Here is a 72,089-nt window from a genome sequence, read left to right as displayed (position 1 = left end):
ATAGGAAATTACAGACCAATAAGCATCCTTCCAGCCTTTTCAAAGATTTTTGAATTGGTTTTATACACACAGCTAACAGATTTTTTTATAATGTGCGACCTCTTCAGTGGTTATCAACACGGCTACATTGCCGGAGGATCAGTACAAACAGCGATTTTTCAGTTTACAAGTCATATCCTTGAACACATAGAAAACCATAAACTAGGAATAGGTATATTTTTAGACTTATCTAAGGCTTATGATTGTGTAGATAAAGAACTATTGTTAAAAAAATTAGAACTCTATGGAGTTAGAAGTAAGGCCCTAAGATTGTTTGATTCTTACTTATCTCATAGGAAACAACAGGTTAAACTATTTAGGGACAGCAAACCATACACATCAAATATAAAAGAAAATCAACATGGAATAGCCCAGGACAGTATTCTAGGGCCACTACTCTTTGTAATTTACATGAACGATCTGAATTCTATAGCAAAAGAAAATGAAAAAATCGTCAACTTTGCAGATGACACAACTTTACAAAAAACAATTACTTGTAGGTGAAGAGGAAATCAGCACTTTAACTCAGTCTGGAAAAGATCTGTTTATTAGGACCTCTGAGTTAAAAAAAATAAATTAGCTTTAAATATGGAAAAAACAAGTGTGATCATTTTTTCAACAAAACAAAGTACATTTGAGAAACCTAATGAAATACACCTTCTCACTGACAGGAGCCAATTACTAGCCAAGAACACAAAATTTTTGGGAGTGCAGATTGATGAATTTCTAGATTGGTCTGATCACATAAATGCTCTGCTAGGCAGGTTAAACTCAATTTGCTATATAATTCGAATTGCCTCCGGGTATCTGAACCTGGCGGCCCTTAAAATATTGTACTTTGCCAACTTTGAATCGATTATGAAGTATGCAATTATGTTTTGGGGTAGAAATACTTCAATACAGAATGTATTTGTAATTTAAAAAAGAGCAATTAGATTAATGTTCAAAATGAAATACAAAGATTCATGAAGATCCATCCTTAAAAAAAAAAATAATGACAGTTTATGCAATTTATATATATGAGTGTCTCATCTTTCTTAAAAAGAACCAAAACCTATTTAACATCAAAGTCAATCACACATACAACACAAGACAAAAAGATGTAAACTGTCCAAAACATAGATTAACACTCACTGAGAAGAAGAAATATTTTGCACTCACTGCAAAATATATGTGTATTCGCCTATTTAACAACCTACCAGACAGGCTGAAAACATTGACGGACAAAAGTTTCAAAAAGGAAGTAAAAAATTTACTAATTGAATTAGAACCCTACACTATAGAGGATTATTTTGTTAAATAAAGATTGCTTATTCTCTGAAATCTGTATTTAGGGAAAAATCGCTGAAAATGTATATAAGTATCTTTAAGTACTACATAGTTCATAGTTTACCATGACGCTATTTCCTTTGTATTAGTTGATAATGTACATTGTACTCTATCCTAATCACAATTCGAAATAAAGACTGGTGTTATTATTATTATTATTATTACATTTAGGTATAGGACATATTATAAAAAAAATGTTCAGAATTGTTTGATAATTCTAGAAAATTGAAAATATAATTCTTCTGAAACGTCCAGTATAAATAACAATATATTCTGCAAATAGCTGGCATCATCTCGTACAACTTTTCTATTCTTTTTTTTCTAATGTGAAAAATAAAAAAGTTGAGAGGGGGGGACATTATAAATGATCACCGTGTACACGGCGTTAATTATTTTAACAGATTATTAGGCTAGTTGCTATATTACAAAACCAAAGCTTTAATTTTGCAAAAGAAAAACGAAGCAGTGTGTTCCGTGATATCGTACTTCGGTAGGTTAATAACCCAGCACCCCCTCTTTCACCATCCCCTCCCTCAACAGCGTGTTGGCCGGTGTTCGCACTTTTTCTAGGGTTTACCACCTTATTTGAGCCCTTAGCTACCCTCATCTTGCTCATTGCGTTGTCCACTTGCCACCTGTTTGCTAGTTTGGTGCATTGTTTGTCTAATTTTAACTTTAAATCTTGTTGTATGAATGGTTGCGGCTTTAACCTTTTTATTGTTAATCTTTGATTGATTTGTGGGTTGCAGAACTATCTACCTGTCGTCACTTAGATTATTGATTTTATTGTAATCCCCTCTTAAACGCTCCCCCTGCCGTCGAATTAACGGTTTTTCCATTTCGCTTCCTGTTTGATCGCCTCTGCCGTTGATGGTGAATTAAATCTAAAGTTATCTTTTCTCTCCCCATAGGGTCTAACCCAGCCCTTAAAAATGGGTCTAACTTAAGGTTTTAGTTTTGTGATTAAATATGTAGTGTCAGGTTTTTTTCTCCATAATCAGGTAATTATTCAATTTTAAACCTATTTTATTCATATTACATGTGTTAAATTTTATAGCTTTATTCCCCCCTTTAAGGAACTTTTTAAATTCACAAAATCTTTATATGGGTCTCACTGTCTCTCCCTTTCTAAAAAGACAGCCGGCGCATTGATTGTCGAGTTGAGGTAGGTTTTCTCGTTTCTTAAACATCTGTTACACATAAGTAGAGTAAGTTATTCTTGTAGCACCTGAAGATGGCCATTTATATGTCCGAAACTAGTAGAGTAGGCCTTACCCTTTGAAGGTCGAAATAAAGTATTGTGGAGACGACTGCGTGTCATTCCTTTCCTTTTGAACTTAATAAATATTTTGTTGAGATCGACTTTGAGTTTTGTTTTCACTTAAATCAAAATCGGTTGGAACAGATGACTTGAATATCACCCTTATAAACTTCTGTTGTCCCACAATATTACCCTTCTTAACACACAGTATAAATTCTTGTTTAAAGAAATCGTACTTTCCAAAAAATTGGAAACACCCTAGGGTTATACGAAGGTTATTCCTCTATCAAAGAAAAATAATCCAACAGAAATGAGTGATTTGAGGTCGATATCAATACTACCAGTATTTTCAAAAATTCTTGAACAAGCGATGTATTACCAAATAGCTGAGTTTGTGACAACTTGTGGTGTAATACCCCTAAGTAATACCACCTAAGCAATCTGATTTTCGTAAAAGTTACTCGTGTACTACCGCGTTATCTGATATACTGGACGACATTGTTGATGCTCAGGATAAAAATTTAGCTATTGTTCTCATACTGCTCGATTATACTAGAGCATTCGACATGATAGATCATAAAACTATGATTGCCATTTTAAAGTTTATAGGGTTTGGAGAAAGACCATTGTCTCTTCTCGCATCTTTCCTTGTTGATAGACATCAAACAGTTCAAATAGGTGATAAGGTCTCTGAAAACTTACACAGTTTTGAGTAGAGTGCAGCAGGGGAGCATCTTGGGACCTCTTTTGTACAGCATTTATACTTTTAATTTTACAAATACCCTTTCTTTCTGTAAATATCATTTGTATGCTGATGATGATCAAATATAAAGGGTAATTCAAATTCGACCCTCACCATTGGGATCCCAGAAACCATAGGAAACACGAGAAAGTTTGAATTGGGGCAAAGTTGCGCAATTTAAATCTCAACCAATTGCCGTTTTAAAAATTTCTATTTTCCGAGTGCTTCCGAAGATATCCGAAAAAAACTGAAAACTTGACTTTTTGTTTTTATTTATTTCTAACCTTATTTGAAGAGATATCCCAAAACTAAAAGCATCTTTTCATTGCCACTTTTTCCTAGCTATTCGATGATGGATTCAAATTTGCCACACGACGTTTCGTTTTTTGTCAGTCATCATCAGCTTTCTTTTTTCTTATGGGCGCCATATTGGATTTTTAGCCCACCAAATAGAACGTTTTATTCTGTTTTAGTGATGTATAATAACTTATGATTTGCTTGATAAATAACAAAATAATTCAATAAAAACTATTTTTACTTTAGTTATTGGCTTTGAGTGTTAATGGCCCGTTTTATAAAATGTCATTATTTGACAGTACTTGTCAAACACGATAATTCGGACGATCATTAGAGCAAGTCAATCATAGTTAAAAATGTATCTAGAAAAGATACCCCCGCACAAAATGTTATTATTATACAACATTGCTAAACTATTTAGGTTAATCAGAAAATAAGATTTGTTAGCATTATCTCTAACTTAAACAGCTCATTTATGTTTCCAAGAGAAAGATCATCATTTTAGGAACTTAATTTTTTGCCAAATTTCAATTTTTTATCATTTATACACCCGCGTTATTTTAAGGTTAGTTTTGTTGGTTGAGTTTGTAAATTCCATGATGGAAAGTGATCGCATATTTTGGGAGGAGTTTATAAACATTTATCATCTGCATACCTGTCTTTGGAATACAAAGGCTAAAGAGTATTCAAACAGAAACATAAAAAACCAAGCATACGAAGAACTGATAAAAAAATGCAAGGAAAAATTTCCAAACGCAAATAAGGACTTTGTAGTTAAAAAAAATCATACTATGCGATGCAGTTTTCGCCGAGAATTAAAAAAAAATCATAAACTCTGTGAGGTCTGGCAGTGGCACTGATGAAGTTTACGTTCCATCCTTATGGTATTATGATATGCTAAGTTTCATAGCCGATTCTGAAATGCCTCGGAAAGGCACTTCAAATATTGAAGATGACGAGAGTGGCCCCGAAAAAACACAAAACGAGGTATGTAAAGCATGTAGCTATTTATTAATATAATGTATTGTTAAATAATCATGTACAAGTTTGGTTTAATATTTTTTTTTATAAAAGGGGCCCCCACCCTATTGTTCACTAAGTTTGGATCAAGCCACATCTTTTTTCTTGGAAAGGCACAGCTCCGTTAGTATTGAAGTATGTTTTGTATTCATCTCTTATCTTTTTTTCTAAAGCAGTACCTGCTCTTGGAGAACGTTTCAGTGATGTCAAAGGATTTCGATCTTGTCGCCATTCTCCAGGTATTACTTCTCCAGTTTCAGTATCTTCTTGGTCATATGAAGATTTTGGCGAGTAAGTTGTAGATGCTTTACGTCTAAGGAAGTTATGAAGGGCACAACATGCTAATACTATAGCATCAACATTTTCAATGTCAATAGCAATATCAGTATGAAATATACGAAACCGGCTAGCCATTATGCGAAAAGCATTTTCTACGATTCTACGTGCTCGACTTAACCTATAATTAAATATCCTTTCTTCCTTTTTTAAGTTTTTTTGAGCATATGGCTTCATTAGGTTTTCATCGCACCACAACATGTATCAAAGTTCCATTTTTCTTTAAAATCGTGTGCTATTGATTTCCATTCCTTTTCGCTCTTTGGAAACTAAAACAAAAACAATAACTTATAATTTATTTCAGGACATTGAAGAAAACATGGAGCTAACAGAACCCAATAATTTTTCCTACATAGACTTATCAAACATTCAGTCTCCAACTCCAACTACTTCACATATGAGTTCAACTACGACTCGTAAAAGAAAGAAGTCACGATGGAACAGTACTCGGGGACGCATCGCGCATTTTGCGTACGAGCGTATTATCGTAATGGTGATTCAATAGTGACTGCTCAACGTCTCTATCTTGTGGAATATCGTACACGCCACGCGCCAAGTGACGATAGCATTAGGAAATGGATCAGGATGTTCGAGAATACAGGGGCGACAGTTAAAATTCAAAACTCTGGTCGTCCTCGTTCAGTGCGCGATGAAGAAACAATTAAAGAAGTTGAGGCGTCGGTTCGTCAAAATCCGTCTTTATCCATCCGAAAGCGAAGCCAAGCGTTGAACATCAAAAAATCGTCTTTACATTCGATTTTAAAGAAAGACTTACATCTAAAAGCCTATAAAATACAATTGGTTCAAGAATTAAAGGATACGGACTATGCTAATCGACTGAATTTTGCGAACGAAATGCTGCAGCGATTTAACAACTTTAACAACATACTGTTCAGTGACGAAGCAAATTTTCACCTGAATGGTCATGTTAATAGGCAGAATTGTCGGTACTGGGCAGTGGAGAATCCGATACGAAAGCATGAACGACCCCTGCATAGCCCAAAGGTCGTTGTTTGGGCCGCTATGTGTGCTAAAGGCATAATTGGTCCTTATTTTCATGAAGATCAACGAGGCCGAGCAATTAATGTGAATAGTGACCGTTATTGCGATGTGTTGCGAAATTTTTTTGTCCCAGAGTTGCATGAGTTCACAGGTTTCAACTCAAGAACGTGGCTCGAGGACTTCTTAATGTATGCGAAAATTTGTTGAATGAAACTTTTAGTGAAGTATCCAAAAATGTTATAACCGGCTTTCAAAACGGTCTTCGGACAAGGTTAGGCAATGTAGAATATAGTAATACTCTAGCCATTTCAACATTCTTAGATCCCAGGTTTAAATCTTTTCCATTTAAAAACAACGATGCTGCTGAAACTACAAAGAAAATCGTAATATCTGCCCTGAAATAATCAGCATTAAAAGCGAAACCCGTGATGTACAGGAAATGGATTTAGAAAGCCCAATAAATCAAAAACCCGAAGAAAAGAAAGAAGTTAAACCAAAATATTCCATATGGGACTCCTTAGATAAAAATGTCTCGAAATTTCAACCAAAATCTACTGCCAGCTCTAAAGCCATAATTGAGGTTCAAAGATACTTGGAAGATGAAGTACTTAGCCGAAATGAAAATCCTTTGGACTGGTGGAGAAAAAATAGATGTAACTACCCATTTCTGAGTACTTTGGTACGTTCTAGATGCTGCACTTTAGCTACCTCGGTGCCGTGCGAACGGTTGTTTTCGAAGGCTGGTATAATTTTAAATGAACGCCGAACAAGACTGAGCACAAACAAATTAAAACAGTTATTATTCATAAACGTAAACAACAACCTTTAATTTTTTAATTTTTAATTACAGGTTTAGGCCTAAATAATAATTTAGTAATAATACTTTTTATTAATAAAAGTTTTAAAGCTTATGTTTCTATCTGTTCTTTTTTATATAGATTTAGTTTGTTGCAATACATATTTTTATTTGAAGTTTTTTTCACTTATGACCTATTAAACGTTTAATTTATTGTAACACAGCATAATTTGAGTTATATTATTTTTCCAAATACATTTATTTCCTCAATATACAAATATACCATAAGCCACCACATCGCCCGCGAAAATCTAATTAAATCCAAAGAAACAAACAAAACACATTATGACAAAAAGAGTCGACCAAGGACATTCAATGTTGGCGACAATGTTTATCTGGAGAACAATGTTAGTCGTCCCGGAACGTCCAGAAAACTAACTCCAAATTACACTGGTCCATACAAAATCGTTGAAATTAACTCTCCAGTAAATTCAACGATTCAAATTAAAAATAAACGTGTTACTGTCCATAACGACCGTTTAAAACAATAATCTGTAACAGAATAACTCTCTTAATCCTCGGTGGACTTCATCTATCGAGCGATAACAACCAACACATACAAATTCATCCACTAAATTCTTCACCTGGAATCTACTACGATCACGTGGGTATTACCCAATTTCTTGATTCTCCATGGCGCCTGGTCACCTATGTAAAACTGATGTCAACTCCTCACTGATCTCTTAAAAGATCAAGTACAGATTATAGGAAGTACTATAAGTAACTTTAATTCTTCAATTACCAACTCGAAACCAACTTTAATAAAATTTACAACCTAACAACTTCAAGTTCGAAAACACTTTTTAATTTAGATTTAAAACAAACGCTTGACGAACATCTTTCTTTGTTAACTCTATAAGTGAAGTAAACAATGAATTAATATCCCTTTTAGACGATATTTTAATAACGAAAACTAATCAAATTCACCCATTAATTATTACTCCACGAGAATATTTCGTTCGATATTTCGAAGGAATTATCTAACGGACTTGGTCATCTACCTCCATCATGCTCTTATGTTCTTCCTCTCGAAATGAAAAATGTTCAAGAACTCTTTGACACACGTGAATCACTACTCTTCTGAAAATCGAGTAATCTTCACACTGGAAATTCCGCTGATAAACGACCAAAAATTTAGTTTATTTAAATTAATTCCACTACCAACATTAAATGAAGAAAACATTCATTATACCGTTGACCTGTTTTGCATCGCATCCGACCCGTACCGTAACTAAGTTGCACACTCTCACTCTCGTTCTTGTTTAATTAAGGGGAGGGGGGATTTAAGATACGCTTATTTGCCTAATTATTTGGTTTAGTTAAGTTTGCTGGCATTTTAAGTTAAGCAATTAGAATATACTTTAGTTGATTGGTACTTTTGGCTTTTATTAGCGTTGTCACCAACTGAACCACTGTTACCACAGATTGTCGGGAACCTTGTCTCCAGCTGTATAAAAGCTACCAAGGCATACGAATTGTGTTTCCTGGTTCACATTTCGAAAACTCTAAATACTTTCTTAAAACCAGGTAGCGCCCGAGGCAATTCTCATTAACTTTTGTTCTAGAACATGCTTTAATTCGAACTCCCGAATAAATAGCGTCACAAAATTGGCGCCCGAGCCGGTGCAACCGCACCCCTTGACTCCAAAATCGCGATAATATGCCAACTAAAGAAAGACGCTTTGATAGTTGAATTATCCAAGATTGGATTAGACACCAGTGGCACCACAGAGGTGTTAAGAAAACGCCTAATTGCCTACTTAATGGGTGGAGAATCAACCCCGATAGTCAAAACTGCACCATTTATTTTCCCTGCAGTTTATACCGAACCGACCGCTACCACAGTAACTTTACCCCCGACTACCGTAGTAGTTAAAGTTACCGAGTCACTTACGACGACCGCCCCCATTTTTACAACGCCATCGACGTGGGGTACTACGCGCCCCATCCCCAGTTGCAACACTGCCGTAACGTTCACCTCGGCTTACACCACGCTACCGATCCCCGGGGTTCGAGCCCCCCCTCTATCTTTGACTTTACCGGTGACTTATCTCTGGATACCGCCCATGACCACGGCCAATGAGGCGTTAACAAAGCCACTTTCCTGTCTGCCGGAACCCACGCCGACCCCGAACCGGCAAACATCCATGTATTTTCGAGCTCAAGACTGGAAAGTCTACTTTAATGAACAGGATGATCCTGTTGCTTTCCTGGAGCAATTAATGGAGATTTGCGCCGCTAATCAAATCCATCCAGATTTATTAGTGCCGCAATTACCTATGGTGTTGCGTGGTAATGCGCTATTGTGGTTCCGAAACAACCGGCACCGTTGGGCGACGTGGCAGCAATTTGAGACTGATTTCCGCACTTTTTATTACCCTCTGGATTACTATGATGATCTTGAAGCGCAGATAAGCCGCAGATTGCAAAAACAAGGGAAATCTGTCAGTCTGTACTTCACTGACTTATAAACTATGATCCGCCGACATGGCAGTATAACCCCTGAACAGGAGCTACGTTGGTTGTACCGCAATATGACACCTCAATTAAGACAGATGGTCCGGCCGACCGAATTTTACGATGTGTTAACTCTGTCACAGAAAGCCCGTGAGACCGAACGCCTCTTAGAGGAGGTAAGGCAGGCAGAGGCATGTAGTTACCGCCCTCAACCTGAGTTTACTAGAGTGAATAGTAATCAGGAAACGACCGTAAAATCACAACCAGTACCCGAGACACGGGTTACCGTACCAGGCCGCCCACGACCAAATGAAGTGAGTCGACAGCCTCGCCCCAACCAGTTTCTCAATACAACGCACAACAGGCCACCCATCCCGTACCGAAAACCGTCAGGATGCTCCCGTGGGCAATCCTGGAGGAATATGCTGGCGATGTGGAGAGACTGGGCATTTCCGTACAGAATGTACCCGTCCACCCCGTCTGTTCTGTTCCAGATGTGGGAAACAATGTGTACAGTCTCGGCATTGTAATTGTGCACGGCCGGAAAACTAGAAGGGCGTTGTGATAATGCGAGGAAAGCACAACCGCCCGACGTAACAGCCTCGACCCACCTTGTTCCGACCGTTACCGCCTGTCAGCCGTCCTTTGTAAATACCGTTCAGGCGTCAAACCCCATTTTACCGACCGTTACCTTAGCTAACGTTACCGTACCGCCTGTTCCTGTATCCTGTTATACCGTACCTAAGAATACCGCCGATAAGACGAACATCTCACCGACCGTTACTCCAGCTAACTTTACCGTACCGCCTGTTCCTGTCACCTGTTATACCGGACCGCCTGTTCCTGTCAACTGTTGTACCGTACCGCCTGTTCCTGTCACCTGTTATACCGTACCGCCTGTTCCTGTCACCTGTTATACCGTACCGCCTGTTCCTGTCACCTGTTGTACCGTTCCGCCTGTTCCTGTGGGCTGTTATACCGTACCCAAGTATACCACCGACAAAGTTGACATTACCGTACCGACCGTGTCTGCACTACACCGTACCGACGTTACTCCAGTTACTAAAGTACCTAACGTTATTACCAGTTACCCTGTACCGACCGAGACGTTGGATAACGATTCTGGCACAAAAGACTACGTTTATCCGACCGCAACACCAGACCTTACCGTACCGACCGTCCCAGTACCGTCTGTTGCTGATATACCAGCAGTTACCGCCCTTAATGCTTTCGTGTCAACTGACAACCGACCCCACATCTCTGTCAGAATATTTGACACAGACTTTATGGCATTAGTAGACACTGGTGCTGCCCGTTCATACGTAGGGGCCGTGGTACGACAGTTGTGTCTTAAGCACGATTGCACACCTCTCCCTCCGTCCAGCCGTTGAAAACGCTAAAGTTGCAAACGGCAGTAAGGTAGATATTACCGAGGCTTTCAGGGTCAAATTGACTTTTGAGGGTTACCCGACTGTAACGGAGGTGTTGCACTATTTACCAGGGTTAACCGTATTTATCGTACTTGGTATGGACTTACTGGGAAAACATCCATTTCAAGTAAATTTGCAGACAAGGGCTGTACAAATAGTAAGCCCCAGACCAGTCAGTATACCGAAAAAGATTAGTCCAGTCAACACCATTGATCCGCCTGAGCCCTTAGCGTTGACTGAAACCGAAAACACCAGGCTGCTACAGTTTTTGAACACCGAACTTCCAAAGTTCGATCGAATTAGCGGTGTAACTCCACTAACCACACATACCATTCATTTGGAACAAACCGAACCGATTAAACAACGCTATCACCCTCGCAATCCTCGTATGCAGGAGATTATTAATACCGAGGTAAAGCAGATGTTGCAAGACGGTATTATTGATTGAAAATGGTGAGGTTTTGTTTTTTGTTTATCAATCCCAATCCTCTGACCGGTTTCGCCGTATTACGGCTCATCAGAGAGGCTATAGGGCTTGATAACCAAAGAACAAAACCTTCGTTCCAGTATAGTCAACTGGATGCCAGAAATGATAGTTGTGTGCAACATCTGGTGACATCTGTACTCAACTCTATGAGTTAGAAAGTACAGATGGCGTTCCAAAATCTAGGAACAGCACCATTAATGCCGCATCATTCGGTAAACACCGATCTGATTGGTTGAAAATGGTGAGGTTTTGTTTTTTGTTTATCAATCCCAATCCTCTGACCGGTTTCGCCGTATTACGGCTCATCAGAGAGGCTATAGGGCTTGATAACCAAAGAACAAAACCTTCGTTCCAGTATAGTCAACTGGATGCCAGAAATGATAGTTGTGTGCAACATCTGGTGACATCTGTACTCAACTCTATGAGTTAGAAAGTACAGATGGCGTTCCAAAATTTAGGAACAGCACCATTAATGCCGCATCATTCGGTAAACACCGATCTGATTGGTTGAAAATGGTGAGGTTTTGTTTTTTGTTTATCAATCCCAATCCTCTGACCGGTTTCGCCGTATTTCAGATCGGTGTTTACCGAATGATGCGGCATTAATGGTGCTGTTCCTAGATTTTGGAACGCCATCTGTACTTTCTAACTCATAGAGTTGAGTACAGATGTCACCAGATGTTGCACACAACTATCATTTCTGGCATCCAGTTGACTATACTGGAACGAAGGTTTTGTTCTTTGGTTATCAAGCCCTATAGCCTCTCTGATGAGCCGTAATACGGCGAAACCGGTCAGAGGATTGGGATTGATAAACAAAAAACAAAACCTCACCATTTTCAACCAATCAGATCGGTGTTTACCGAATGATGCGGCATTAATGGTGCTGTTCCTAGATTTTGGAACGCCATCTGTACTTTCTAACTCATAGAGTTGAGTACAGATGTCACCAGATGTTGCACACAACTATAACGGTATTATTGAGCCGTCAACTAGTCCGTGGAGTGCCCCTGTAGTAATTGTCCGTAAAAAGGATGGTAAGCACCGTTTCTGTATTGACTTTCAAAAAGTCAATGACGTTACCCGAAAAGATGCATACCCGTTACCGTTCATTAATGCAATCTTGGACAAACTCCGCCGTGCCCGTTATATATCCAGTATTGACTTGAAACAGGGTTACTGGCAAGTAGCTCTCGATGAAGCTAGCAAACCAATTACCGCATTCACGGTGCCGGGCATGGGCTTGTTTCAATTCAAAGTCATGCCATTTGGTTTACACTCAGCTCCCGCTACATTTCAACGATTAATGGATAGAGTCATCGGCCCCGATCTGGATCCGTACTGTTTTGCGTATCTGGACGACATTATTGTTCTTGGTGAAACTTTTGAACAACATCTCGACAACCTGTCCGAGGTATTCCGTCGTCTCAGAGCTGCAAATCTTAGACTTAATCCGGGAAAGGGCCAGTTTTGCCGAAAATCCCTACGTTACTTGGGTCACCTGGTTACATCCAATGGTATCTGTACCGACCCAGAAAAAGTGTCAGCTATTCAAAATTTGCCGGCACCAACTACCGTAAGAGGTGTCCGCCGTTTCTTAGGCATTGCCTCCTGGTACCGTCGTTTTGTGAAAGGCTTTTCCCAGATTGCCTCTCCCCTAAACCGACTATTAAAAAAAGGAGTCAAGTGGTCCTGGTCAGAAGACCAACAGCAAGCATTTGAACAGCTAAAGAAATGCTTAACCGAAACCCCTATTTTGGCATGTCCAGATTTTTCCCGACCGTTTGTACTACAAACAGATGCGTCGGATCATGGGCTAGGTGCTGCATTAATTCAGCATGATTCCAATGGAGACCACATCATAGCTTATGCAAGCAGAACGCTGACAGCTACCGAGCGGAAGTTTTCGGTGACCGAGAAAGAATGCTTAGCAATAGTCTAGGGAGTTGAAAAGATGCGACCGTACCTGGAAGGTTATCACCAGTCGTTACGTTGGCTACACTCCTTAAAAAGCCCGTCCGGACGTCTAGCACGTTGGAGTATTTATCTCCAACAATTTGATTTTGAAATCAAGTACCGTAAGGGAGTTTTGAATAAAGTCGCGGATGCTCTGTCACGAGATCCGGTTCCGACAACGTCTACCGACCCGCCAGACTCCGTAGCAGTAATCCAGGATTTTGTGCCGTGTTCTTGGTACCTGGCCAAGAAGAAAGCCGTTGAGAACAATCCTAGTGAGTTTCCCGATTACTGCATAAAGGGCGACCGCCTGTTCCGACATTTCTGGGATATAAATGAAGGCACCACCGCCGAACCGAACGCGCCTTGGAAACTTTGCGTCCCAAAAACTGCTCGTGAAACCGTTTTACGGCAGAACCATAATGAACCGACCGCCGGACATTTGGGAATAGCAAAAACTACCGTCCGTATTGCCCAACGTTATTACTGGCCGGGAATGATGCGTGATATTGCTAAATATGTCCGTAATTGTTCCTCCTGTCAAAGATATAAGCTTTCACAGCAGGCACCTCCAGGCCAGATGCAACCGTCTCGTAACAACAATCCCTGGGAAACCGTCAGTACCGATTTAGTTGGCCCTTTACCTCGTTCGGCCAAAGGAAACAACTACCTAGTAGTTTTCCAAGACCGTTTCACTAAATGGGTACAGTGTCGAGCGATAAGGAAGACAACAGCCCGTGCCGTAAGCCAGGCATTCTACGAGGAGATTGTAACTCGTTTTGGTTGTCCAAAGACCGTGTTGTCCGACAATGGCACCCAATTTACCGGCCAACCGTTTAAACAGTTGCTTGAGGAGTTAGGAATAGCTCACCGTTTCACTCCGCCGTATACGCCTCAAGCTAATCCTGTGGAGCGTACTAACAAGACGCTCAAGACCATGATTGCGCAATTCTGCGAGAATGATCACCGCAAGTGGGATGTCTTTCTGCCGGAATTGGTGTTTGCCATAAACACACATCACAACATGACTCTACCGGGTTCAGGCCCGCGTACCTGAATTTTGGCCGTGAGTTAGAGCCCCCAAAGGCTCTGTATCGCTTTGCTAGGCCGGAAACCGACCGTACCGAACCGTCCGTGGAGCCCCAGCTCTCCGATATTGAGGAGCATAGCAACCGCCTCAAACAGCTTTGTGATATTTATGAGCTGGTCCGTCTGAATCTGAGTCGGGCGTTCACCACTCAAAGCCGACATTACAATCTCCGGAGACGCGAATGGAGATGTCACTTGGGAAATCAAGTTTTCCGCCGGGAGAATCCTCTGTCCTCCGCTGTCCGAGGTTTTGCCTCGAAACTAGCGCCTAAATACTCAGGGCCGTATACCGTTGTCAAAGTTGTTTCTCCCGTGGTCTATGATCTTAAAGATCGTACCGGCAAAGTTCTTCGACATATCCACATAAAGGACCTTAAGTCAGCTTATGTCGAGTCTAGTGCGGAAGTCGATGGTAGGACAGGTCAATCGTAACCGCCTGAAGTTTCTTTTTCTCCTCCCCGAACGTTTGCTCAGCGTTTTTTTTTGCCTGTCCGACCGAACCCGTTTTTCTTTAGATGTCCGTTAACCGTACCGTTCCGAAGTCTCGCCGGCGCTTGCCCGGTGAACCTCCCCACGGCGCTCCTCCGGAGAGTAGTACCTCGATGAGAGTAGCCAGCTCCTTGGCTGTCACCGCCAGGAAGACCCGAGTGGCGCAACTGAAAAGGGAGGCCCAGGCACTAAGAGTTCAGGAGTCGGCCAGCACCCACCACACCTAACTCTGCTTCCGGTCTGCCCCGGATGGCCGGTCGCATTCGGGTACTATCGGACATCCGAGTGCGTCTGGTAGACCCGATTTCGTTACGGACGACGGCTTTTGACGCCAATCTGGAGCGGCTGGAATGGGCTGTCCAGCATACAGAGGAATTATTTCCTGACCCTGCCCGTCCTGTCACCGTCGAAAGTACACCTGAATGCAAACCAGCCCGGGTGACAGCAGAACCGTCCGCCGAACCGACCCCAGTGGATTGGGAAGCAGTGGCCGATTCCATCATGGCCACTCCTGACCCGAAGCGTTGGTCTCCCGCTTTGGTGAGTCAGCTTCGGACTCTGCGTCCGCCTGACTACCCGCAACACCGCCGGTTGCGGAGACATCTTCGGACCAGCGATGGTCGCCGGGTACACGTCAACGTGCCCTAAAGCCCGTCAGTGCCGGTGGTCCTTTCCTGACCCTCCGTCCGTGAATTTGTTCTGATTTTTTTTGGATAAGTAGTGCCGTCAACCGTGGGAAACATTTTTTATTTTGTTTTGTTTGCTCCGCCCGCTACCTCCCCAAATCTCCAGTTAACAGTTTTTTCTTTTGTGGTTAAAGATGTCGGATACACCTGTACTGGAATTAACCTCGGAGGACTTGTGCCTCGAGATGATGTGTGCAGTGGAGGAGGAACCAGGGGCATCTACCGCCGAGCTATGCTCGTCACGGGCTACGCAAGCATTGGAAGAGTTGCCACCGCCCGCACCAACCGAATCATCTTTCATGATGCAGGTCACCACGGTTGTTCCCACCGAACCATCACATCTGCCTGAAACGAGTGCTTCGGCACAAACACCGACTTCTCCCGGGTTCGAGTTGGTCCCGGGGTTGAGAATATGGTCGGGTCTGGTGGACGGCGGCCGAACCTCGCCGGATCCAATACCCTTTACACCGCCGGAGGATCCGACGGATTTGCCTTTATTTTTGCCCGTAAGAAGGGGGCTATGCTGGCCAAGAAGGCCATCACCGGGCCATCTGTGACCGTCCACCCATTCGGTTTTGCTCCAGGTGTGGGCACCGGGATCGCCTGTCTAGGCATTGTCCCTGCAGGCCGTGGTTTCCGGAAGAAGAGACGACCGTATTGCCGCCTCCAAGAGTGACTCCAACTACCCGCCAGTTTGTGTCCCGATGAGTTCAATGCCGCCTGGATCGCGAGGGGGCAAACCGACGATGTGACCGTTGTAGCGGTACAGTGACGCGCCGAGTGTATTACCGTTAGGGGCCGGGTGGTAGGCTAGAATTTGTATAGAATTTTTTTTTTATATTTAAGTTTTATTTCACCAGGGATAGTTGTAAGTTCTTTGTTTTAGATTAAGGGGGGGAAACCGTTGGATTCATTTAAAAAAAAAGGGTAAACTAGTTTTCTTTTTTTTTACCGAAGAGAGAGGGGTGTGTAACGAAGTTACGAATATTTTTCTGTTTGGTTTATTAAGCCGTCCGTTAGTACCGTTGGATTTGCGGCGATATGCAGATAAGGGATCTATTAATAGAAGCCGTTTAGTAAAGTAACCAGTGTTAGTACGTTGCCAAAATACGATAAGCCGTATTATTAAGTTATTATATTTTCTCAGGATTGGCCAGTCCGATTTTTACCATTCTTGTTGGAAACCATTGGTAGTATTACAGGGTTTACAACAACGCGGCAGTATGATAGCGCGTAATAGGAAATTAGTGGTTTACGACTTTCCTTGTAATTGTAATTCGCGAGTTGACGTAGCTGGCTAGGTTGGCCGAAGCGTACCGTTTTCCTGCAGTACTGCGTTTCAGTACGCGTCACTCGAGTAGGGCCGTGTTTCCCACTACCCGAAAGTGGGGAATCAGACTGTCTATCAAACTGGCGTGCGCCGCCAGTTCGTGGTCTGTTGAGATCACTAGCTCACCCCGAGCAACATCTCAACCTCCCAGCAGAACCGCCCCATCATAGTAAGTATACCTGTTTAGTGGTTAGCTCTCCTAGTGCACTGTGTACCTGTTATTTCAACACCGAAGCTCGCTAGACCGGGTGTTCGTTCCTTGTTTACTCCAACCCTGTAACGCCGTTTGTTGTAGCGTCGTGGTTCGCTAGACCGGGCGTTTGCACCGTTATTCCCAGCCCGGCCATTTTTCCGGCCCTTTTACTTCAGTAGCATCGTGGCTCGCTAGACCGGGTGCTACGCCATAGATCCGGCATTGTAGGTTTCTATACAAACACTACATGGTTCGCTAGACCGGGTGTTTGTATACTTTTCCCCGATAGGCCAATTTCCGGCCCTAGTTCACTCTGTAGCGTCGAGGTTCGCTAGACGATAGTTCCGTATTCAACACAAACGCTACATGGTTCGCTGGACCGGGCGTTTGTGTCATTTAGTAGTCCGGCCGCACTTCCTGGCCCTGTCTTTTGTTGACTACGCTACATGGTTTGCTAGACCGGGCGTAGGAGGCAAGTTGCTAGATCCTGTTGCCAACAAGAACCACTACAAGGCTCGTATAGACCGTGTGGTTCAGTAATACCCTTTTCCTCAGTAAACCTATAACAAAAAAAATATATATTAGGATAAAGGCAGTAAAATGATTTAATATAAATTTACAATACATTTTTTTGACATATTCAAACTTGCATATTTTTCCATTTTAAGAGCTAAAATTAGTACAAACACTAATATTACACGGATCCCAGACTATCAAGTATATTTTTTTCCAGCTTCCGAATGCAAACAAGGGTGGTACAGAATCCGGGACAATTTTAGAAAAGCTCTAAAATTTCGACAATGCAAAAGTGGAGACGCTGCTTCCAAAATTAAAGCATACAAATACGAACAGGAGTTGTCATTTTTAAAGCCATTTTTGTCTGATCGTATTCAAAAATCCAACTTGAGCTCACATTCCCAAGAAGAAGAGAGTAATGATGACACACAAGAGGGCAATAATTTTGTTGAATCAGAGCCATCAACACCTACATCGGTAACTAGTATTGAAACTACACCATCGGTAGCTACATCAAAGGGTAAAAAGCGAACTCAGCAACGGATTGCTCCACAAAATTCAGTAGCCAACGTGCTGGAAAAGTACTTGGAATCTCAGGCGACAAAACCTGCTGTAAATACAGAACCAAAAGGTCTAAGACAGTTTTTTATTGCAATGGCTGATACTGCCGAGACCTTTCCCCCTGAAATACAGATAGAAGTTAAATCCAAAGTATTTAAAATAATAGAGGAAGCTGAAATCAAGTGCCTTCAGCCGAAAGTAAATGCACCGCCACAGCCTTCTTCTTCTTCTTACGGGTTTTCGCATTCTGGATTTCAAGATGAAAACTCCTCCCACTTCACTAATTATCCGCAGGGATCTCAGACACCTTATCCGCAAGGATCCCAGAGACCTTATCCGCAGGGATCTCAGACACCTTATCCGCAAGGATCTCAGAGACCTTATCCGCAAGGATCTCAGACTCCTTATCCGCAAGGGCCTCAGCCACCTACGCAGCCCAACTTCCAAAATTATTCCAATGATACAACCGATTTAAATTTTGATATGACTTAAAAATATTATGTTTATTGTTTATAAATCTTACTTGCATTTGTATTTTTGTTCTACTTTCTTTTATTTGCATTTAATAAAAATTAATTCATATTAACTTTTATTTTGAATCATTAGAATAGCACTACTGTTTAGCCTGACTACTGTAGATTAAGACTGTCTGTGACACGGTGTAAGTACGGCAGTACGGTACGGTTATGTAAAACTGACTACTCGGCGCCGAAATTTGTTCCAGATACCCAAAGAGGCCCAATTACGTAACCAGCGGTGTTCCCGTCACTCGACCTAACCTCTAGGTGCCGCCCCGATTTCCCGGGGTTCGACAAATAGAGCCTCCGTTGCACACTGTTTCCCCAGAATCATGCAACAGAGGTTTCAAGTCTCGTGACGCTGCCAGTCACACAGCTGCTAATCCCTCCGGTATCCCAAAACCCGAAACGGAGTACGTTTCCAAGCAAACGAGCTACAGGATTCACCGTTCCCGCTTGCTGCACCGTTTCCCCGGTGTCAAACAAACAGGAACACGACCAGAAGGGTTACCTAACTGTTTTCAAGATAAAGTAACCACTGCCGGCGCCGTCTTACCAGCAATACCCTCAAACGGAATACCACGGAAAGATATTGAAAATGCTCCAAACGGAAACCACCGGAAAAATACTGAAAGTGCCCCAATTTACAGCTTGTTAAAATAACTACAGTCAACGGTACGGGTTTAAAACAGCAAACAGAACAAATACCGGACGGTCGGTTGTAACGGTAAAGTCACGTTAACTTTCGTCGGTTGATAAGAGTTATCAACGGTACGGAACGGCTAGACTGGCTGGTTTCGATCTTTTGTTGATCGAAGAATCCCCGTTTTCCGTTGCGGGACCTTCTTTTATACACAAAACCAACGGTGGGGGCTGTTAGTGGCGGTACCCACTCCCAGCGCCCACCGAACCATTTCGAACGGCTCCGGACGGCCCCGACAAAATCGACGCCACGACGGCCGCGGTCTAGCACCCAGCAGTGAAGGTCACGCGCATTTAATCAAATAAAGTCAGCGAAAAATTAGTAACTTCGTTACAAATGTTTACATTTTAATAACATAAAAATGTTCACTGGGAGTCTACGCAGAATCTGGTGGAGCCATCTTTCTTCTTCACCAAGATAACTCGGCTTGCCCAGAGTGAATGGCACGGTCTTATTACGCCACACTCTAGCATCTCTTGTATTTGTGTGTCAAAGATTTCTCGCTCAGTTTTAGATACTCTGTAAGGGCGGCATTTGACTGGTTTATCTTCCGTGAATTCTATTTTGTGCTCTATGAGTTGTGTTTTTCCCATGTACTTAGGCGATTTACAAAAAATGTCCTCATATTCTGTTCGCAAATTTTCCAGCTTCTTTTTGAATTCTTTTTCTGTGATGTGATCTAATTTATGGTCGTCTAGTGTCACTACGTCCTCTTCAGTTTTGTACGTTGAATAGAGGTGGCTTATGTCTTCATTTGCAGCTTCTAACCGTGCTATTGTTGTGCCTTTAAAAATTACTCTGTTTTGTGGGTCCTATATTTGTCAGATTTACCGTGATTTTTTCTCCGGACTGATCTATGCTACACAAGAGGTTGTTGCGGACCAACCACCCTTTGTTTGGCACCATGAGTTTTGTCGTTTCCTGGGGACTGTGGTTCAACTTTTACTGTTTTCTTTTCCCCTGGATTAAGGACGCAATCTTCAGATATTCTTATTTTTTGAGCCATGTTTACTTCGTTTTTTGCAAAGTACGGCAGGGCGTCCCATGAGCTGACTTTGCTCAGTTTATGGGGTTTTGGCCGCGGGTTTCTATCTTTAGAGACCCATAACGTTAAGTTTTTGTCCAGGGTTGCCATTCGTAACGACTTGTCGCTAAAATAGCGACTTTTTAATCGTCTGAAATCGTAGCGGCGATTTACGAAAAAGTGGTGATATGTAGCGACTTTTTGATTTAAGTAAAATAATTATAAAATATCAATTATATTCACGTCCTGCTCTTATGATCAAGGTGTAGTATACTTCCTGCCACTAGATGGCGCCACGAATATCAAAGCTAAAATAAAAATCTCCCCATCCGCATCCGACCATCCGTGCTCTCTATTAACACGAATCAGTTTTTTTACTTCGTGCGTCGCTATTACATGTGCCGCGTTTCGCCCGTCGTAATCCGTTTTTTCCAGGATAATAATGGGTAAATTATCAAAGTCAAAGAGGAGACACTACTACTCATCGTCAGAGGAATCATCTTCTGACTCCTCAGACAGTTCTGTTGAGGAATACTTAAGACTGAAACGTCGTATTCGGGAATTGAAAAGAAAACGTCGCCGCCATGATGGCCGTCGAGTTAGCCCGTCGGGAACGGGCCCGTCCACTAGCCTCCAGACAGGTGATTTGTCGTCTCGAGGCAGGGGTCACGTTTCTTCCCACACCGACTCTGAAGGTTTGTCTACATTACATGGTATCACAATAAAATTTCATTTTAGCAGAGGGATTAACTGCCAGCAGATAAATTTTGCAGGCTAATTTATTTTCTTTTCCTGTATAACTTGAATAAGTTTTACAGAAGTTCATGCATATGACGCCTTATTGGCTTTGTTTCCTGACTAACTTGTATAAGTTTTTCAGAAGGTCATGTATATGACGCCCTTCTTGGGTTTTTTCTTGGCTAACTTGTATAAGTTTCCAGAAAATCATGAATATATATCCCATATATTTTATTGGATATCCTGTCATGTGTATGACTGATAACGTCTCTGTAGAGACACATGTGTAAGTAAGTTTCATTCCTTTTTCAGAGCCCTCTGAAAATGCAACTTCCCAGATTGAAAGTACAGAAAGTAGGGATCCATTGGAGGTGGAGTTTGTTGCAGTGGATAATATTATGAATAGACAGTTAAACAGGGCTGCCTCGGACATTTTGGGAGCTAATTCAGCCCCCATCAATCCCTCCGGGGAAGCAATCCAGAAAGACTTGGCCTTGCAATGGGGTTCAATATTAAGTTCTGGTCTTTCTCAAGAAGTTATCCAGGCTTTGGAAAGAAAATATTCTATTCCTATCAATCTTCAATCTGCTAAACCTCCTAGACTAAATCCAGAATTACGGGCTCCGTCTGTTTCAGAAACAGCTTTAGCTAGAGACTCCCGTTTGGAGAGTGAGCAAAGGCTTTTGGCTGTGGCTCTATCTGCGCTAGGAAGGTCCCAATCACTTTTATTGACCTTGCAAACAGAGGAGGGGGGGGAAAAGCTTCTCCCCGCTATTGAGGCTCTCAATGATGGAGCTCCTAAGCTCCTTGCAGAAGTGCACCATATGGAGTATCTTTCTCGTCAAAACCTCATTAGTCTGGGACTTGATAAGGGTGTTCGAGACTTGGTTCAAGGGACCAGTTTGGATGGATGGTTGTTTGTAGAAAATTTGTCAGACAGATTCAAGGCAGCCAAGGCACTCGAAAAATCCAGTATAGAGTTAAAGGGATCGAAGAAGCCTTCAACATCCCGTGGTAGACCTCAGATTAATCCAAAAAACCGGTCAGCTCCCCTCAGGTCTCGATCCAACCTGGGAGGTCGCAAGCAATATCAACAATCAGGATCCAAGAGATTCAATCAACAACATCAACCCAGGAAGCGTCAGTCCTTCAACAACCAAGACAAGAATCAACGCCAGTACTACCGTTAGATCAGGAGGTAAGTTTGCGAGCTGGCCAACTTTCATTATTTTACAATGTCTGGACTCATATTACTTCTGATCCCTTAATATTGTCTTGGATTAGGGGTTATCGCTTGCCCTTAAAAAAGCGGGTACATCAAATTAGACCCCCTGTACAGGATATGTGGTCGCCTGATGAGCAAGCTTGTATTAGCAGAGAGATCCAACATTTGTTGGATATTGGCGCAATTAAACCTTGTAAGGCCTCCTCAGATCAATTTGTATCAAAGATTTTTTTGATAACTAAGTCTTCGGGTAAAACTTGTTTGATTTTAAATTTGAAGAATTTCAATAAATTCTTGGTATGTCATCATTTTAAAATGGAAAATGTAAAGACAGCCAGAAGACTTATCTTGCCAAATTCCTTTCTAGCCTCTGTGGATTTGAAAGAAGCGTATTTCTTAGTTCGAGTCAATAAATATCACCGCAAATATTTAAGGTTTCAGTTTCAAAATAGACTTTATGAATATGCATGTCTTCCCTTTGGTTTATGTACAGCTCCCTATGTCTTTACTAAACTACTAAAACCTGTTTTGCAGACCTTACGAAATCAAGGTTTTTGTTCGGTAGGCATATTTAGATGATTTTTTATTAATGGGAAGGTCTCACACAGACTGTGTAAACAATATTGTAGCTACAGTTCATCTGTTAAACAGGCTAGGTTTCATTATAAACCAGAAGAAAAGTAACCTTATTCCTTCCAAACAATGCTTATTTTTAGGGTTTCTGTTTAACACAGAAGTCATGAGTCTTGAGCTGCCTGCAGAGAAAAGACAAGAGTTGTTTTCATGGATTTCCAGGATTGGCAGCTTAAATTCTTGTAGCATTCAATACTTTGCTAGGTTTGTAGGTAAACTTACGGCAGCATGTCCCGCATCCAAATATGGATGGGATCATATTAAAGTCTTTGAGAGGGCCAAATACTTGGCTTTGTTAAGGTCTAGAGGGTCATATAAGAGATATATGACCATGCCTAACTTCATTAAAAGTGACTTGACTTGGTGGAAAAATAATATTTTCTGTATGTCTAACTCTCTTTCAACATCCCTTTGTTTTTCTTCTGAAATATTCTCAGATGCTTCCCCCTAGGGTGGGGAGGTTACTGCAATGGTATTCGAGCTAGAGGAGGTTGGAATTCTACAGAAAAGCTTATGCATATCAATGAATTAGAAATTTGGGCGTCCTTTTTTGCCTTAAAATGTTTTGCCCAACAATGTACAAATTCAAACATCCTGTTACGAATAGACAATACAACTGCCATAGCTTACATCAACCGAATGAGCGGGGTGAAATTCCAAAATTTAAATCAGGTTCACCCCAAATCTTGTTATGAGTGAGGCAATCAAGATAGACGGAATAAGCATAGAACAAGTAGGCTCTTATAAATACCTTGGTCACGAAGCCTTTCACGGCCTTTGGAAGGCTGCGAAATATCTTCAAATCAGACATTCCAATGTGCCTAAAGAGAAAAGTGTTCGACCAGTGCGTGTTGCCGGTGCTTACATACGGGGCTGAAACACTCACCCTCACAAAGAACACCACAAATAGAATAAGTATCGCGCAGAGGAAAATGGAGAGGTCGATGTTGGGTATATCGCTAAGAGACAGGATCCCAAATACAACATTACGGGAGAGGTCCGGAGTGAAGGACGCGGTTGCCTGCATAGCAACTTTAAAATGGAACTGGGCCGGTCATGTGGCGCGACTTTCGGACAATCGCTGGACAAAAAGAATACTTGAGTGGAGACCGCGCCAAGACGCATACAGAAGTAGAGGCCGTCCACCAACCAGATGGACAGACGACATCAAGAGGATAAGGTCCAACTGGATGGAAGCAGCACAGGATCGGCAAGGATGGATGAAGCTACGGGAGACGTATGTCCAGCAGTGGACGCGATTGGTCGATTGATGATGATGATGATGAGGGACCCCCACCCCCTCTGGAGGAAGCTTACCCTGGTGGCAGGGCTGTTGTAGACCAGGCCTTCCGTTTAAAAGGATACCCCACGGAAGCACTTAAGATAGCCCAGGCGTCCGTAACGGAAGCAACAATGAAACCAATACAACAGTTGTTGTATATAAGCTGCTGTCTGCTGTATATAAGCTATGGTGGAATTTCTGCAAACAACATTCCGTGGATATCTATAAATGTCAGGTACCTGGGATTTTAGCCTTCTTTTCGGAGCTTTATCAAAATAGGAGCTATTCCTTTGGTTCTCTGAACTGTGCTCGAGCCGCTCTTTCTCTGATATGCTTAACAAATTTTAGTTCAGACCCCAACGTTAAAAGGTTTTTTAAGGGAGTGCAGAACCTTCGGCCAAGTGCACCTAAATATGATTTTACCTTGAATCCAGACACAGTTCTGAATCACTTAAGCCAAATGTATCCTAATGATTCTCTGTTGTTAAAGCCGTTATCCTTTAAACTCGTTACACTTTTGGCGCTAGTAACAGCGCATAGGGTGCAGACTATTTCTCTGATTAAATTAAAGAATATTATTAAGAGGCCTTCAGGATTTGAGCTCTGGATTCAAGATAGAATTAAAACCTCTCGGTTTAGCAGAACAAAACCCGTTTTATATTGTTACGGTTTGGGCCTACTATGCTCGATACTCGATGAAACCGATGCGCCGTAATATCTGGCCGGGCGCGTATTAAAGTAGGCCACAGTTAGGAAGCGCCGCACCTGGAAGATTCGAAGCAAATCGCGAAGCGTTTCGCGGTCATTCTAGAACGTGGTTTGCGAATATAAAAGAAGCGGCGTCGACGACAGTGTAGAGTAGTGGATTAGTGAATTTGGGAACGCGGTAAAGTTTAAATAGCGGAGTAATTGTGGAATTGTAGTAGTGTTTTTAGTAGCTGTGTTAATTATTGTACGGAGTGTTTTGAAGTGTAAATAAATTTATTAATTGATGAGTTAAACTGACTTTGTGTGAACCCACGGGAAAACCGTAACAATTGGTGTCAGAAGTGCGATCAGACTTTAGTGCGACGTGAATTTGAACTAAACTTCGGGTTAAAGGCTTGTGTTCAGAACCGGACTAGAGATTTTTGGAACAGTGGTGTGTTAATTTTATTTTATGCCAATAACAAGACGTCAAAGTGCAAACATGGAGGCCCAACTTGCAGCTATTATGGCAATGCTTGAAAAACAAGAGGAGATTCGACAACGAGACAAAGAAGAACGACAACAAGACAAGGAAGAACAAGAAAGGATTCGACAACAAGACAAGGAAGAACAAGAAAGGATTCGACAACAAAACAAAGAAGAACAAGAAAGAATTCGACAACAAGACAAGGAAGAACAAGAAAGGATTCGACAAGAACAAGAAAGAATGAGACAACAAGATATGGAAATGCGTCAAGAAGATAGAGAGCGTAACGTAGAAATATTGAACGTTCTAGCAGTGACCAAGACAGAAATCCAAGAGTATGTATCCCATAGTCTCAAAAAGATGGAGCATGACGTTCAGGTAAAATTAAATGATGCTCGGGAGGACATTAACAAAATTCAGAATGATGTTCGGGAGGACATTAATAAAATTCAGAACGATGTTCGGGAGGACATTAATGATGTTCGGGAGGACATTAATAAAATTCAGAACGATGTTCGGGAGGACATTAATGATGTTCGGGAGGACATTAATAAAATTCAGAATAATGTCGAGATAAAGCTACGCGACTTAGAGCGGAAAATTGACAGCAGAGGAGCCAGCTCTACAGTGATCACCGGAAACAAGATCAAGCCTCCCACATACGACGGTCAAACTTCATGGGCAACGTACCAACTCCAATTTGAGGCCGCTGCAAATGCAAATGGATGGAGTAACGAGGAAATGGCTGTAACACTGGTGGCATTACGACGACCTGCATTGGAGCTGTTACAGACTCTGTCTATCGCCCAACAAAGCAACTATGAAGCATTAGTAGCTGCATTAGAACGTCGTTACGGGGATCAACATAAGAAAGGACTGTATCGAACGCAATTAATGGCAAGACAGCAGAAAACTGGTGAAAATCTAGAAGAGTTTGAAACCGAAATTCGTCGCCTTGTGCATCTGGCTTACCCAGCCGTCCCGGATGAAATCCAAGAAGAACTTGTGGCACAGTATTTTGTAGATGGGATTCGAGATCTGGAGGTAAAAAAATGGCTGAAGATGTTCAAAGGGAGCAACAACAGCGAATTACTGGTTCGAGCGCTGGAAATTGAAGCTGCGTGCAATGATTTAAAGTCAGAGCCTATTCAAGAGGAAAGAGTACCGCCAGCCGATCATGTTGCTACATTAATAGATGAAATTAAAGCAATGGTAGGCCAATTAGTGCAACAAATGGCAGCATCAGGAAATAGTCAGTCCACACAATTAGAACGATCACGCCCGATCACGAGAGTGGAGTGTAGTATCGATGCGGACGTACGGGACACATTAGAAGGAATTGCAGACAGCGGTCTTGTTCTCCAAACCCACAGTGTCGACGAAATCAGGACATCAGAACAAATCACCGGAACTCCTCTGCTAAAAGAAACATTAGGTGTTATAATTGTGGACGTAAAGGACATTACCGCTGGAATTGCAGACAGCAGTCTCGTTTACCGACCCCGCAGAATTGGCGTAACCAGGAGCAGGAAATGAAGAACCCGGAAGGACATTTACCGCGATATGTAGTGGATCGTCAAGTTTTTGATAGTGACTTAAGGTACCGGAAAGGACAAATTCATAATGGTTGGAGGATTGGTCAAATCGCGAAGGTGACAGATAAAAAGGCTACAAAAAGAATGAAGAGCAGCGTTTCTAATGAAGTCATAATAAAAGGACAGCGCTCAGACTCTGATTTGGAAGTAATCAGAAGATGGTTGGAGAAGGATTTGAAACCGGATTGGCAACAGATTTCCAGATATGGACCAACAGTAAGGGGTTACTGGTTGCAGTGGAATTCGCTTCGACTGCGAGATGACTTAATTACTCGCAAATGGGAAAGTCCAGACGGAAAACGCTTTGTTTACCAAACAATAGTGCCCAATTCCTGCAAAGAGAATGTGCTGCGAGAACTACATGACAGTCGCGGAGGAGGACACTTTGGAGTAAACCAGACTTTGGCTAGAATAAGAGATCGATTTTACTGGATTAACTTCAGAAAAAACGTTGAAGAATGGTGTAAACGGTGTGACCAGTGTTCGTTACAGAAGGGATCCATCACAATTCGGGAACTTGAGAGAGAGAAGATGAAACCAAACAACGACCGTATGAAGATGACACTGGAGCACAGACCAACTGGTGGCAGTTATAAGGAAGGTGATGCTGTGTGGATGTTTCAACCCAGGAGGAGCAAAGGATTAAGTCAAAGATGGCAACGACACTGGGAGGGACCTTACAATGTGGTAAAAAGGTTAAACGACGTCGCATACAGAGTCCAACGCAGCCCCAAAGGCAAGATGAAAATTGTCCATCTGGACAGACTCAAGAAATACCAGGGATTAGATGAAGCGGATCGGGACGATCAGCTTTAAGAGGGGGGCAGTGTTACGGTTTGGGCCTACTATGCTCGACACTCGATGAAACCGATGCGCCGCAATATCTGGCCGGGCGCGTGTTAAAGTAGGCCACACTTAGGAAGCGACACCTGGAAGCATCTTGAATATTCGAAGCAAATCGCGAAGCGTTTCGCGGTCATTCTAGAACGTGGTTTGCGAATATAAAAGAAGCGGTGTCGACGGCGGCGTGGTAGAGTAGTGTAGTGAAGTAGTGAATTTGGGAACGCGGTAAAGTTTAAATAGTGGAATAGTTGTGGAATTGTAGTAGTGTTTTTTTAGTAGCCGAGTTAATTATTGTACGGAGTGTTTTAAAGTGTAAATAAATTTATTAATTGTTGAGTTAAATTGACTTTGTGTAAACCCACGGGAAAATCGTAACAATATTGTTCGCAGGTAACCGTCATGACTAGCACCGCCGAGCAATTGGCCCAGGAATTGGCCGAGGTACTGGCTGTGGCCTTGCCTAGTGATCTGAAGCCAACCGTAGAGGGAGAAGATCCGATGAGGGCTATACCGGACCAACCTATTGGCCCGGTGCCGTTCACCTAGTCCACTCCGCCATGAGTGGACTAGGCTGTCGGGGCACTCTATACATCCCGGTGGGGCCGGAGACGTGTTGGCGATGTGGGGATAATGGGTGCCTGGTAGTTTATGCAACCAGCATATCAGATAGTGCGGGCTGGCGGCAAGGGTTTTGAGGTTAGTTTAGTTTAGCATAAGTTGGGTGGTCGTTAAGTTGTGTAACCGAGTACTGTGGGTTCCCTGTACTTCCGTACATAATAAAGTTATCTTGGAAATTCCTAGTATTATTTCAAGATAAAACATGGTGTCAGGTGTGGACAGTTAGACACTTGTAGGAACCCCCTTGTGTTGCTCCTATATGCTCCTAGTTTTACCGGGACAACTAGAAAAGATGGAAAACTTGTTTAAGCCCCCAGAGCCCCTTGTGTTAGATGGCCATATTGCAGAGAACTGGAAAAAATTATCGCAAAAGTTTGATGTATTTATGACAGCTTCAGGATTGAAATCAAAATCGGAAGAAACACAGATTGCAGTGTTCCTGAATTTCATAGGAGACGATGGATTGGAACTGCATAATACTTTTCCTTATTCTGAGGAAGAAGCAAAATCACTAGAAGCCATTAAAAAAAGGTTCAATGATTATTGTGCTCCAACAGCCAATGTTATTTTTGAAAGGTACAAATTCAACAGTATTGTGCAGCAAGAAGGACAACCTTTTGATAGTTTCTTGACTGAGCTGAGGAAGGCTATTAAGTCTACTTTGTATAAAGACACTGATGACATGATCAGAGACCGCATTGTTATGGGGATAAAAGATAAAGGTACTCAAGAGAGGCTCTTGCGGGAGTCAAAGCTTACTTTAAACAAGGCTGTAGAGTTTTGCCGTCCTACTGAAATAAGTAGATCTCAGGCTAAAGTGTTGCAAGAACCTGTGCTCGTGGATGCAGTAAGGCGCCAGTCATTTAATTCCAGTCCTGATTTAAACAAAATAGATTGTAAGTACTGTGGCTACAAACATTTTAGAAATGCTAGGTCATTGTTGCTGGTTCGGTTGCTCGACAACCGCTTATACAGTGCAGGTAAAAAGTTAAAATTTTCGCATTTTTGTTCGTGTTTTACGACGAAAGGACTCAAGTTAGAGATCTGAAAAAAATACAGAAAACTAGTTCGTGATAGGTACTACAACTTTCATTAATACGATTTTTCAATCAAATCAACCGTACAGGCGCAAAAAAATTAAAACCGTTTTCCCATGTTAATCTCCTATGTCCAGGGTGCTCTTGGACACCTGGTATAGTTTGATCCGATATATTCGATATTTATATTAATTGAATGAATACGGGTTTCAGTTGTTTAAACCATCAAAAAAATTCTTCGACACAGCCCTGTACAAAAGTATTCATTTATTAGGGGGCAATAGATGGCGCAAATATCAATGCCACTACATTCTGGTCCTAAAGACGATCAGCCTTCTACTTCCTCACAAAGTGTCAACAGATTAGGTAATTATGGTTGTATTTGTCATTAACTAATACCAAATAAAAAAACTGCTACCAAAAATCACTATCACTACTACAAACTCCAAGGTAAGTTTATTTGAATCAAGAGTCTCCAAGGCTGTCACAATTGGGTCCAGACTTTTTGGCAGTGTCAGTAATAAGTGACACACAATATCTGTTTCATCAAGTTTTGCTCCAACAGACTTTAACTCCTTTACAACTTCTTCAAACTTAATAAAATGAGACTCTAAACTATTACCTGACTCCAACTTCATAGTCAGTAGTTTCTTTCTGAGATATAACTGTCCTGCAACTCCTTTTCTTTGAAAAGCCTTTAGGGCCTCCCACATTTGAAAAGCAGTAGTTTTATCTTTAATATATTCCAAGTGACTGTTTGCCACACACTGAACGATTATACTTTTGCATTTTCGGTCAAGCTTAAGGAATTCTTCTGTGGGTTGATCAGCAGCCTCTTCTTTAATACACATTTTAACATCATGGCTATCTAATATAATTTCCATACGGAATTTCCAATGATCAAAGTTTTTGCCATCAAATGGTTGAATACAAAACTTCTCACTACCATTACTACTCCAAGCCATGTTGAACAATCAGGTTCCAGCTAAACTGTGTACTAATTTACAAAGGTTAAACCTCTGATACAATGTGCTTTCTTCCTTAGTAATTTTGAGGGTCTGGGCCCATAACCTGTCGTTGCTTCACGGTTAAGTGAATTACGCCCTCAATACTAATGAGTGAAAAATAGAAAACAGCACTACAGTAGATGTAACTTTATTTTTATTTTAATAAATCTCAAAGAAAACTAAAGACGGGGTTAAAAACATGTTAACCCGAACAAGAAGTAAAAAAGCGGTAAATCATTACTTCTGTCTAACAACTTAATCTTGACTAGACTTATGATGTTTGACATTTGTCATAAGTCACTTAACAGTAGACATTACTAACTTATACATATACACATAGGTGGTTTTATTGGTATTTTAACAGGACTAGTAGCTTTGGAGTCCATTGAAGCTGTTATACTTACTGAGTTGGGAAATAGGGTTGATTGACTTCCAGATATTTTGACTCCTATCAAACACAGATTGAACTTGAACATGACAACTTTGATGAACAGTTAAAAGAAAGGGAATTATTTGAAAATTCATATTATGCTTTGTTTTCCTCTGCAAAATCAATCTTGAAAGGTTTTTGGGATAATGAAAGTAGTAGTAGCAATAAACACACTTCTCAAAGTATAGCTCAAGGTTTTGATAATAATCTTCAATCTAGGCCTAAGCTTCCTTCAATTCCACTACCTAAATTCTATAGAAATTTTGACAGTTGGCTAGAATTTAGGGATACATTTAAGTCTTTGGTTCATGACAATGTAAACATTTCAGATATTGAAAAGTTTTATTTCTTGAGAGTTTCATTAGAGGGGAGTGCAAAGGAAATTTTACAGAATTTTTAAATCAGTTCTGCAAATTACTTGGTGGCTTGGGATTTGTTGTGTGAAAGGTTTGACAACAAATCTATGCTTGTCAATAACTATTTAAAATCACTTTTTAACATTCCTAATATAACTAAAGAATCATCTAAAGATATTCGAACTTTATTGAATGGTATAAATAAGAATCTTAGGTTTGGAGGCCTTAAATGTTCCAGTGGTAAGTTGGGACACAATTGTTATTTTTTTCATGACAAGTAAGTTAGACCCAGTGACTGCTAGAGAGTGGCAGGAACAAAAACCAAAAAATGAACTTGCAACATTGGAGGAGTTTAAGTTGTTCATTAAATCAAAAGCTGAGTTGCTTGAGACTTTGGAAGCAACTTCCAAAGAGTCAGAGTCAAATAAATTTCAAGTAAAAGGATTGCATAGTGTGGTAAAGCTTGACTTGACTTGACTTGACACTTGATTGTAAATTGTGAATCATTTTTAAAACTTTCAGAGTACGAACGGTATGATAAAGCCAGACGCCTTAAATTATGTCTTAATTGTTTAAGATCAAATCATATGAGCAAGGAATGTTCATCAAGCAGTTGTAGAAAATGCTCTGGTCGACATCATACCCTTCTGCACTATTCCAAAAGGAAAACAGGTGATAATATTTCTGAGTTCAAAGATAATACAACTGGATCCTCTGGTCAACTTCCAACTGAGCCTAATCAGGATCGAGTAGAGTCTTTGCATGTCAGCACGTCATTGTCAAATCATTGTGATGTTTTATTGTCAACAGCACTGGTGCAAGTTGTTAATCATTCTGGTGATGTGATGACTTGCAGAGCTCTCTTAGACACTGGTTCCCAGTCAAATTTTATAAGTGAAGCCACAGTCAAAACGTTACTTCATGTCATCCATATCAGTTGAAGTTATCGACGCCTCAGGTTACCAAAGTTATCGATGGAAAATGGATCGTGACCATACCAAAACGACTTGTTAGCACCGCTGATTGTAATAAGGACAAAACAACAATTCCATTATTTGGATCCTATTTAATTGAAGTACCTATCGTGTTGAAATATCTTACTAATTGTATAAATGGCAACATCCTTACTATTTGGCTGACGTATGAAAAAATACAGTAGACATTATAACATGACATGCAAAAATTCGTTTGGGTATTTTTATCTTTGGTCTGAAACCGTCTGTAATGTCTGTATCGAGTCGTAGGGTCAGAAGTCAGATTAATTTGTAATATTTTATGTATTCGATTATAATTACCAATAATTGTGGGCAAGACTGTTTTGTCTCGTAAGATAAGATCTTTTGTTTGTAAGACAGGCCTTAAAAAGGTAAGCCGAAATATTTCAACAATGTTCATTCTAACATTCAATGTTCTTTCTAACATAACATATTCTTTAGGCGCCTTTTTTTCAAGTCCAGTTATACTTCTGTCCGGATTCCTGTTTGAACTTTGTTTTCACAACTGTGCTGCAATCACACCAGTATCCAGTTACTTTAAATAAACTTATCTGAGTTTGAGTTTTCCTACACTGCAACAACATATCGATTGTAAATTACAAATACAATCGATTATGTTAGAAAGTCATAAACCTAGCCAATTGACATACAATCAAAATGAACAATTATTACACGGTGTCCCAAATTTGAGTAACGAAACAAACTTATGTTTTTTTAAATACAATGGCCAACTTTTTATCCAATATTGGAATTCTACGTCAAATTCTAGGCCTAATTGATGTAAAATGTTTGTATCGATATTCAACTGTTTCCGCAGCAGCGTCCTTGATTGATTGAATTTTGCCCAGCTAGCAGAAGCACGTTATAATGACGTCAATATCTGGTGATTAGTCGTCATAAGACGTCATTTGACCGAAAGACGACGTGATATTCACGTTTCGTAAATGACGTCATAACGTCGATTAACATATGACGACATAATGACGTCTTTTGTTGGTGATAAAATGATCATTACGTCCATTGTGGTTTTTGTGAGTTTTACATATATAATAGGTCGTTTTGTAGCGATTACCGTTACTTGCAATATTCAAGAATGTGTTACTGTTATCCTAAAAATAATTTTCATAAATACTTTTTTTTTAAACCTGAAAAAATTATTGTTTATATAGTATTCATCCCATGGGAACACCAAGTACTCTCATACGTATGTAAATGGTCAAATTAAGAAACACATGTATTTAAATTCGTATGTTTTTTAATGTTAATAGCTTAACATTTGCTGTAACAATACTTATTTAAATCTGGCGCCATTAATTTACCGGTAACGGGCAGCGCCGCAGCACCTACCGCTACCACAGCCGTTCTCCGGCCCCCATCCGGCAGTGTTGCCAAAGTTATAGTTGTAAACATTGTAACATATTTACTATCTGTTTTTAAATGTCTGTTGATTGATTTTAAATTGCAAACAATCATTAAGTTCAATTATTAAGGTTGTTTGGAGATAAGGATTGTTGGAGGTAAGGTTGTATAAGGACCGTTTGGAGAGCAAACCGAATTATATGTTACCTTTGTTATAATTTTATCAGTACTAACAGAATATTTTTGGCAACACTGTTATACTTCCCGCTCAAATCGGCCAATGACGACTGACCATACAGTCACGTGTCACGTCTGGCCCGCAGCTCGACAGCGTCCAGGCAGCCATTTGCATTTAATTCGAATTCGATAACGAATTTGCCATTGTTGGTATTTTGTATCGTTGGACAATAAACGGGAGTAAACGTGATTTCCTTTTAATCGTGGTCATCGTGGTTGAAAACTGCAGAAACAAGTAAGTAGTTATTTTATTTTACCTTGTATATATTGATTTTACAATTATTAGATTAGATCTGTATCTGGTTTTGGTTACTTTGCTATACTGCACCCCTTGCCCTTGCAGCTTGCATGCATGGGTATTTTTATAGGTGGGTCGGAGGGAAAAAATCCATAAAAATGACTTTGGGTGGTTTTTTTTGGTAATTAAATTAACTTGTGTTTATAGTTAAGGTGCGAGGAGCAAATTGTACAGATATAAGTACATAGATAGAACTACCGATAAGTACTTCAAAAATGTCTTATGTGGGTGTGGAGTTTCTCGAAAATGGTGCAATGGGTCTTGTCCATGCCTCTTGGCTTTCTCCTCTAAAACGAGAAGTTTTTTGGCCTCCATACAAGTCTTCAAAAAGTTTTAATAAAGCACTGATGATTGCCGAGGAGCCAAATCAGAGCACATGGAAACTAGAACCTATTAAACGCTCTTTTTTTGAATGTGGTGTGTATAGAATAAAGTTTTTTTAGTAGTTTATAATTTCTATCTAGGTAGTGAATGTCAAAACATTTACTAAATATCAAAAAGTCTGGTATATCAATTGTTTTGACTGCTCACCGACAATATTGTTTTTATTGTAAAACATTGATCTATGGAATCATGGCAGTACAATTTTTATATTTTATTTTCTTAATTATTTTGGTAGTTGTGCCAATAAAATGATAAACCAGGTTTTTCAGATCAAGATATTTGTCTTATAATAGCATAGATATAATATAGTGATTTAGCTTTATAACGTGTTTTACAAAATTGATTTAGTAGATATGCAGAGTATTTCTGACTACTTCGGTGGTTCAAAACTTCTTGGAAAGGCTAGGCATATTTCCTTATAAGCTTCTTTAAATTTTTACTAGAAATGCTGCAACTTTTCACTTTAAATCTTGCTTTCAAAAAGTTAAGTTTTTCTACAAGAAACTAAATTAGGTGATAGAGGTTTTAGGGACACTTATTGATATATATCAACTGTCTTATAAAGTACACACAACTAATAAATTATAAAATTATTATTTACAGATGATCTTGACAAAGCCAGACGAAAACTAAAAAAGTGTGAAATCACTTCAGACATAACCTCTGAATCCCCAGAGGTGGAAAATAAAAAGAGAACTAGAATTAAGAAAACTCCCAATTTCTTGTCTAGTTCTTCAAGTGGTTCAGAAGAAGAATTGCTACTGAAAAGACCACCCTAACTTCCAAAAATAAAAACCACTTCAAATGTGAACAATTTTGGTATGTATATTTTGAGAAGTTCAGATTTACTCTTTATTTAACTTTTTTAACCATAAAATAGTTTTATCTTTAGTATAAGTTTGATACATTCATATTTATTGTACTAAACTTGGGTTTTGTATAGTTAGTTTAATTGCTAATCATGGTTTAACTCAAAATTTTATTTTGCAGTAGCAATTAATCCACAAGGGATCCATTATTCACCAGCTGAAAGCGTCATTGCACATCAAAGCATCAGTAATAATTGTAATTTAACACCATCAACTTCTTAATCAGTCAAGGGAAATTCAGTTCAGAGATTAAATGAAACTGCATCCGCGGGTAGTAAGTATTAATGTACATTTTAAAGTGAAACTTCTAGAACTTTACAAAGTCGTCAACTTTCAGGTTTCGAAAAGATTTTCCATGAAATAAGCAAATTACGAGAAGAAGTTAAGGAAGTAAAAGGTTTGCTTAAACAGTCGAAAAACTGTATAATTTTAACTTGCCAAATGATGCACCAGTCACCTTCCCTTTAAATGATTTTGAAAGCTTTCAAATACTGGAACAATATTTGGGCGCAGAAGAAAAACATAATGATTTGGTAAGGTGCATTAGTCAACATGTATACAAATATGTGCTTATTGTTTTTGTTTGTATTCAAGGCTTCTTACTTTTCATCTCTGGGTGGCAATGGAATAACAGCCAAAGTTAATAAAATTCTTAGGTTTGCAATCACCAATAGTTTAGCATCCAAGTTTAATTATGCAGCCATTCAGATCAAATGCCCAGGTGTGACTGAAGTTGAAATAGAAAATGCCATTAAAGTATGGCTAAAACATTCAAAGCAGCGAATGGAAAAGAAAAAAACCGTTAATATTGCTCCTGATAATTAAGGTTTTTGTTTTTTATTTATAATGTCAAAACGAAAGTTAAAAGAGTTAGTTGGTCCAAGACAGCAAAGTAGGAGAGTTTTAAAAGCTACTAAAGAAGCTTTCTCAGAAGCTTTCAATAGTAACCTGTGTAATACTGAAGAAAACTTTGTCACTCATTTTATTGAAATTGACCATACCGAGCATGATTTAAATAATTTAAACTTAGAAATTAATGTTGAAAAAGTTGCCTTTGATAGATCTGATGCTGAACTCTCTGATAATAACAGCTCTTACAACTCAGACACTAACAATTTATTAATTTCATTTGAATCCACATCTCCTTTAAATTCTGTTCACCGTCATAAAACAGCTGACAGTCTTTCTAAACAACTATCTGAATGGACTGTTAAGTATAAAGTTTCCCATTCGGCTCTAACAGACCTTCTTCATTTGCTGTCGCCATACCATTCTGAGCTTCCTTTAGATAGCCGAACATTATTAGCAACTCCTATTTGTACACCATTACATAACTTAGAAACAGGGCAGTTTTGTTATTTTGGAATTCAGAGTGCACTTTTGAAAACTGTCCCAAATAACTTTGTTGGAAAAATTAAATTAAGTTTTAATGTTGATGGAATTCCACTTTTCAAAAGTTCCAAGTCACAACTCTGGCCCATATTAGGGTTGGTAACAAATATTCCAAATAATTCGCCTTTTGCAGTGTCAATTTTTTGTGGAAAAAGCAAACCAAAGCCTTTGCAAGAGTTGAAGAGTTTACTACAAAATGGATTTGTTGACAATTTTCAGAACCATCTTGAAATTGAAGTTCATAGTTTTGTGTGCGACACTCCTGCCCGTTCTTTTTTGAAAGGTACTAAAGCACATACAGGATATTCTTCTTGTGATAGGTGTGTAGTTCGTGGAGAATACTATAAAAATAAAGTGGTTTTCAACTCTCTTGTATCTCAAAAACGTACAGATGAATCTTTTCGTCAAGAAATTGATGAAGATCACCACGTTTCACATACTCCACTTTCTGAACTTCCAATTGACTTAATCACCACCTTTCCAAATGATTATATGCACAATGTTTGTCTGGGAATTGTCAGAAAGTTACTTAACACATGGATTGGAGGGGGGTCTTTAAAAGTTAGGTTGCAACACCAAAAAGTACAGGTAATTTCCCAACGTTTACTTGATTTGAGAAAGATGATACCTGTTGAATTTAATCGTAAACCTCGTTCACTTGAGGAACTTCAATACTGGAAAGCTACTGAGCTTAGAACTTTTCTTATTTATGTAGGTCCAATAGTTTTAAAGGATGTTGTAAACATTGCTGTTTACGAAAATTTCTTGGCATTTCACTTTGCTATTTCAGTACTTTTATCAGATCGGCATATAAAAAATTTAGAATTTATGGTTTATAATGTTCATTTGTTGTCTCATATTTGTGATGATGTTGATATGTTCGGAGTGCTTGACAATTTTTCAGCTTTTCCTTTTGAAAATTATTTAGGACAATTAAAGTTATTAGTAAAAGCTTCAACAAATCCACTTCAACAAATTCATCGGCGGCTCCACGAAAGAAATTTATTGATTTGAAGCTCTAACTCCCAGCTCAAAACCAAAATTGAATTGCATTTTCCGCATTCAAGAGGGCCTCTTATATCATCAAATGAGAATGTAAAATGGCATAAACAGTTTGACAAAGTAAACTTTTATAATGTGACTTTTTCAACGAAAAATAAAAGTATAGCAGATAGTTACTGTTTTAATATGCAAGAAAATAAAGTTATGCAAATACACAATATCACAAAAACTCATGATAACGAAACTTATGTTATTGGCAGAGAATACCTTGAATATGATGACTTTTATACATATCCCTATGCATCAAGTAAATTAAATATATTTGAGGTCAAATCCTTGTCTGAACTTAAAGTATGGTCAATCAAAGAAATATGTGGCAAATGTATGGTATTACCTGTAAAACATCTTTTTGTAGCTATACCTATCATTCATTCAGTATTATGAATATTTTTGTTGTCAATAATTAAGGTAAATTATTATTGAAGGAATTAGGATGTTCCCATTACAATGTCACTCATTTTAGAAACGATATGTATACTGTATGTTCTCAGACTTTAATAAAAACACTTCTAGATTTTCAACAATGCTTTAGTTTTATTTCTATTTTTGCGTTGATAAAATGGCAGCGCTCAAATATTTTTTCTTAATTGTGACGTAAAAATCACGTCACATTTGTAACGTGAATTTTACGTCACATTTATGTCGTCATTGGTCCGAGACATTAGGAAGTCATTTTAACGTCATTTTCACGTAATTTAACTGGTCATTTCTGGTCACTGTATGACTAGTTTTTGACGACAATTTCACGTGTTTATGTTAGCTGGGTAGACTGACAAGTGCCAGTACATAAATAGTAAATATTAAATAAAAAGTTGTAGCTTGTAGCCGCAATCCTTTTTCTTTAAGCCGGAACCCAAAACAAAACAAAAAAGTTAATAAAATCATGTAAGAACTAAAATTTTTGTGATAATATTCATCTGCCATTGCTGGGTTAACCATACTGCAGGTCCGAAAAAGGCAAAAAGATTTAATTTTAGTATGAGCCATAAAAAATTTTGGTTTTTAAAGTGAATTCAGTTATTATTAGTTCTAAATTTAAATTAATTTTTGGTTCAAACGGACGTGAAGTACTCACTTCACATACAGTTTAGCGGCCGTGAAATGCACTTTTGCAAGACAGGGAGTTTAAAACGATAAAATCTTTTCTAAAAAAAAAAAATGATTTTTTGCCAGTTTTTAATAACTTTTTAGACCAAATGGGTAAACTTACTTAAGCTTCAGGGTACTAAAGACACGCCCGTCAAGCTTTAGACCTGCAGTTCCAAAATAACATGGGCTTAAAAATGTAACACGTAAAATCCTGTTGCGCGAATTTTGTTCTTATTAATGCAACTTCTGTTTTTAAAAAAAAACTTTTATTTAATAAAAACGAACGAAATTACATTTGAACGTTAACCAAGCGAGATATCTTAATGACTAATTACATGCACAAATGCTGCTTTATAAATAGGAAAATAAATGCTGACTTAACAAAGCTAGTCTGAGGATGTCTATTTAGTATTAGATCATCAGAAATGGCCATATAACTCCTCCCTCACTAAGACTGAGAAAATCGGGGTACATTTTCGAGGGTTTCTAGTTGTATGTCCACTTTTACATTGTCTTTATTTTTCCTATAGTAAAAGTAAATTACAATACCAATAATGATTAAGATAATAACTAATATTAATATAATTGATACGCTAGAGCTAACAACATCGAATTTCTTAAGATGATGTACAGTTAATTGTTTTGCTCTTTCTAAGTCTTCATGAATCTTATCTAGATTAATTTCCGTTAATTGTAAAGGTTCAATTTCTTGTACCAATTTTTCATCAATAACGATGGTTGGCAATTTTAATCGTGAACTGATGATTTCTGGATTTTGAGATTCATAAATTTTATCTTTTATTTTTGTTGATCATTCTGATGGTATAATTAATGATGGTTGATTTATAATTTCAATCGATTTTTGATTTGGACATTGAAATTGAATGTTCTCACTTTGACTTGGTATTATTATGATAGAATTATCCTCTAATTGAGTGACTGAAGTTTTCTTGAAATTTATTGGAACCATTGGACAATGATTTGTTAGATTTATTGATTTCATTACACAAGGTTCGTTTGAGTTTAAAACTTCCTCTAAACAAAGAGATATTTTCTCAATTTTTGGACATTTTTCCTTTAAATTATAGAAATCATTTGAAGATTTTAATAGGTATGGATTGGTAAAGGTTATTATTTGATTATTGATTGGAATCGGATAAACTCGATATAATGTGTAGGGTTTACCGGATATCAACGGGATCGCAATGTAGAAAATGATTAGGTCATTTTTTATAGTTACGTCCGTGTGAGCTGTCTCGTAGTATTTGATTAGGTTGTCAAAAGGAATTCGAGTTTCTGGTTTCAATTTATGAATTACCGCTCGTAATTCTTTGTATTTTAAGATGCTGTGATGTAGTACGTTAATTTCTGCAAAATTGATAGCAGTTTGCACATTGTTGCGAATTTCATTGAGGATGTGAATATTGTTTTCCAAGTTATCTAGTAATATGACTAAGTAGATAGTCGTTGACGTAGACTGAGTCATTTGTGTTAAGTCGTTCACACGGTCTTGCAGTTTTTGCTGATTTGACTTTATGTTAGACAGCTGAGTATCAACGTCTTTTGTTAGTTGCTTAACAATGGTTTGAGTTGAGGAAATATCATCATGTAAAGTATTTTGATTTTCCTGGATGATCTTAATGTAATTGTCATAACGTTCGCCATCATCCGCATCTAATGTTCCATATAAGTATTTTTGTGCTTTTCCCAGAAAATTGAATAGTCCTCTTTTAGTTCTACGTTTTGTCTTGTAATGAGTGATAAAGTCCTTGATTGAATATACTTGATTTAGTAAATCACTAATTCTAGTAACTAAAAGATTGTACATAGGTTTTTGTACTTTATCAATTGTTTGATTAACTTGCAAAAGAGTTTTTTCAGTTAATATTAAACTTTGCCTTATATTAGTTAAGTTTATATGATAATAAACATGATGGTAGTTGGTTATTATGTAACTTGGTCCTTCCTGTACGGGCAGTAGGGGGTTTGAAATTTCTTCAATTTTATACTGAGCGTTGACCAGTAATGGTAGTAGAATTAGCACTATCTTCATCTGAAATTTACAATCGTTTTTTAATGTCTTTAGGATGTCTTTGATTTTTAAACTTAGTCAATTTATATTTAGGTTTTAGATTTTTTGTTCTAGTAAAAGGAGTTGACATTAGTTGTTCTGTAAGTTCAGGTATCTCGGGGTCATTTTCGCGTTTTTCATTTAATTTTGACAAAACGTTGGCTTTTTTAGCGCTTAATTTTAAGTTTATTTTAGTATTTAATTCCTTAAAGGTTTCAGCTAACTCATGAATGTAGTCTGTTTGAATTTGGATCAAAGTTTTTCTCAAAATTTAACTGATAGTTAAGATTTCCTTTGAGAATTTGAAAAGGCGTATACTCGTGTGAGGAATGAATACTGTTATTATAATTCAGTATTGCGATATCTACAAGTTCCTGAATCGTTTTTGTTCGATGATCATTTCTAATTGCAATAAGACTTTCTCTGAGGGTCGAATGAAAACGTTCGATTGGAGAGTTTGAGTTTGGGTTGTACGGTGTTGTAAAGTGTAACTCAATTCGGTAAGTCTTGCAAAGGTCTTGCACTAAATTACTTTTAAAGGACTGTGCGTTATCCGTGGTTATTTTGCATGGGGTTCCATGATGTGAAAACAGTTTAATTAAGTTTTGACATATTTCGATTGCTGTTTCATTTATAGGATAAGCTGTTGCAAATTTTGAAAAATTATCGATTATTGTTAAGAATTTCTGACCTGAAATAGAATAGATATCCATGTATATATGTTCAAAAGGCTTATTTCCGGTTGGGGTCGGTTTATAAATTACCTTGTATGGATGTCTTTCATATTTTGTCCGTTGACAGGTTTCACATGTGTTTACGTAATTAATTACATCTCTTTCTAAACTCGGCCAGTAATATCGTTGTTTTATATTTTTGATATTTTCGGTCATACCTCGATGAGATGTTTTTGTGGTGTGATATCTTTCAATAATCTCTTTTTGTTCATTGATGTTTGTAATGTCTTCTAATAATGTGTTAGAAATAAAGAGTTTGTATGAGTTACTTTTGAATGTTTCTTGAAAGATTCGAATTATTATTGGCTCCAATTCCTTATTTGGAAAATGTGGACAGTAGGTGTCTGGGGGTAAATGATTTATAAATAGTTGTTGAATTTCCTCGGTCACTGGTTCTTTGTTTATAAAGATAATTATTCTTTTCTTTACTTCGAAAAGGCTCTTTGTCAGAGTATAGGGTTTATCTTTATCCGTCCATTTAAATATTAATTGATGTTTGTAGGTGTTTAAACTTTTATTAACATATGGTGCTCCTAGAATAGGATTTTCTTGAGACGTGTGGACCGTTAGAGTATCTGAGTTATCGTCTAGGGGTTGGTTATTTTCTTGAGGAATTTCTGAATTTAGGTCAGACTCATTAGCTGTTTCAGTGCTAAATGATTTTTCTGAATCCTGTGGCTTTTCTGCACTTTGTAATTTTCTTGGTGGCTTTATTTGAATGTCGGAAATTATTTTGATTGGAATTTTTCTCGGATTTTCAAATAGATTTTCCTGTGATTCAAAGAAATGTTTAATTCTATCTCGCCAAGAATATTGATCGTTTTCCTCATTGTTACTTTCGCATGCGGCTGACATATGTGTTAATGGTAGTTGTTCATAAGAGATAGGGTTTATTTCTCTAGGTGGGCGCGAAAGAGCGTCAGCGTTGGAATTTTGTGTTCCTTTTTTATAATTTATAGTATAGTCATATTCTTGTAATTTTAGTCTCCATCTGACAAGTTTCGAATTGGGTTCCTTTATAGAAAAGAGCCATTGAAGTGGTTTATGATCGGTAACTATAGCGAATTTTCGACCAAAAAGATAGGGTCTAAAATATTTAGTAGCCCATACTATGGCTAAAAGTTCTTTTTCTATAGTGGAATAGTTACATTCGGAGGGATTGAGGGTTCGGCTAGCATATGCTATAGGAAGGTCAGTTCTAATTGAACCTTGAGACAAAATTGCTCAGATTGCATAGTCTGATGCGTCTGTTGTAAGAATAAAGGGTTTCTCAAAATCGGGGTGTTGGAGAATTGGGTCATTCATTAAAATGTTTTTACATAAATTAAAAGAATTTAAAAATGGTTTGTCATGAATAATTTTTACATTTTTCTTCAAACAATTAGTCAAAGGTTTAGTGATTTTAGCAAAATTTTTTATAAATTTTCTGTAGTAACCTACAAGGCCAAGAAATGATTTCATTTCTTTTGGGGTGTTTGGAATTTTGAAATTTTTTATAGCTTGCAGCTTTTTAGGGTTAGGTTTTATTCCTTCAGGGGTCACGACGTGTCCTAAAAATTCGACAGTTTTTTGTAAGAACTCTGATTTGTCAAGTTGAATTTTCATGTTGTATGAAATTAGACGGTCAAAAACTTGTTTTAGAGAATCTAAATGTTCTTGCAAACTGGTGGAATATATAATTATGTCGTCCATATATACTAAACAAATTTTTCCTTGCAGTCCGCGTAAGACATTGTCCATTGCTCTCTGAAAAGTTGAAGGGGCATTTTTCAATCCGAATGGCATTCTAGTATATTCATAGTGACCATGCTCTACATTAAAAGCTGTTTTGGATATGCTATTGGAATCCATTTCAATCTGGTGGAAACCGCTGGCTAGATCGAGGGTTGTAAAATATTGGCATCTACCAAGCTTGTCTAATATATCAGTGATATTTGGTAAGGGATATCGATCGTCGACAGTTTTCTCGTTAAGTTTCCTGTAATCGACTACCAATCGCCATTTTTTCTGACCAGAAGCGTCCATTTTTTTTGGTACGATCCATATAGGTGAACTCCATGGGGAATTAGATGGTTGAATTATTCCGTCTTCTAACATTTGGTTGACTTGTTTGTTCACTTCTTCCTTATGAACGTAAGGGTATCGGTAACTTTTAGTGTGAACTGGTAATTCGTCGGTGGTGTTAATGACATGTTTAACTTTATTTGAAAATGTTAGTTTATCTCCAGGCTTATGCAAAACTTGTGAATAATTTTTAATTAGTTTAAAAAGTTGAATCTTTTCTTCCTGATTTAGGTGTTGATGTCTTATTAAATTTTCAAAGTTAACTTTTTCATGTTCTGAAAATTGTTTTTTGTTTGTGTGATGTTTCGTTTCAAAGTTAAAAATTTCAAAATTATTAAGATCTATTGATTCTAAAGGAAGATTGTTTTTTGTGTTACATTCGAGAGTAAGAGTTTTATTAGTATGATTGAGTATGTCAAGAGTGTAAGTGTTGTCTAAGATTGATACTAGTGTTGGTTGAATTTCTATCTCGTTGTCACGATAATAGGGCATTGTCCAAGTCGTATTGTTAGGTAATTCAGTTCTTAGTGTTGTTTTCTGAATGGTTTTTGGTGGAATTTCAATGACATAATGATCGAAATCTCGTCTATACTGAAATGGAATTTCCAGATATTGATTGATTAATCTTTCATTTTCTATGTCAATGCCTAACTTTAGTTTACGAATGTCTTTTATCCCTAAGATTCCATCGAAATATTCGTGAAATGGGTAAAGTATAAATTCTATCGAATCTGTTATGCCAAAGCATAAAAATAAGGGAATTTTTGCTTTACTTGTTGCTTTCCTTGAACCTGCACATGTATGTAGTGTACTTACATAAGGTTCGATTAAATTTGGAAAATGTGTTTCTGCTATTGATGGTCTAAGAAGAGATGCATGTGATCCAGTATCAATAAGTAATCGAATGTTATAATTTGGAATTTCTATATAAGGTAATTGATTGATCTGCATACTGTTTAAACTTAAACATGGTTGGTTTTGTCCGAGGCTTGTAGATGAAAATTTTCAAGCTGATCGACTAAACTTTCTTCTGGAGGTAACATCGAAGTTGATTGATTATCTTCAAGGTTTTCAGTTTCAAAGTATGCGTCGTCGTTATTGTCAAATTCGGGTTGGTAATAATCATCATTAAATTCATTTTCAAGATGTGTTAATTCTTGAAAAGAGAAATTGGGTTTTCTTGTCTGTTGGAAATGATTATAAGGTCTGTATTCAGGTCTATTCTGTTGAGGTTGAGGACCTGGTGGAGTTAAATTTCGTTTTATGGTACTTACACCGGACATGGGTTGTGGAAATTGCGGCTTTGGATGGTTTCGTTGATTTGGTGCATTTTGTTGATGGTTTTGAGGTCGGAATTGTGATTTTTGGAATTGATTTTGTGGTCTATAAGAGTTTTGAGGTTTGAAAGAGTTGAAAGGCTTTTGAGTGTTTACAAAGGTTTGATTAGCAGGTTTATTACTTGGTTTATTTTGATTCTGTAAATAGTTATTTTTGAAAGTGGTTTGGCTAGTCAATATTTCATAATTAGTTATTATATCAATTGCACTGTCCAAATTTTGGGGATTTTGAACAATTAATAGAGTTCGCAATTCACTTGAAATATTTGCTAAGAGATTTTGTGTCGCGGTAAGTTCATTTTGAGAAATTAATATACTTCTTGCTTCAGCATTCATTACTTCAGTACAGATTTTTGTGTTAATTTTAGTAACTAGAGATTTTAGTTTTTGAATATAATCTTGTGTAGATTCATTTGTTTATAAAGAAATATTAGTTGTTGCTGCAGGTTAGCTCTGGTGATTGGGTCACTGAACTTTTGCTGTAATGCATTTTTAATTTCGTCCCAAGTTTTAAGATCTGGGCGAGTTAAAAGAAAATCTTCAGCAGCACCTAATATTTTAGATTTTATTGCCAAAATTACATATTCTTGCTGTGATGGATCAGCATTAAAGTAACGTGTGTGAAATGTATTAACTTGGTTTACAAAGGATTCCAATCTCAGTGGATTTCCGTCAAAAGTTTTTAAAAGAGTAACAGTTGATCTTAAAGCATCACTCATTTTGTCAATAGGGGTACTTACTCCTAAATTAGTCTCTAAACTATTTCTTATACTACTATTATCAATTTCTTCTAATTGAAGCGGAAAATTTGTAGAAATTTCCGTATACAAATTAGTTAAACTTGAAGTTAAATTTTTATCTAAACTAATTTTTCGTTTTGGATACGATATATCCTCTAATACTCTATCTTTTTGAGTAAATTTCTTCATTTACTTTTCATCATTAACTAACAGGTACACCAACTATAGGAAATTACTGACTCACAGTTGTCTCCCAGTATTTCGTCCTGTATCAAGCGGTACGTCGCTAAGTAGCTTCACTATCCAGGGTAGTACTGCTCGTAGGGGACACTAGCACGGCTAATATATCCCTGCTGGCTTCTCTCGTTATGGCGAACCAGAAAGCGATGTCTGCCAGGAGTCACAAGATGCTTTTGCGTTGGTCTTTTCTTCAGAATCCTTTCTTAACTGTTGACACAGAGAGGGTGCTACTTAATCCAGTGATGTAACATTCACGGACTTTACACGTTTCACTTCGAAAACTCCGAACTTTTCACAAAAACCGAATTTTATTTCGCACTCCGAAAGGATCCTACCGACTGCGCCAATTTTGTTCTTATTAATACAACTTCTGTTTTTAAAAAACTTTTATTTAATAAAAACGAACGAAATTACATTTGAACGTTAACCAAGCGAGATATCTTAATGACTAATTACATGCACAAATGCTGCTGTATAAATAGGAAAATAAATGCTGACTTAGCAAAGCTATTCTGAGGATGTCTATTTAGTATTAGATCATCAGAAATGGCCATATAACTCATGTGAGTATCCGAAAAATAAATAACTAATCAAAAACATATATTTTTTTTAATAAATGAAAAGTACCATAAGAACCTCTCTCTCTTTTTCGAAGAAGCAATGAACCTAATTATTAAATTATATAAAACTAAATTATCTACTCATGACAACAAATCAATTTCAATTGCTTAATTTTTTTAAAAATCTCAAAATACCAAGTACATAATATGAGTACACTAGGTATATTTTTGTGGCTACTAAAAAACGAAATAAAACGTTGAGGTCGGTATTTGAAAATTTGAAGTTGATGTTCGTATCTAAAAAAGTAACGTCTGAGCTGAAAACTAAAACAATTTTCTTGAAGAGCATAAAAAAGTGCCTCCAGAAGGTGCCATTGATTAAAATGGTAAAAAAATAAAATAGAAATTTGAGTTTTCAGGTTTTTGTTGGATATCTCCGGATGTAATGAAACTGGACTGAAACTTTTTGATTTTTTTTTACCAAATTATTTAGCAATAAAAGGCGCAACTTTGTCTCCGTTTAATTAAAGCTCTATCAACTATACTTTCTGAGATAGCAATGCTAATGCATCGAATTTGTAACACCCTGTATGTTTGCTTTACAATCATGGTACTAGATAAACAAATGTTGTATCATATAAGTAATTTCGTAGCCATCATTTGATCTGAAGAATTGACACATATGATTAGATTATTACTGTTCCTTTAAACATGCATTTAGATAACATTACACATACAGTGCTTCTGTAACATGCATGCTGCCTAAGTTCAATAAAATTAAAAAGACTTTTGACAAAAATTCTCGGACCCCTATGTTTTTAATTTTATTAACCGCTGCTTGTGTTATATGAATTGGAATTATACAGGGCCCAAAAACTGGGTATTTAAAATATTTTTGATCTTTTAAATGGCAACAGTTCTTTATTATTGTATAATTTAGATTCCAGAAACAAACCATTCTAAGTATTGTTCCATGCAATTTGTACCACAATTGTCCTGTAAATATTGATAATTTGAAACCAATAAATCAGATTAATATCCCCAAAAATGATTGCTGACATTTTTAAAAAAAAATTAAAAAGATAATAAACCGTCTTGGTTATTGTAACAGTCCATAGAGTTCATTTTGAACAGCTGATTTTAATTTTTTTCGATTTTTTTAAGTTAAAGTTGTGGGACCTAGTTTTGAAAAGTGTTTTTGACATTTGTTTAAAAACAATTGAATATCAGTATGGAGTATGTTGCATGAAATATGTTAAGAATTGTTTGTAGAATCCAAAACCTTCTATAAAAATAAGGTTCCAAGTGTTTTGCAAAAAGTAAAGCCCACTTAATAGAACAAAATTTCGTTTAAGTATTAGTATTCACTGTAAAAATTGAAGGTGATTATAATGGTTTATGGAGGTTATTACATGACATATAGACTGACAACTGCCAGTACATAAATAGTAAATATTAAATAAAAAGTTGTAGCTTTAAGCCGGAACCCAAAACAAAAACGAAAAAGTTAATAAAATCATGTATCATCATCAATCAAAATCATGGGCAGGGTAATTAAAGGGCTTGAATTTTCCAAAGTCTGTTTTTCGCTATTTGATCTCCAAGGTGACCTTGAACTGTCAAATATATGTCAAAATAAAGGTTTTATAAATTTTGCTTTAGGAAACGATGAAAAGCATAGATAATTCACATACCAAATTTGAAACGTCTACGTAGCCCTGATAGCTTTCTACGTCAATATTTTAGTGCGGCTCCTCCTGTGAACAAAGCATTTCGTAAAAAACGCCTTAACTTTAACAGTTTTTATGATAAAAACTCGAAATTTGGGATATCAGCGTTCAGTCGGGATATCTCGAGTGTGCCGTAGGTGGCTTCTCGGAATTCAATATTTGACATGACCTCTGCCTGTCAAATAATCGTGATAATGTTAAAATTTATTTATTTTTTCTCAAAACTGTAAACGGTACTCTCCAAAATCCCTATTTTGAATTTAGTGCTTCTAGGTTGTTCCGTTATTATTATAGGTGAAATTATTTTCATCTTAAAATCATTCCGAAAAAAAAATTATTTCAGAGAATGCCCCACGCAAATGGTGGAGCACCGCGGCTTCTTTTGACTCTATTGTTACAGTTCATAGACGCGACGCCACGTCGTAAATTGCGTCGATCGCCGAAATGTTTATTTTCTGGTTTTATTTATTTAATATAAAATATAAGGCATTAATACACTACTAGTTATCATCTGGTTATTTGATCCTATTGTTCCTTACAAAGAAGTGTATACATTAACTATTTACTTGAATTAAAAACTTGCTGATAAAAAAACTGTAGTTACGTATAAGGCTATAAATGCATATTTGAAATATAAAATTTTGTTACTTATTAGATATAAATCTAAACCAAAACGGCCCAGTAGTGTTTGTGACATTAATGGCGGCATATTTTTCTCTTAACGCCATGAAAATTATTTTTATGAACTATAAATAACTTTAAAAAGTAATTTTAAATATATTTTTATATCATTATATTTTAATATATTATTATAGATTTTTAAATTAATTTTTTACCGCTCAAAGTACATTTAATTCAGGACCGAACTAGCCAAGTAGGGATCTCGTGGAAAACCGGATAATTTCCACAGTTTTCTACTTAAATTTTTGAAATTTAGTGTACGTCTAAACTAACCGAATTCCTCAAATCTGGCGTTGATAGAATTTCTGTGTGTGTGTTGTGGTTACGATGGCCACTCGTCAGTGAGACGTTCAGCCAGATTAAATAACGCGATTACGCGATTCACGATTACGAAAGATCCGCGGAAGAGGCACTTGCGTGCGTCTGAGAAACTCTCATCTCTCCCGCTTGCATAAATAGGACTAAAAATCGCCTTAAAGGCACGATCCGAGTGAAAAATATAGTCATTCCTCGTGGAAACTATAACCGTCACTGTCACATCCACGTGGTCTTGACCTAGGTTTTCACCCTTTCCGCCTCCTGGAAGTGCACCGCACAAGACAATTCCCCGTAGACCTTTAGGAATCCACGTTTCCACTTAGAGGCCCCACATTTCCACTCGACCGGCTGCGGAATTCGGTCGTCAACTCCAAATTTCTCTGAACACCGTTTCAAGAAACGTGGTTTCTTAGCGACAAAAATGGCGCCCACGAAACAGACGTGCGATACGTTTCAAGTTGAAAATCGAAGTCCTGATAGAATTTCTATTTTCGACTTTGGACGCCACCTTCACCTGTCAAAAATACGTCAATTTTGACAGAACATGATTTTTTCATTTTTTATCGAAAAGTATCACCTTTGGCGATATCTGTGTCAAATTTCAGATTTTTAAGCTGATTGGTTACCTCTCAAAGTACATTCAAGTCAGGACTGAACTAGCCAAGTAGGGATCTCGTGGAAAACCGGATAATTTCCACAGTTTTCAACTTAAAATTTTTAAATTTGGTGTACGTCTAAACTAACCGAATTCCTCAAATCTGGCGTTGATAGAATTTCTATTTTTGACCTTGGACGTCACCTTCACCTGTCAAAAATACGTCAATTTTGACAGAACATGATTTTTTCATTTTTTATCGAAAAGTATCACCTTTGGCGATATCTGTGTCAAATTTCAGATTTGTAAGCTGATTGGTATCCTCTCAAAGTACATTCAAGTCAGGACTGAACTAGCCAAGTAGGGATCTCGTGGAAAACCGGATAATTTCCACAGTTTTCTACTTAAAATTTTGAAATTTAGTGTACGTCTAAACTAACCGAATTCATCAAATCTGGCGTTGATAGAATTTCTATTTTCGACCTTGGACGCCACCTTCACCTGTCAAAAATACGTCAATTTTGACAGAACATGATTTTTTCATTTTTTATCGAAAAGTATCACCTTTGGCGATATCTGTGTCAAATTTCAGATTTTTAAGCTGATTGGTTACCTCTCAAAGTACAGTTAAGTCAGGACTGAACTAGTCAAGTAGGGAATAATTGACATTTAGTAACCAGGTATACAATGGTTGTCAGAGTGAAGCCGTAGATATCTTGCAAATTAAACTGAAGAACGCTTTATTCTCTTCCAATAAATTTTTCCAAGATATTCCAAAATTAACTCCACCTTCCCCAAAAAACTGTAGTAAAACCATCATAAATGCGCATTATTAGTCCGTCTTCCCCTGCGGTTTTCGAGGCAGTAAGCACGTCCTTTTGACGCGTTTGCCGGCAGTCGGCGCGCTTTAAGATCGCCGAACTACTTATATTGTATTCTGTAAACTTCGAATTTGAATGCTCGTTGACTGGGCTGAACTCGGGCTCACACCGTCGCACGAGGCGATACCCGACAAAGATAGAACTATGTCTGGGCCTACTATAGGTGCGGTTAGGTCGAATTGCACGCCTACTAGTCTGTTACAACGTACTGCGTATTAGTATGCTGTAATATGTAAAAAATAAAATATTATATGTCATCATTTTAAGTTTTTTTTTGCTAAGTCTTCTAAAGAAATCTTGTAGGTATTTGTCTAAAAATGGCAAATCTTCAATATAATAAATAGGGAGTTATTTATTTTTATACGCGGCTTTTCGCGGATTTTTTTTTTTACGTCTCGACCACTGAACATCTATGGCGGTGTTCTTTTGAATAATATATGAAGATTTCGTTAAAATACGTGAGTCTAGTTTAGACTTTTTACTGATGCGTTGCGTTTTACTGCTGTTGTTGAGTATTGTGTTTGTTTTTGTGCCACTTTTACCAAAAATTTTTTTTTTAAATGAATCCTGTTGATTTGTTTAACGGCGGCGAAAGGCTAGACATTTTTACTTTAGGGGTTTATCTCGGGACTGACTGGAATGAGGAGGAAAAACGGGCTGCTAATCACCAAGGAGTTCGGCTGTTTCAGCATTTGGGCGTAATTCCGGCAAGGGACGCAAAAGTCGTAACGTGTCCAGTTGTGAATTGCGGTCGAGAAATGAAAGACTCGACTGACAGAGGAAGGAAATTAGGGTGGAATTTTCGATGTCCTGCCAAACATAGGCTTGAACCTACGAAAAACACGTTTCTGGAAAGTGCACGATTGTGTGTGTTGTATATTGTTGGTTGACGGGGCAACCAGTCGTAGCGGCCGTGGAAAACGTCCATGTTTCCAAAGACACTGCAGTAGCGTGGTACCAGTACTGCAGAGATGTGGCCAGAAAAGTTGCGTGGCATGATTTTCGTCAGTTAGGGGGCGATCAAGATATTGTGGAGGTGGATGAGACTCACCTCTTCAAGTCGAAATACAACGTTGGACGGGCAACAATGTGGAACCACCACTGGGTCTTCGGTGGAATCTCTAGGACCACCAAAAAAAGGTTTGCGGTTTTGGTGGAAAATCGTACTCGAGACACTCTTATTCCGATAATGCAAGACTTCATTGATGTGAATAGCTTCATATGTTCCGACGAATGGAGGGCATATCGGATTTGTGGTGAAGCTTTTTCTGGACATGGGACAGTAAATCATTCGGTGGAGTTCGTCAGACCAGCAAGACCATTGGATCCCATTTGGGTGGCCGAAGGGCGGTTCAGTGATGAATGCTTGGATGATTTCACCGGACCAGCACCAGGTCCTAATTTAGTACCCCTTCGATATCACACGCAGAATATCGAAAGGGCATGGAGAGGGCTAAAAAACGACATGGGAGTCTGCACGAGTATCATCCATTCAGACGCTTACATTGGAGAGTGGATGTATCGTCAGAACATTTTGGGGGACATTCAATCGGTGACGGGTCGATTTATGAGGTTTTGTCCGGATATAAAAAGGGCGTATCCTGGAATTGGCAAAATTTCTATGGCGGCTGAACTCCAAAATTGTCAGTGTCATGAATGTGAACCGTAACATTCATTCAAATTCAACTTCATCGAACGTCAGGGGCTTCGAGAGTGAGGATTTTATCGACATCGTGGGACGATTCGTCGATTTTCCATCCAGGACAACGTGGGACGATTTGTCGATTTTCTTTAGGGATAGGGAAGTGTTAGTGAAGTGCGTGTAGAATCGTTTTTTCATTGTATTTCCAGGGCGTCCGTTTTTTCCGCCGTGAAAATAGTGAAACCGGGAAGTGAACAAGGTCTGTCTGAATTTAGTGCCGCGTAAGTCGCGTCGGGAAGTGTTCGGGAGTGATCGGGACGTGGTGGACAATACGTGTCCGTTTTTCCGCCGTCAGTGAAAATAGTGAAACCGGGAAGTGAACAAGGTCTGTCCAAATTTAGTGCCGCGTCGGGAAGTGATCGGGACGTGGTGGACAATACAACAATACGTGTCCCTTTTTCCCCCACACCGCCTTATTTTTCCTTAACCGAATCTCCAAATTCCAAGCCACCTAAACGGGGAAATCGTCTGGTTGAAAGTTGTTAAAAGTAAAGTTAATTAAATACGGGCCACTCTCTGACCCAAATTGCACGAATAAAAATTGGTCCAGTTCGTCTATTTGTTTTTGAGTAAACCTAAGATTTGTTGGTTTCTCCAAAAACCAATTGGCATCCCAAAGTCGAGTTTTGAAATCATTTTAAAGGTTTTGCTTTTCTTTTAATTAAGTTAAAGCAGGGAAGTCGGTAGACTGCTCCAGTGTTCTTGATTTTTGTTAATTAATTTTCATAAAATTCATTTGGGGTTTGTAAATTCCTGTAATGGAATTCAGGAAGATTGCTCAGGATACTTGGTAGTTTATTGTTGTTTAGGTTGGAAGGTTGAGTAAGAACCGCTGTTGGATTAATACTGATTTTTATTTAACAGTTAACAACTATTTATACAAATTAACAAACGTTATAAACAAATTGAATTAAAATAATAAGTGCTGACCAATATTGTTCTGTGCTCCACATTGGAAGGTTTGGTGATTTTCCTGCTGACGCTGCGTCTGGTACCTGGTTGCCCGGTGACGTGCTGGCGGTTGTTACGGGTTTTTTTTTGGCAAAAGGTTTGTTTTCTTTGATTTTGGGGGGGTACTTACATTTTGCTATTCTACTGCAATTTACAGTAGGCCGGCTGTCACAAATTACCTTTTTTTTAAACTAATTCACACACTATCTGAGCAAGTAAGCAAAATGTTTCACTTCTTCTAAAGTAATCTAACATTAAAGATAGTAATAACATAAAACTTTAATTTCAATAAATAAATACATGTAAACATTCTCTGGTTTGACATTGACATGATGGTTCAGCGACGGTTGACTGTATTGATTGATGTATTGATTTTGTGGTTTTGTATTCTGTCATATTTAGAGTTCAAAAGTCAGTCAGAGTCAAATTAATGACCAATGGTAAAATAGTTTTATTACAGGTGACTATTTTGACCAATTGCAGCTTAACTTAAAAATGGTCTAGAATCTAGTTTAGGCAAACTGCCATTTTCTTTTTGGATTTTGATTCCACATGGTGGACATTAACGCTTGAGCGGATTTTTCAAATCAAAGTAGGTTCGTCAGTCTTTAAAATATTATAGGATTAAGTTTCTAAAATACCTTCTTGGGGATTTAAAGAAAAGACTTTGGTAAATTCCTATTTTGTATTACCAGGAAAAGCCCATCAACAACTCGGGTAAGTTTAAGTTGCAATTGTGCTTATAAGTACTCACTTAATGTAGGTTGCTATTGTCAATCCTAACGTGCTTGACGGTCATTGTAACTAGAACATGTTTTCTAGGCTTTTTCCTTTCCCACTTTTACCTCCGGTGCTCCACAAGGAAATCAGCACTTGACACAATCACAACAATCGATCACCAACTCAACGAACACCAGCACATACACTTGCAATCAGCCCTTGTTGAGAGTTTAAGCTGTCCTGATTAATTGACACATTAGGCCTGCCTGTGCAGCATTAACTGAAGTGTCCAGGGAGTATTAGCAATCTTGAAATAAGGTCAGTCTAGTCATAAGCAGATCTGCAGGCTGCAAACACAATTTCCTGGTCTCTGATTCACCATTGAGCACAAGCAGTCGATATATAGTAGTAATAAGGAACTTTGACATCTTCCATTACCAGTGAGAGTGTGCTTACTAAGATTTTTGGGTTTGTAAGCTCACACTAAATGCATTTAGTTGGGGTCCAGTGCTGCCTGAAAGCACAAGTTTGTCTAATTTGATCTAAAATATTTGATTGAAGGTTACTTTTTTTCTTTTGCCAACCTTCTGTGAACACAATTTAACACTCACCTATCCAGACTTGTACCGTAGTTAAGGTTCCGTATTCCCAAATACCCAACTTTGAGCCCATCATTAAAATATCCATTTACCCTCCCTTTTGTAAAATGATATGATTATAAATAGCATACACAACATGTGGTACATATTGCTGTGCTTTTAAACTTGACATTTTAAGGTTAGGTTCTGAATTATCACTGAGTACATAAATCGTATACTTTTGATTTTTGACAGTCGGTAATATTGTTTTTAAATAAAGAAGAGGCCTTTGCCATAAAACGGGGTACTTGGTGGTATTATTTAGGATTTGTATTTTGCATTACTGATATTTGGTCTAGCGTTTGGGGATTTCCCGCTTTAGCGTTCGTTTACTGCTCTTCTCAAGCCCTACACGACGGTGCAAAGTGGGTGGCGCCATTGAAATTTAGCTTGTTAACCTACACCACTCTCCGTGAGTAGTTAGCCTGGGGCATTCACCGAGTGGCTTGAAGAGGTCCCGTGACCACCCAATCTTGTTTTGTAAAATAAAATCTTTCAGTTAGTATTTCCAATCTAGCAAATTCTATTGTTACACGGTGCATTAGAGGCAATAACCTAGTTAGTTACTTTTGTGTTGTTTATGAAATATATAAACTGATAATATTTTTTATGACTAAATGTGAATTTAGACAGGGTTTTTAATTAAAAATAGGGATTATCATCATCATCAACGTTACGGTACCCGCTGGAGTCGTATAAGGGTTGACAGATGATGACTTGTTAAGTTGAAAACAGCAAGTTGACTGTGAGTAGGACTTACACTGAGTTACCCCTTTTTAACTTTTTGTTTTTAATCAATTTAACGAAATAAAATATGAACCCCAAGGATGTTTTGTATCAATCGGTAGATTTACTGCAAAGTTGGGACGACTTACCTGTCCCAATTGATTGGGATTTATCCATGCCCGGACATCCGAACTCAATGTTCTGTGACAGCTACAGGGGCAACGTAGCACCCGCTGCGACCCGCCGCGATCGGAAACGATTACCGAGGGAGTCGGGAATCGCCTGGAGACTCCAACCATACCCAGATTAGCGACGGGAAGAGGCAAGGATCGTGACAGTTTACTGATGTTGTTTTAGAGACTGTTAAGAGTCTCGACTGTTTTTAATATTTGCATTTTACCTTGGTAGATTCGAGAGTTTCGTACCGATTTTTTGAGGAAGTGACGAAAACTCATCATCTTGTTTTTGGACTTTCGCTACCGTGTACCCCATTTACCTATCCTCCTTCAAAAAAAAACAAACTACGTTTTTTTTTGTGTGCAAAAAAAGTTAACGTTTGTCCAGTCAGGCACTCGGCCCATAAAGTAAATCATTTTGATTTAACTAGTGTTTTTGGGACATAAAACTAAGGTTTGATTGTTTAACCAAGAAAAACAATCTGGCCTCCCAAAGTTGACAATTTGTAGTTAGACACACTTTAAAGACAACAATTTTAATATTTTTACTTTAAAAAAAAACAGGGAGGTCGGTAGACGATTCCGGTTTTCTGAAATCAGATAATTTAAAAAGTGTTCGTAAACTTTAAAATTAAAATACAGCCGGGTCGTAGCGCCTTGATGAGAACAACTTGGCAAACTGCTATATTGCCAGTTGACTAAGTGTTAAGCCCTTTTTCCTCAACTTTTTTGTTGGTTTTTTTCTTCTTAAAACGTCCCAGAAAACTTATCATGTGCACGAATTTCAACGTAATTACTTTGGGGGAGTTTAAAAACCTTATCCCTTTGTGCTGTTCTGTCAAAATTGACGTATTTTTGACAGGTGAAGGTGGCGTCCAAAGTCGAAAATAGAAATTTTATCAACGCCAGATTTGAGGAATTCGGTTAGTTTAGACGTACACCAAATTTCAAAATTTTAAGTTGAAAACTGTGGAAATTATTCGGTTTTCCACAAGATCCCTACTTGGCTAGTTTAGTCCTGACTTAAATGTACTTTGAAAGGTAACCAATCAGCTTAAAAATCTGAAATTTGACACAGATGTCGCCAAAGGTGATACTTTTCGATAAAAAATGAAAAAATCATGTTCTTTCAAAATTGGCGTATTTTTGACAAGTGAAAGTGGCGTCCAATGTCGAAAATAGAAATTCTATCAACGCCAGATTTGAGGAATTCGGTTAGTTTAGAGGTACACCAAATTTCAAAATTTTAAGTTGAAAACTGTGGAAATTATTCGGTTTTCCACAAGATCCCTACTTGGCTAGTTCAGTCCTGACTTAAATGTACTTTGAGAGGTAACCAATCAGCTTAAAAATCTGAAATTTGACACAGATGTCGCCAAAGGTGATACTTTTCGATAAAAAATGAAAAAATCATGTTCTTTCAAAATTGGCGTATTTTTGACAAGTGAAAGTGGCGTCCAATGTCGAAAATAGAAATTCTATCAACGCCAGATTTGAGGAATTCGGTTAGTTTAGAGGTACACCAAATTTCAAAATTTTAAGTTGAAAACTGTGGAAATTATTCGGTTTTCCACAAGATCCCTACTTGGCTAGTTCAGTCCTGACTTAAATGTACTTTGAGAGGTAACCAATCAGCTTAAAAATCTGAAATTTGACACAGATGTCGCCAAAGGTGATACTTTTCGATAAAAAATGAAAAAATCATGTTCTTTCAAAATTGGCGTATTTTTGACAAGTGAAGGTGGCGTCCAATGTCGAAAATAGAAATTCTATCAACGCCAGATTTGAGGAATTCGGTTAGTTTAGAGGTACACCAAATTTCAAAATTTTAAGTTGAAAACTGTGGAAATTATCCGGTTTTCCACGAGATCCCTACTTGGCTAGTTTAGTCCTGACTTAAATGTACTTTGAAAGGTAACCAATCAGCTTAAAAATCTGAAATTTGACACTTTTACCAAAATAAGGGTGGATGAATCACTTCCACCCTTATTTTGGTAAATTGAACCACAATCTCATACCAGCACCACCAGCCTGATTGTTGAACATTTTGTTATTTGTTTGGTGCCTAACAACCCTAGCAATGTTGTCAAACAGAACTGTTTTTCTGTTCAAAATTAGTCATTCTAAAAATTAATTTTTAATTTCTTAAAATGGAAGTTTCCATATTTTTTCTCTTTTTGAGATCTTAATAATTATTGCTACATATATGAATTGGCCACTATGGTTAGCACTAGGTTACCATGCATCTTTTTCAATACATTTACAAAAAATAAACATTTCCCCTTGTACCAATCTGACACAAAGGTTAACATTGTCAACTGTAATTATAGATAGTAAAGTGTCACTTTGCATGTAAAAACTAAAAATACTTATTTAATTTACAAATTTTTAAGCTATTTAACTATTAAACCCTTCATGTACTTGGTGTAACCTGACCACTTTCAAAGGCGTTTTTTTACTATTCTTTTCCCAACAAACATCTCCAACCACCCGTTTTTGGGTAGAACTAAGTTAAATAAACAACATGACATAAATTTCATAAAAAAAAACGGTTTGCAAAATACGGTTGCACCTATATCGCACCAGACCCAAAAATATACAGGGTGTTACAAATTCAAGGCATTAACATTGCTATCTCAGAAACTATAGTTGCTAGAGCTTTGGTTAAATGGAGGCAAAGGTACTTGTTTTTTTTTTAATGCATTTGTAATTCATATGTTTTCATAATGAGTAGATAATTTAGATTGTTATGACTTAAGATTTAGGTTTTGCTTTTTTAACACTAAAAATAAAGTTTAAGCTATTTCATCAAAACTCAACCTCAAATTCAAACATGTGAGTATCTGAAAAATAAATAATTCACCAAAAACAATTATTTTTATAAATAAATTTCTCTCTTTTTTTCGAAGGAGCAATGAACCTAATTATTAAATTATATCAAACTAAATTATCTACTTATTATGACAACACATCAATTTCAATTGCTTAATTTATTTAAAAAACTTTAAGTACCAAGTACGTAATACACACAAAAAAAAAACAGGTACTTAAGTACACAAGGTATACTTTTTGACAAGTGTGACACATCATTGGTTTCAGAAGGTCTGTAGCTACTAAAAAACGAAATAAAAAGTTTAGGTCGGTATTTGAAAAATTGAAGTTGATGATGATATCTAAAAAACGAAACGTCGGAGCTGAAAACTAAAGCTGTTTTCTTGAAGAGCATAAAAAAGTGCCTCCAGAAGGTGCTATTGATTTTACAAAATAATCGGTAATGAAGTGGTAAAAAAATAAAATAGAAATTTGACCTTTTCGGCTTTTGTCGGATATCTCTGGAAGTAATAAAACATTTTTGATTTTTTTTTACCAAATTATTTAGCAATAAAATGCGCAACTTTGCTTTTTTTTTTAACTAAAGCTCTATCAACTATAGTTTCTGAGATAGCAATGCTTTTGCATCAAATTTGTAACACCCTGTATAGACCACATTTCAAAAATGCTTTGTTATGAAATAAATGATATACTTGTGTGGACTTCGCGAACACAAACCACCGGTTTGAGGCAATAAAACTCCACTATTTAAATTTAACGAGCCAATTACTAAATTCTTTATTTTCTGCAACCTCTACTTTTTTCCGCCAAAAAAAGACACATTATTTTTTTAGGTTCTCTACCAGTCTGGTTTACACACATGCACTGTCAAATGTCGATCTTTCAATAATGACGTCTTGCCCGATACACACTATACTTTACAAACAGAGTGCGTTCCGAATTGAGGTTAATTATTATTGTAAGTGCGCGACAACTTGAGTGTTAGTTTAGTGTTATTGTTTAAGGCCTCCTTTCTCCACAAACTTTTTTCTGGTGCCCCAATGATTTTTTTATAAAATGTTAAAATTTCCTATTCATTTAGAAACTTTTTTGCCTCCTTCGAGGTCTCTTTAGTTTTTTCTGTACCTGTCACAGTTTTCGAGAAAATAACAAATTCACATTTTACTGATTTATTAGAAAAAACATACCAATTTTTCTATCAATGTGCATTATGAATTTGCTTGTAAACTGTTACCGATACTGAAGAAATAAATGATTTTCTTCCAAACACCCTGTATTTCTTTAACAAAGCATTTTTGAAATATGTACTATACAGGGTAATTCTAATTCGACCCTCACCATTGGGATCTCAGAAACCATAAGAGATACGAGATAGTTTAAATTGGGGTAAAGTTGCGCAATTTAAATCTCAACCAAATGCCGTTTGAAAAATTTTAATTTTTCCAGTGCTTCCGAAGATATCCGAAAAAATCTGAAAATTAGATTTTTTGTTTTTATTTATTTCTTACCTTATTTGAAGAGATATCCCAAAACTAAAATCATCTTTTTATTGCCACTTTTTCGTAGCTATTCGATGATGGATTCAAATTTGCCACACGACGTTTCGTTTTTTGGCAGTCATCATCAATTTTCTTTTTTCTTATGGGCGCCATATTGGATTTTTAGCCCACCAAATAGTACGTTTTATTCTGATTTTAGTGATGTCTAATAACTTATGAGTTGCTTCATAAATGACAAAATAATTCAATAAAAACTAATTCTACTTTAGTTGGCTTTGAGTTAATGAGAAGTTTTATGAAATGTCATTATTTGACAGTACTTGTCGAACACGATAATTATTAGAGCAAGTCAAGCATAGTTAAAAATGTATCTAGAAAAGAAACCGGCGCACAAAATGTTATTATTATACAAGGATTGCTGCAGAATTTAGGTTAATCAGAAGAGATTTGTTAGCATTATCTCTAACTTAAACCGGTCATTTATGTTTCCAAGAGAAAGATTATCATTTTAGGAACTTTATTTTTGGCCAAATTGATTTTTTTGTAATGTGCAAGTTTAAATAATTTAATATTGGATTTTGAAAAACACCAAATCAAGCAGTGTTTTGGTTAAGTTTTAACTAAATAAAGTTATGTGGGGCTGTTGACTTACTGATTACAGTTGGCTTGCTCTCTAGCTTAAAATAATATTAAGTAGAGGCTTTTTCTTTTTTGGGAGTTGGATCGGGTTCACGTAGAATCAAACTACAACAGTTTAGCCGACGTTTCGCAAATTTATTTTTGCATCATCAGGGCACGCTGATCTTGTGATTCCGTGTCATTGCTTTTTTGTTGCACTCATTTGAAGGCATACACGGGGATATTATACTTAAATAAAACATTTAGAAACAATTCAAACCAAATGTACAAATAAAATAGTGAAATTAATTCCTTATGAAATACCCTTTCCAACGATGTGCCACACAGGGTACGGTGCCATTTGAAAACTTAGTGGGGGTGGCTATGGCGGCAAAGGGGCTGATGGCAGAAATTCAAATCCTACGTAAAAAGATGTCCCCCTTGCAATCTTTGTTGACGTGTCTTAGCATTTTTTAACAGAGAAATTATTCTGGAAGATATTCAGGGTGGCAACTTTTCATTGAAAAACCCTGTATAAGCCATAATCTACATGTTAAAAAAAAAGAAACAACGCGTAATTCGTGGATACCTAAAGTTAACAAGACCCAAACCATGGACAACGGCTGTATCCACTGGGTTTTAATTGCATATTGTACACCCGAGCACCCACTGTGACGTCATGCAGCGTATCGCTTTATCCCAAACTCGGCTGAATATGTTCGATCTGTCATTTCTGTTGTGTTGCGATTTGCGATGTCAACTAAAGGCGTGTTTTGGCGTCAGTGTTTACTGGAGTGTTTAAATGCCTGTCTTATTTTAACTCATTCTGATGAAAAAAGACGCCCTATGCTACTACAACTTAAAACTCAGGTTAGTACTGCCGTTAAAATACGCCTTAAACTTCGGACTTGTCAGCTGTCAGCTTGTCACTAATGCATTACTAGCTTTTTGTCGTGTTGTCAAAAAAATTGCCATGCATGCAGCATAAAATAATTGTAGTTTTTTAAATTTATATTACAATAATCTATTAATTGACGAAGATTATACACTAAAATCACTGGTGTGAAGGCAGCAAGCCGGAGCCGAAGATGTCCGATTGGTCAGTGGCGCCGGACTTATTTTTTTCTTCACTTAAAATGTGTTAAATAAACATTGTGAGCAGTTACTTCGTTCTTTCACTATCCACAGGACAACAACAAACAGGCTTCTTACCTACCCTGTATGGTGTATATCAGGTTTTGCAGCGTGGCCACATCTACGATCTACATACAGGGTGTCCCGCGAGGTAAGGGACAAAACTTCACTACGTGTTCTTTAGGTGAATTCGAGTCAAAAATGTTCTATGAACATGGGTCCGCAAATGCTTCCTTACCGAGATATGCTTTTTTAAATTTAATAGTGATTTTGTGCCGAAAACTACAATGGCTCTCATCCACATCATTAAAAGGGCTAGACTATGCTTACAATGGGAAAATGGACACTTTGAACAATTATTATAAACAGTTATTTTCCAAGAGGTATTAATTTTTTTTGTAAAAAAATATTTTTGTGAGGTTATTGTACTTTTCAACACAATAAAACTATTAAACTTAAAAAAATCGTATCTTGGTAAGGAAGCATTTGCGGACCCATGTTCATAGAACATTTTCGACTCGAATTTACCTAAAGAACACGTAGTGAAATTTTGTCCCTTACCTCGCGGGACACCCTGTATAAGCGCGTTCAATAATACTATTCCTAATAATAATTATATATATATATAAACAATCTTTATTTTCAACAGAAAAAAGGCTATCGACCACTTGGTCTTTCTGCCTATGTTTACAGTGGGATTTTTTTTATAGTTTTATCATACATGTTCACTTATTCTAATTATTTACAATTTATTTACAAAAAAAAAAAGTAGTCTTAGTTAAAGTGCTCTAGTAGGGTGGTAGTGGGAAAGAGGTAACGGGATTGTCTGGTTGGTCTTGTTATGCACAGTGGGTTTATTATTGTCCAGTTGTTTGGATTATTTTTCCATTTGTTTTGTAGTTGTTTAAGTCTCTCTGTTATTTTGGTCATGTTTGTACGTTCGTAGAGAAGTTGGTTGGATGGGAATAATAATTATAATGTGACAAAATTCCCTTTGGTACGTTTATAGGGCTCATAATGATGTATCTTTAGAGGGTAGTGAGAACTCCTTTCACCCCGTCAGAGGGCGGCAATTTTGAATTCACTAGTCTAGCAAGCCAGCGCATACGATATTCAGATTCAAATTAATCCAAAACTAATCATAGTATCACAACCCCCTTTGGTACATTTATAGGGCTAATAATGATGTATCTTTAGAGGGTAGTGAGACCTCCTTACACCCCGTCAGAGGGTGGCAATTTTGAATTTCCTAGTCTAGCAAGCCAGCGCATATGACATTCAGATTTAAAAAATTCGCGGAAAGCACGGATTAATTTGCCGACAAAAGTTCTCCACTCTGAAAGACTTGGTGTCGCGAGAAAATAAAAAAAGTCGGCACGCTTTGTGTAACGGTCAAAAATGTTCGTTCTTCGTCTTTCTTATAATTTTTGTCTTTTGTCTTTGTTTATTTTAAAGTTTCGGCCATTCCAATTTTGTCCGGCGTCAGTTATTTTGCTCGATAGTGCATTCATTTTTATTTGGTTGGTGGAGTCAGCCAGAGGCTGTGGGTTAAGAGTTGCTGGAAAAATGTAAGTAATTAAATACTGGTCTAGCATCAATGATATCTGGTGTTAAGTAACTAAATTGCTGGCAAATTGAAAGAAACCGCTAGATTTCTTTCAAAGAAATTTCGCGTTTAATTTAGTAAAATTAGACTAGTAGTGATCGACCGATACCGATACCGATATAGCGGCCGATATATGTATAAAATATTAATTAATATACATTTTTTTATAAATAATTAAAAGCTACCAATTTTGGGAAGGAAAAACAGTATGGGTCCAAAATTTCATATCGGTCGATCACTAGACTAGACTACATTGTTGGTTGTTTAAATTACCCGCTTTTCAATTACATTACCAAATTGTTTCAGGAGCGAAAATAATACTGGGAATGGGGGTGAAGGGATGATGCCAGAATTTAGTCTGGCATCCATCCCTGAAGAGGATGAGGACATTTTGTTGTCCGATGGTATGTAGAATTAACATTTACAACAAATTAGCGCACGACCAAAACTTAAATAAATCGGAAAAATTTGTATTTTTTTTTTTTTGCAGATTCGATGGTGGAGGAAGTGGAGGAACAACCACGCCCGCAGCGGCCCGAGCCTGGTCAACAGACCAGCGTGCCCCCCTGCACCTGCAAGTGCAGGGGGCACTTGCAGGTGCTAGTGGCCCTGCAGGTGCAGCTGGCAATCCAGGCTGGGGAGGTTGGGGCCGGAGCCGTGGGCGTGGAGGTGGGCGAGGAGGCCGTGGAGGTGGGCGAGGAGGCCGTGGAGGTGGGCGAGGAGGCCGTGGTGGTGGGCGAGGAGGCCGTGGTGGTGGCCTTCGACTTACCAATAGTAAGCTTTCAGCAATAAAGCATATATTTTTTAAATAATAACTATTTTCTTCTTTTTGCAGACCAATTAGTTGTAGCCCTCCTAAGGAAAATACTAAGTTAAGATTGTTAAGAATAAAATTGTTTGAAAATACCATGTTTGCTTTATTTACTGCCAACTCGTTACAGCCACCAGAACAGCAACAATTTTGAAACTTATTTTTTCTAGGAATGTTTAATAATATACTATATAGGGTAATTCACGGTGATGGTTAATTAGAAGTATCTAGAGAACAACTCAATATTTTTTGTTGAAATTTCGAGTGTAACCTAGGTTGGGTCCAATCTCTCTATTTAAAATATTTTGAACTTTGCGGTGTTGCCAGATCAGTCAGAATAAACACCAACTTTTGATTTTCAAATGGAAGTCTGTTTTTAATCTCATTTTTGAATTCCTCGCAAGAAGGCTAGTAATTAATTGTTAATACTTCCCTATACCTATCGCACCGTTTCTTAGATATTTTATAAAAATGGTGAACTTGTCAGCAAAACGGTGGTCTAAACTTTAATTAATTTCTCAAGTCCTGACAGTTTTGCTGATGTGACCTTTTGTCTTCAGTTAGACAATACTACATGGTTGAAAAGCCCAGACACAAAAAATGAAAAAAACCTACAGTGTGGTTAATATTAACCTTTTAGTCGGACAGATAAAAAAACTGCAAAAAGTCCATTTTTTTTAAATGGATATACCAGGTGTCCAAAAGCACCCTGGACATAGGAGATTAACATGGGAAAACCCTGTTTTGATTTTTTTGCGTCTGTACGGTTGATTTGATTGAAAAATCGTAATAATGAAAGTTGTAGTACCTATCACGAACTAGTTTTCTGTATTTTTTTCAGATCTCTAGTTTGAGCCCTTTTGTTGTTAAACACGAACAAAAATGCGAAAATTTAAACTTTTAGCCTGCACTATATAAGCGGTTGTCGAGCAACGGATAAACAGGTCATTGTTGCTGGTACGGTGGTGGTGGTGCCTTTCCTCCTTTATGCTGGCTGCATCACATAAATAGAAAATGTAAAATTATAGGAAAACGTACTTTTAAATTCGTATTCAATAGCAGACAAAACATGACTGGAAAGCATTTACCTAACTGCAGCAAATTAGTCAAACTCAAAGACAAGAGTTCTTATGTGGCTATCAACTCGATTGAAAGACTGTGCTGAAAGTATCAAGTTGTTCCATTTGTTTCTTTGCTTCATTCCGTTGTAATGGAAGCTGTAACATATTAATGAATTAATTAAAATCGCAACGCTTTTATTATTATTATATGTAAAATTTTTCACAATTGCACTAAATTTACAAATGATGCAAAAAGCTACAATACTACAACATAATAATAGTTACCTACACATAATAGTAATATAAACTCACCTGTCATGCAGTATTTCTCAACACACTCTGTGTGCAAATAGGAAACAAGGTCGCTAATATAAAAAAAAACCTAGAAAAAATTGATCGCGCAATTTTTATGTAATCTTTATTGTTACAATAATGGGCATTTTTGATTTTGTGAATGTTAGATATAGAAGAGCATAAAGCCCTTAAAACACCATTGTAACTATTTGCACAATTTTGTTTATTGCACAAATTATTGTTATTAGGGGGTCCCTGTTAAAATGGTCATTAAGCCTTTATAACGCCATTGTAACTTTTATTTTTGACACGATTATTGATTGCGCACATCTTATAGGACCCCTCTGTTAAAATGGTGGTTTTTTGTACCTAATTGTTATGGAAGCACGGTGGTCAATGAAGAACATTGGCCCGCCATGCATTTCAGGAAAATAATTGTGAATTTTTTAAAATTAGTAAAAATATTTCCCTTTGTTCGTTGTTTATAGCAAATAATAATGAAGTTAAATTAATTTGAATGAAGCAATTATCATAAATTGTCTTTTTCTTTTATATAACAGTTAAAACAAAATTTCTTTACTGAACACATTTATTAGGTACATTTGAATGATACGCCACCGTATGGATGATTGACGGACACAACTAAGATACTATAAAATCATTGACTATATTTAATTTGTATAAATTTATAATTAAAAAGGAAATAAATATATTTTCATTACGGATTTAAGATAATTACTTTCAATGATGATTAAATTGAAATCAATGATTTTAATGTATAAGGCTCTGAATGTCTAAAATGCCATTATAACATTTGCGCTTTTTTTCTGTTAAGGAAGTATCCTTTTGTATATATAGCTATGGAAATAGCATAATGTTCTTATAATGTCTTACTGAATTGTATATTGCACCTTTTTATTTTACAATGAAATAAGGCAATAGACTTAATCCAACATTTGTATTTCGATCAGTATCATTTTTGCATTTATTTTATTTCTTTAAGGTAAATTTTGCAAAAATAACAACAATTCTGAAACGTGTAACGAAGTTACGAATATTTTTCTGTTTGGTTTACTAAGCCGTCCGTTAGTACCGTTGGATTTGCGGCGATAAGCAGATAAGGGATCTATTAATAGAAGCCGTTTAGTAAAGTGACCCGTGTTAGTACGTTGCCAAAATACGATAAGCCGTATTATTAAATTATTATATTTTCTCAGGATTGGCCAGTCCAATTTTTACCATTCTTGTTGGAAACCATTGGTAGAATTACAGGGTTTACAACAACGCTGCAGTATAATAGCGCGTAATAGGAAATTAGTGGTTTACGACTTTCCTTGTAATTGTAATTCGCGAGTTGACGTAGCTGGCTAGGTTGGCCGAAGCGTACCGTTTTCCTGCAGTACTGCGTTTCAGTACGCGTCACTCGAGTAGGGCCGTGTTTCCCACTACCCGAAAGTGGGGAATCAGACTGTCTATAAAACTGGCGTGCGCCGCCAGTTCGTTCTCTGTTGAGATCGCTAGCTCCCCCGAGCAACATCTCAACCTCCCAGCAGCACCGCCGCAACACAGTAAGTATACCTGTTTAGTGGTTAGCTCTCCTAGTGCACTGTGTACCTGTTATTTGAACACCGAGGCTCGCTAGACCGGGTGTTCGTTCCCTGTTTACTCCAACCCTGTACCGCCGTTTGTTGTAGCGTCGTGGTTCGCTAGACCGGGCGCTGCTGTAACGTTCACGTCACCTGTTTTCATTGCAAACGCTACATGGTTCGCTAGACCGGGCGTTTGCACCGTTATTCCCAGCCCGGCCATTTTTCCGGCCCTTTTACTTCAGTAGCATCGTGGCTCGCTAGACCGGGTGCTACGCCATAGATCCGGCACTGTAGGCTTCTATACAAACACTACATGGTTCGCTAGACCGGGTGTTTGTATACTTTTCCCCGATAGGCCAATTTCCGGCCCTAGTTCACTCTGTAACGTCGAGGTTCGCTAGACCGGGCGCTACACGATAGTTCCATCTTCAACACAAACGCTACATGGTTCGCTAGACCGGGCGTTTGTGTCATTTAGTAGTCCGGCCGCACTTCCTGGCCCTGTCTTTTGTTGACTACGCTACATGGTTCGCTAGACCGGGCGTAGGAGGCAAGTTTCTACATCCTATTGCCAACAAGAACCACTACAAGGCTCGTATAGACCGGGTGGTTCAGTAATACCCTTTCCCAACCCTTTTACCGACCCGTGACACCGTAACTTTATTTGCACTAGGACGGTTAATTGCTTAGTTGTAAACGTAGACCTGCATTGACCCTGTAATTAACTTTGATTCATTTTGTACCTGTAACATTCATTGCACTGCGTGGCTTTAACTTTCTGCATTATACCGTTGGCCTGTTTTGCATCGCATCCGACCCGTACCGTAACTAAGTTGCACACTCTCACTCTCGTTCTTGTTTAATTGAGGGGAGGGGGGATTTAAGATACGCTTGTTTGCATAAGTATTTGCTTTAGTTAAGTTTGCTGGCATTTTAAGTTAATCACAGAGAATATACGTTAGTTGATTGGTACTTTTGGCTTTTATTTGCGTTCTCACGAACTGAACCACTGTTACCACAGATTGTCGGGAACCTTGTCTCCAGCTGTTTAAAAGCTACCAAGGCATACGAATTGTGTTTCCTGGTTCACATTTCGAAAACTCTAAATACTTTCTTAAAACCAGGTGGCGCCCGAGGCAATTCTCATTAACTTTTGTTCTAGAACATACTTTAATTCGAACTCCCGAATAAATAGCGTCACAAAATTGGCGCCCGAGCAGGGACCGTATTTCTGTTTTCTGATTGTGACAGTGGGACAGTACTTTTCTTTCAAAAGTAGTACAATAACTTGGTTTTTTTTTTGAGTGTGCAACTTGGTTGGGGAAACCCAACATAACTTGACCGCCTGTATTATAAAACGTCATTGCTTGTAACATTTTACACCGCCGGCCTGTTACGCATGTTTGCTTTGGTTTGGTTGCTAGTTAGCTTGTTAGTTGCTATTTAGATCCACAAATAGAGTAGCCCCCTGTTCCTGTAATATCCTATCATGAATACCGAACAGAGAGAGGATTTACCGTTCGAACCTACCGCCGGTGCCACCGAACCCCTTGACTCCAAAATCGCGATAATATGCCAACTAAAGAAAGATGCTTTGATCGTTGAATTATCCAAGATTGGATTAGACACCAGTGGCACCACAGAGGTGTTAAGAAAACGCCTAATTGCTTATTTAATGGGTGGAGAATCAACCCCAATAGTCAAAACTGCACCATTTTCTTTCCCTGCAGTTTATACCGAACTGACCGCTACCACAGTAACTTTGCCCCCGACTACCGTAGTAGTTAAAGTTACCGAGTCACTTACGACGACCGCCCCCATTTTTACAACGCCATCGACGTGGGGTACTTCACGCCCCATCCCCAGTTGCAATACCGCCCTAACGTTCACTTCGGCTCATACAACTCTACCGATTTCCGGTTCCCGAGCCCCCCCTTTATCTTTGACTTTACCGGTGACTTATCCCTGGATACCGCCCATGACCACAGCCAATGAGGCGTTAACAAAGCCACTTTCCTGTCTGCCGGAACCCACGCCGACCCTGAACCGGCAAACAACCATGTATTTTCGAGTTCAAGACTGGAAAGTCTACTTTAATGAACAGGATGATCCTGTTGCTTTCCTGGAGCAATTAATGGAGATTTGCGCCGCTAATCAAATCCATCCCGATTTATTAGTGCCGCAATTACCTATGGTGTTGCGTGGTAATGCGCTATTGTGGTTCCGAAACAACCGGCACCGTTGGGCGACGTGGCAGCAATTTGAGGCTGATTTCCGCACTTTTTATTACCCTCTGGATTACTATGATGATCTTGAGGCGCAGATAAGCCGCAGATTGCAAAAACAAGGGGAATCTGTCAGTCTGTACTTCACTGACTTACAAACTATGATCCGCCGACATGGGAGTATAACACCTGAACAGGAGTTACGTTGGTTGTACCGCAATATGACACCACAATTAAGACAGATGGTCCGGCCGACCGACTTTTACGATGTGTTAACTCTGTCACAGAAAGCCCGTGAGACCGAACGCCTCTTGGAGGAGGTAAGGCAGGCAGAGGCATGTAGTTACCGCCCTCAACCTGAGTTTACTAGAGTGAATAGTAATCAGGAAACGACCGTAAAATCACAACCAGTACCCGAGACACGGGTTACCGTACCAGGCCGCCCACGACCAAATGAAGTGAGTCGACAGCCTCGCCCCAACCAGTTTCTCAATACAACGCACAACAGGCCACCTCAACACCCATCCCGTACCGAAAATCGTCAGGATGCTCCCGTGGGCAATCCTGGAGGAATATGTTGGCGTTGTGGAGAGACCGGGCATTTCCGTACAGAATGTACACGTCCATCCCGTCTGTTCTGTTCCAGATGTGGAAAACAAGGTGTACAGTCTCGGCATTGTAATTGTGCACGGCCGGAAAACTAGAAGGGCGTTGTGATAATGAGAGGAAAGCACAACCGCCCGACGTAACAGCCTCGACCCACCTTGTTCCGACCGTTACCGCCTGTCAGCCGTCTTTTGTAAATACCGTTCAGCCATCAAACCCCATTTTACCGACCGTTACCTTAGCTAACGTTACCGTACCGCCTGTTCCTGTATCCTGTCGTACCGTACCGCCTGTTCCTGTCACTTGTCATACCGTTCCACCTGTTCCTGTCACTTGTCATACCGTACCACCTGTTCCTGTCACCTGTCATACCGTACCACCTGTTCCTGTCACCTGTCATACCGTACCACCTGTTCCTGTCACCTGTCATACCGTACCACCTGTTCCTGTCACCTGTCATACCGTACCACCTGTTCCTGTCACCTGTTATACCGTACCCAAGTATACCGCCGACAAAGTTAACATTACCGTACCGACCGTGACTGCAACCTGTTGTACCGTACCGACCGTTAGTAGACATAAACGTGACGTTACTCCAGTTACGAAAGTACCTAACGTTATTACCAGTTACCCTGTACCGACCGAGACGTTGGATAAGGATTCTGGTACAAAAGACTACGTTCATCCGACCGCAACACCAGACCTTACCGTACCGACCGTCCCAGTACCGTCTGTTGCTGATATACCAGCAGTTACATAGTAGTATTTGCAAGTAGTGGCTTGGGCAAGAAAATGATGAGACACACTTTACAACTTCCCAATCCTGATCAAATACCTACGATTGCTGAGTCGCTGCCGTACGTTTTTGTAGGAGATGAGGCTTTTCCTTTATCGGAAAATCTAATGAGACCATATCCAAGGAGGCAAGTAACTGGAAATTATGAACACCAAGTTTTTAACGCCCGACTTTCTCGAGCTCGGCAAACAGTGGAATGTGCCTTCGGTATACTGTCTTCCCGGTTTCGCGTATTCCGGAGACCATTTGAAAGTAAAGTGGACACTGTAAGAAATGTTGTGAAAGCCGCTTGTGTTTTGCACAACTACTTACGACCCTCAGTTTCGGTAGAAGATGTAACTGATATCGAACAGCTGCCACAAACTCAGTTGTTACATGTTCAAGGAAACAGGGTTAGAACTTAATCACCTGCGTTTAGAGTCAGGGAGAATTTTACAGCATATTTTAACAATTGGGGAGCAGTTCCGTGGCAAAATCAATCCGTTACGCTTGGAAAATATTGAAAATATAGTGCTTTTCATTTGTACATTTTTTTGTGCAGGTACGAATAAAAACATTTTCAAGAAAAATATATTTTTTGATGTACGCATAGGAATAATTTTGAGACTATATGTACAAGTATTTCAAAATATGTATAAACTTACCGTCTTTTAAATTTAAATCATTAGCAATATCCTCCCAAATCCGGTTCTTCAGTTTTGTCTTCATATAATTCTCATCTTTTGTGTCGTAAAGCTCCTTGTGTTCCCTTACCGCCTCTATCAACTTCTCTTCTGCCATTTTTTTATCCAAAAAAGGGAAAACAACTTGTGGCTTTCCACACACACGTGGCGGCCCGGCACGAGAAACTGTGTCTCGACCACTGTGCCGCACGATCGACAGACAGCGCTGATCACGCCACCTCACGTCATGTCATCAACGTGCGCTGTCTCATTGGATCCTGTAGGTTACAAAAACACGCGCTGCGCTGTGTAGTCCCACACGTGCTATACGTGCCTCAATTTGCGCCTTGCCTGAGAGTTGTGTGCAACATCTGGTGACATCTGTACTCAACTCTATGAGTTAGAAAGTACAGATGGCGTTCCAAAATCTAGGAACAGCACCATTAATGCCGCATCATTCGGTAAACACCGATCTGATTGGTTGAAAATCGTGAGGTTTTGTTTTTTGTTTATCAATCCCAATCCTCTGACCGGTTTCGCCGTATTAC

General features: G+C 38.3%; 2 protein-coding genes across 2 annotated transcripts; both read left to right on the top strand.

Annotated features, from left to right (window-relative positions):
- Positions 1–36,005: 36,005 nt before the first annotated feature.
- On the top strand, positions 36,006–38,379 carry LOC145738338 (uncharacterized). The gene is given in 1 exon segment (XM_081993141.1): positions 36,006–38,379. A coding segment is annotated over 1 exon segment (1,992 nt). The 5' UTR covers positions 36,006–36,247; the 3' UTR covers positions 38,240–38,379.
- Positions 38,380–63,702: 25,323 nt separating this feature from the next.
- On the top strand, positions 63,703–64,341 carry LOC145738376 (uncharacterized). Its single transcript, XM_081993197.1, has 3 exons — positions 63,703–63,901; positions 63,988–64,271; positions 64,333–64,341. Exons 1-3 carry the CDS (start codon positions 63,838–63,840, stop codon positions 64,339–64,341), a joined length of 357 nt encoding a protein of 118 aa, XP_081849323.1. The 5' UTR covers positions 63,703–63,837.
- Positions 64,342–72,089: the final 7,748 nt, after the last annotated feature.

This window comes from Ips typographus, linkage group LG15 (assembly GCF_016097725.1).
Source record: "Ips typographus isolate SLU linkage group LG15, UJ_Ityp_2.0, whole genome shotgun sequence".
Lineage (NCBI taxonomy): Eukaryota > Metazoa > Arthropoda > Insecta > Coleoptera > Curculionidae > Ips > Ips typographus.
The sequence above is the reverse complement of the archived record's forward strand: the minus strand, read 5'-3'. Positions and strand labels throughout refer to the sequence as shown.

Excerpts from the sequence above, each read along its gene's own strand:
- LOC145738376 (XM_081993197.1), top strand. The coding sequence starts at position 63,838 with ATGATGCCAGAATTTAGTCTGGCATCCATCCCTGAAGAGGATGAGGAC. Across the intron at positions 63,902-63,987 it reads GGACATTTTGTTGTCCGATG|ATTCGATGGTGGAGGAAGTG; the intron begins GTATGTAGAATT and ends TTTTTTTTGCAG.